Here is a 72,089-nt window from a genome sequence, read left to right as displayed (position 1 = left end):
TCTGGGGAAGATTAATACCCTGTGGTTTACTTCAAAGCAAAAGACCCTCTTGGTGTCTGTCCCCTAACTGGTGCATTCTTTGTTAGGCTAATTGTGAGAGTTGCTACAACTTATTAATTTCCTACCCCTTTGTTCTTTCTATTTGGAATTGGTTTGTTTCTTTGTTTGGTTGTAGGTGGACTCCTCCCCTAGATATACACAGCATATTTCTTTACTTGGCTGTTAGTGTGATGAAGAAGAGGGGAAAGCTCTTTGGAGATGTACTAGAGCTGCTATTTTCTGGACCATTTGGGAAGAAAACAATCAAAGGACCTTCCTTAATAAGGGAAGAAGTAGAAGCGCCATTTTGGAGGTTGTCACAGCTAGGGTGGTTCAGTGGGTGAAATCATTGAAAATATTATAGGATATATCAACATGTTTGCTACTCAATAACTGGGAGGAAGTGGCTAAATCAGCACCAAGTAAAGCTGTCATCAATTCTATATGGTCTCCAACAGCTGTGGGGTATATAAAACTAAACTTTGATGGGAGCAGTGAAGGCAATCCTATTGGAGGTGTACTCAGAAATGAGCAAGGACAGGTGATCGCTTTATTCTTGGAGTCAATTGGAGTAGGAAATTCTCTCAGAGCTGAAATCTTGGCTGTTCTGGAAGGGGTAAAAAGAGCAAAAGGGTTAAATATTCATAAATTTGATTATTGAAGGTGATTCCAAGATAGCCATTGGATGGTTAGAAAAAGAAGAGGATGGTCTGTGGGGATTTGTAAATGAAAAAAAAAAAAAAGAAATTCAAATGGTTATCCAGAGGCATGGAAGTGAGATTATTGTGGGTCAAAAGGAGTGCTAACTCCTTTGCTGATTCTCTAGCCAGACAGGGGGTGGGAAGGGATCAATCATTGTGGGCTTGTTTGTGATGTTTTTTTTTTGTCTTGGGGAGAGCTAAGAGAGTTTACCTCTCCCCCTGGATCCTGTAATTGTTGTTCCTTTTTCTTAATATAAAGTTTCTGTTACTAATTAAAAATGAGTAGACGTTGAGAGGACAGGAGGGATTTTGGTGATTTGGAACTCAGAAAACTTACAAGTTCCACAACCACTTAATAGGGGAGTTCTCAGTCTTGATCGAAGTTTCTGGAAAAGATGGGTTTTAGGGAATTGTCATAGGTATGGACCCAATGATGACTCTTTGAGACTGGTTTTTTAGGTAGAGCTCAACCAGATAAGAGGAAATAGGTCCATTCCCTGGTGCGTTGGAGACTTCAACATCATCGGATTTGCACATGAAAAGAATGGGAATGTTTGCAATTCTGCAGGGATGAGGTTTTTTGTGGACTTTGTAAATGGAAACAGCTTGGTGGACTTACTTCTGTCTGGTGCCAAATTTACCTTGACGAACTATTAGGGAGATCCCACTTTGGTGCAGCTGGACTGATTCTTGGTGTCTACTGAGTGGGAGGCTAGGTTCCCAAGCCTATATCAAGAATCTCTACCCAGAACACTATCTGATCACACTCCAATTGTGTTGTATGGGGAGGGATTAAGCAGGAAACTTGGGCCTTTCAGGTTTGAACATTTGTGGTTCTAGGAAGAGGGTTTTGTAGACAAGCTGAAGTTTTGGTGGCTGTCTTTCCAAGTAGAGGGTTTGGGTTCACATATGTTGGCTAAGAAACTACACCTGTTGAAAGAAAAGATTTGGAATTGAAAAATGACACCTTCAAGGCTGTGGAATCTAGGAAGGATGAGCTTCTGAAAACAATAGGGGATCTGGACAGGAGGGGGGGGGATCTGTCAGCTGAAGAAAAGGTTGAAAGGGCTGAGGCTTAGCTTTTGTATGACAGAGTTGCTTCTCTAGATGAGTTAAAATGGAGGCAAAGGGATAAAGTGACTTCGCCGAAGGCTGGGGATAGAAATACACAGTACCTCCATGCTATGGCTAATTTCTGTAGGAGAGAAAATACATTCAAGAAATCCCTAGTGAATGGCAGATGGGTGGCAGATGGCTAATTAATGCTCAGGAATGGGTGAAGAATGGAAGTGGCAGCAGGCCTTAAGAGATTCTTTTTTATTCTATCTCAGAAGTTGAGAAACTTGAGCTTGAGAAACCTTTTTCAGAGGAGGAGGTATGGGAGGTAATTGTTGGTTTGGAAGGACATAAAATGCCTGGGCATGATGGTTTTACAATGCTATTCTATAAGAAGTGCTGGAATTTTTTGAAGGCTGATGTTAGGAATGTTTTGAAGGAATTTGTTGAAAATGCTGCTCTCTGGAGGAGTTTGAAGCCACATTTATAACATTAATACCTAAGGTTAATGGCCCCACCCAAATTATAGATTTCAGACCTATAAGCTTTGTGGGCAGTTTTTATAAGATGTTAGCAAAGGCACTTGCGAATAGGATGAAGAAGGTTCTATCAGGTATTATTTCAGCCTCACAGGGTGTCTTCATTCCCGGGAGGCTGATGTTGGAGGGTGTGTTGGTTGCAAATGAATTAATAGACTCTAAGATAAAAAGGGAAGTCCCGAGGTGGTTTGTAAGATGGATTTGGAGAAAGCTAATGGCCGAGTAAATTGGGATTTTCTTGATAAGGTTCTTCAGAAAATGGGTCAGCAGTGGTGGAACTGGATCAAGGTTTGTACCTCAACTGCAAAGTTCTCTATACTCTTCAATGGAGTTTCAGCTGATTTCTTTAAGAGCTGTAGGGGACTAAGACAAGAGACCCTCTGTCCCCCTGTTATTCTTATGTGTTGTGGAGGCTTTAGTAAGGTTGACAAGAAAGGTTTTGGAAGGTGGTTACCTGGAAGGTTTTAGAGTTTGTCATGGGGTACTGAGGTAGACTTGCTACAATAGGCTGATGACACTTTATTTTTCCTTCAAGCCAGAAAGGAGAAAATGGTGCATCTTCGAATGATTATAGCTTCGGTTGAATTAGTGTGAGGTTTATGGGTTAAATTCCAAAAAAGTAAAAATTTTCCCTCAAAATATTCAAAATGACAAGACCTTGCTGCGAGTTGGGCTATAATAAAGTGGGAAAGCTTTCGACAAGGTATTTGGACCTTCCTATTGAGACAAAATGTATCTCCAGAGCCATTTGGGAGCCAGTAGTGGAAGGATTGGTGAAGAAGTTATCTGTATGGAAAGCAAAATATTTATCTAGAGGAGCTAAGGTAACTTTGTTAAAAAGCTCATTGGAAAACCTTCCAATACACTACTTGTCTTTATTTCCAATTCCAGCGCAGGTAGCAGACAGGCTAGAAAAACTGGAGAAGAACTTTCTATGGTGTGGGAAGGAAGGCAAGCAAAAAATCGATTAAGTTGGGAATTTGTCTGCAAGCCTTTGGCTTCAGCTGGTTTGGGCGTAAGGAGGCTAAGGTAGCTGAATGAAACCTTGTTGGGCAGGTGTTAAGGAGGCGAAGATCTTTCCTCAAACGAGGGATGAACTCTGGTGGAAGTAATGCTCAAATGGAAAATTCTCAGTGAAATCCTGTTATCTTGCCCTTAGCAGAAGCAGTTCAGAACCAAATCAGTTAGGACTGTGGGGAAATCCAGTTCTCCCGAGGGTAGAAGCATTTGCTTGGCTAGTGGCCATGGATAGTATTCTAACAGTGGATCATCTAAAATGAAGAGGCTTCTGTATGGCAAATAGGTGCTGTCTATGCAAGGAACAGGAGGTGAATGTCAGACATTTGTTTCTTAATTGCAAGTTTGCTGACTACCTGTGGAGACTGTTCACCAAAATGTTTGAGGTTCCTGATTTTCATCCAAACTCAACTTCAGAAATCTTTTCTTGGCCAAAGTTAAGAGGCTCTAAGAAGGCGAAGGTGATTTGGAGCTGCATTCCATTTGCAATTTGTTGGAACATCGGGATGGAGAAGAATAGAAGAATATTTGATGCCAAATTCTACATCATGGACAGGATGGTAGCTGCTGTAAGCAAATCGGTTGTTGATTGGTTCATCCAGAATTTAGACATATTGATAAAGAGGAGCTGGGCGGAAATATAGGGGAAGTGCTGGGAATTCAGATATGTAATTTGGAAATTTTTTCCTGAGTTTGGATCCTTGCATTCATGGTTGTAATTGGGTGATGCCTTGTCACCATCATTTTCTTTTATTTTAATGAAATTTTCTTTTTTTACCTATCCGGAAAAAAAGAAGCCTTGTTGGCAGGTGGTTTTGGTTGTTTAACACCGAGTCACAAAGCTTATGGAGAACTATAATAGTGGAGAAGTTTGGCTTAAGTAGAGAGGGCTGGGATCCAGACAGTAGTACTTCTAGTTTTGGCTGTTCAGTTTGGAAGGGAATTGAGAATGTCTATCCAAAGTTTATCCGGGGAGTAAAACTAAAAGTGGGAGGTGGAAGGACGATTTGTTTCCAGCAAGATGCTTGGTGCAGTGACCTTGACGGGAGGAATATCCCTCCTTGTTGCTGATAGTAGAAACAGAGATTTAGATAGCTGAGCTGTGTGACTGGGTTGGACGTGTTGGAAGTTGGAGTATAACTTTTAGGCGTCAGTTAAATGATTTCAGATCTGTTGAGTTCGTTGCAACTGCTTGAAAATCACAAACCAACCGAAGACCTTCAAGATGAAAGGTGGAGATGGAGCAAAGATGGCCAACTTTTTGTGAAATCCTTCTACCTGAATACAGAGCCCCCTCTCCATCAGGATTTCCTTGGAGGGACATTTGACTTCTAAAGTCCCAACCAAAATAAGCTTCTTGACGTGGTTATCTGTGAAGGGCAAATGTCTTTTGAAAGAACAGTTAGACGGGAGAAGCTTGGTGCTGGATTCTATGGACTGCGGTTTGTCTGGCTAGGAGCACAGTCAATCAACCATCTGTTTGTGCACTGTAAAGTAGTTGTGGCTCCTTATATAACCATTTTCATGGGAGGTTGAACCTGTGTTGGTGTCAGCCTAGAAGCCTTTTTAATCTTGTGAAATCCTGGAAGATTCTGGGTTTAAATAAGAAGGGGAAGTTGCTTTGGAGCACAATACTGTCAGCAATAGGCTGGGAACTGTGGAAGGAGAGGAACAGGAGAACTTTTGAAGGGAGGAGCGGAGGATCGGATGAGTTGTGTCAGCAGGCAAGGGCTTCTTTGCATTCATGGATAGCAGTCAAAGACTAGTTCAACAAGATCTGATCAGTGTTTTGACTATTCCACATTATTTGGATAGTCCCATACATAGCACAAAATTTGGGCTGACATTGCTTTTGGTTTGGGTGAAAATTTTGAATACACTCAGATCTGATGTCTAGTTTCTGGCTATAAATTTGCACATATGCAATACAGTTGTAATATGATTTTTAAAGAACACTTTATATGACTTGACTTTACCTTCTCTAAAAAATAATTAAAAATTATAAAATCATTTTTTAGGGTTGAGAATTTTAAGATCCTGACACAGACTTGTTTGGGGTTGTCTCAAAGGGCTTGGGGGCTTGTTACAAAGGCGACTTGTAGAGTTAGGAATGAAAGATGTAATATCACATCAACTATTTGAAATAATACAATTGGGAAAGAAATAAAGAAGTTAAAAATTTGACATGCTTGAATATGTTTTGAATGCTGTTTTTTAATTTATTTTTGCATTTTCACTTTGAATATGTTTTATATGTTATGCTTGTGTATTTTATTTAAATTTGTGCTAATAGGATTTTTTTAAAACATTTAGTTTAAATTAAACTGTGAATTTTTTAATTAATACTATTTTTAATATTTTCTTAATTATTTTGAATTTTTTTTTGTTAGGGGAGGTATTAGGTTTTCAAATATGTAATTTGGACAGCTTACTTAGATCTTAGTATGGTGCTGTTCTTGGGTGATGACTTGCCACCCTTAAATTGTAATCTCTTTTTTTTTTTTCTTCAATAAAATTACCACTTATCAAAAAAATATTTTGATTTTTTTTTACACTTTTTGGAATTTTTGCAATGTTTTGATTTTATACAAATCAATTGTGCCCAACTTGTCACATAACTCATTATGTCGTGGAATATGAAGGCCCTTAGTCAAAACATCAAGAAGTTGCCCCTTTTAGTTGACATAGGGTGTACACACATCACCCTTCTCAAGTTTCTTTCTTGTAAAATGCTTATCCACCTTGATGTGTTTAGTTCTATCATGTAGAACTGGATTTGCAACTATGTTAGTGGCTGCTTTATTGTCATAGTAGAGTGACATAGGACTGTTAAAGCCCAACTCTCCCATCACGATTTTGATCCAAAGAACTTTAGCCACGCCATGAGGTATGGTTCTATATTCATCTTCTACACTGGATCTTGTAACTACTACTTTTGCTCCTCCAAGTAATTGGGTTTCCTCTAATAAATGTACAATATCCACTAGTGGATTTTTTGTCATCCATAGATCCAGCTCAGTCTGCATCATGCATACTTTCACCTTCATATGGTCATATTTTTTTTTAAACAGAAGACTTGTCCCTGAATACCTTCTTTAGATACTTGAGGACCCTTTCTTTAGCCTCAAGATGAGCACCTTAGGAGAGTGCATGAACTGACTAAGAACCCCCATTGCATATGCAATGTCAGGCTGAGTCATAGATAGATAGAACAACCTTTCTACTAGTCTTTGAAACTATTTAACATTCTCTAGAGGTTTTCTATTACAGTCACTAAGTCTATGATTAATGTCGATGGGTGTATCAGCCAGCTTTGCCCCCTATTTACCTGCATCCTATAAGAGGTCTTGGGTATATTTCCTTTGAGAAATGAAGATACCCTTGTTTGAGAAGGCAACCTCAATTCCAAGGAAATAACAAAAAGGCCCTAGATCTTTCACTTTAAACTGTGTAGCCAAGAAGCCTTTTAACAAAAAGAGTATGATCCGATTGACATTGCTTGAATCCATGTTGTGTAGCCATGTGGAATCTCTTGAACCGGCCTCTAGGATATTGCTTCAGCCCATACAGGGGCTTCTTCAACTTGCACACTTTACCTTCTCCCCCTTTATCACGAAATCTAGTTGGCTGAACCATATAAACCCCTTCCTCCAGATCCCCATTCAAGAAAGCTTTTTTTTTTTTTTTATGTCTAATTGATGCAAGTCTCAGTTAAGATTAGCTGCCAATGACAAGAAGATTCAAACAATGACCATTTTAGTTACTGGTGCAAAATTTTCTGCACAATCAAACCTATTCACTTGAGTATACCCTTTAGCCACCAATCCAGCTTTGTACCTTTTCACCATTCCATCTACCTTATATTTTATTAAAAACACCCACTTGCACCATTCTGGCTCCTATATCTCAGGAAGATCCAACAATTCCCATGTGTTGTTTTTGTGTAGAGTATTAATCTCCTCCTGCATTGCACATGTCCACTCCGGGATGGTTAAGGCCTCTGCAACACTCGTAGGGATGGAGACATTGTCAATGGAAAACAAGAAAGCATGGAAGGAAGGTGAAACAAAGTCATGTGACAAGTGGGCGATAGGATGTTTTGTGGTGCATGCATTGACACCCTTTTGGTGGGAAATAGGAATGCCAAGGTCATTTATAGGATCACAAATAGTGGTAGGGATTAGGAATATCAATTGGAATGATGGTACCTGATGCATTCCAAGGATTTCAGACCGGTTAGTCTTGTGTGGAGTCTCTACAAAATAATTCTTAAGGTTCTTTCGTTAAGAATTAAAGAGGTCCTTCCAGTTTTGATTTTATAAATCCTGGAAGGGTAGATACATAACCGATTGGATTCTTATAGCACCAATGAATATGTTCAGGAGTTTTGTGAAGCGGGTAATAAGGGACATTTGTGCAAGTTGGATATGGAGAAAGCTTATGGTTTTGTTGATTGGCCATTTCTAGAAGAGGTCATGAGAAGATGTGGCTTTGGAGTAGAATGGGTTTCTTAGAGAAGGGTTAAAGAAAAATGAACATTTATTCATCAAAAAAGAAGGATTATAAGGCATAATGGCCATTCCAAATAGATCACATATCCCAAAAAAGTGAAACATAGGGCTGGGTGCTAAATATGGAGAGGAATCTTCACAGAGAACTCTAAACTTCATGAAGTTGCATTTGATTACTTTTGATGGTTTCACAAATATCAGGCACCTTCTAAAAAACTCCATACAGATCATAACATTGCAAAGCATCCAAACTATGTTTTTCATGATTTACTTGGAAAATATTCTCAAAAGTGTCCAAACAATCTCCAACATATTTGATATTTGCTAGTTCTTTCAAAGTCATCCTTATTTGAAACCTAGGGTTTGAGTTTTGATGTCACCACCATCCATATGGCCTGCTGGGATCTTCTAATGACAACGATGATGTCAGCATTTGATAGATGCACGATGATAAAAAATGTCTTGACATTGCTCTGATACCAAATTGTTTATTAAATTCAAAGGATCAAATGGTTTAAAGTGAAAAAAACAGTGAAAATGAGAGAAGAGAAAAATAGAGAAAAAGAATTGGGGCAAGAAAATTGAGGCCCATTTCTCTTTCTTTAGTTTTATAATAATAAATAAATTACGATTGTAACCATGATTACAGAAGGATCAACTTGCCCCCTACAAGAGGTAATAATAAACTGTTTAACATTGATAACGTTGCTTATCTGATTTTAATGTTGAACATGAAATGCATATAGTTGCGGAGATTTTATTCGTTGTTTTGCATCAGTATATAGTACCAAGGATGTTATTGGGTTTTCTGTTCCAAATTATTATTTATGGTACTATAGGACATTTTGCACGTCTTATAATGCCTATTTTACCAATTTTTACATCTTAGATTATGGGTTTTTCCCCCTTTCTTGGTTTCCTAATCTTGTCATGGTTTCCACTTATTTTACAGTATAGTTTTCGTGCTTAGGTAGTATTGGCATTCAATTAAGAAAGGCACGCTAATAGCAACCTTCTGAATTTTATCAAGGTTCAAAGTATCCATATGATACTCCCCATATCAGGCATATCATATCTTTTTGTCACTGTCAAAATGTCAGAGCAAAATGCTAAAAAAAGTTTTGGCTCACTAAAACTCTTGGTATTCAAATTTTGCATATAGATAGTATTGATACTTTGAACCTTGATAAAATTCAGAAGGTTGCTATTAGTATTGATACTTTGAACCTTGAATTTTATATATACTTGTGTACATGAAAATGAGCTTCTCATTCTCCTTTATGGTTGTTTCCTAGTTAGATTTTTGATCTCTCTCCCCCCCACCATCTTTATTAAATCATATTTTCTATTCAGGGTGTAATTGATTTATGCATTAATAAGGCTGATCTCTCCTTTCCCTCTTCTTATTACTCTTTTTATTTCAGGTGATATGTACACAATGCAATAAGATCTCAAATCGGTGTGAAAATATGATGGACTTAACTGTTCAAATTCATGGTGACGCAACATCTCTGGAGGAGTGCCTAGATCAATTCACTGTCAAGGAGTGGCTTGATGGGGAAAATATGTATAAATGTGATGGGTATGGATGTTTCTTTGACCTCATCTTGAATTTTTCTACATTCTTATTTCTTTACAATGTACAAAAGTTTTTTGAATGGTAACAGAACTTTAATAAAAACAGAAATTATGTACAAGTTCAGTGCCCCAGGGAGAGGTAGAACTTCCTACCTCACCCCAATACAGTTCATTACAAATGATTACAATTGAGCCCGATGCAACTGGCCCCTATTTATTCCTTGCTTGGAGAATCAACCAAGCCCTTGGTACCCAGTCAGTACTTATCAGTTATCAACAGGTCTCTTGTTAACCACTTAATCTTCTTCATAATCTCTCTGAGTCTAAACTACTTTCTTCTCAGCTCTAATCCACATAAGCACTACTTGAGAGTCCCCTTCAGTGATTAGTCTCTCTAATTTTATCTCTTTTTCCTTTTTTACTCCATATGAAACAGCAAGTAGTTCAGCTCTTGTAAAATCTTCTATGCTGACCAGACCCAAACAAGGCTAGTATATTACCTTCCTTGTTCCTAAAGCCCCTCCCAAATTTGAGGGTCTTGGATTACAAAAGCTGCTTCCCTCAAAATTTAGCTTTATAAAATTGTCTTCAGGTGGCTCCCATTCTTTCTGTATTTTACTCTTCAAGTCTTCCTCGACGATGATGCTTCGCTCTACTTCCAGGATCTAGTACAACCTAGTCCAACCTAACCTGTCTTGGGCCTTGGCTTATTTTGTTCCTTCTATTAACATGGTTTAGGCTCTCCACCATGAATCCTCTCTCTGCCAGAGAAATGTGAAAAGAATAAATATAAATAAATAAATAAAATAAAATAAAAAAGGTCTGACAGCCTGAGTTGAATTTTAGTAGGTTGCAATTGGGTTAATCATCTTAGTTTGGATTTCGATATTGTTTGCAATTTCTATGGTTGGTGCTTATATTGGACCTCAACCCATACTCTACCTTCCTGAATGCAACTAGTGTTACAAATCCATAATATTTTGACCTTCAAGCATTATATTTGCAGACAACCGCAATTTATTTTCCTTTAAGATGAAATGTGTTTTGCATATTACCATGGGACCATTTGACGTAAATTGTTTAAATTGTATTGATTTTAGGCCTATCTGTTATTTCAGTTCTTATTTCCATATTTGCCAATTACTCCTTTTCGCAGGTGTAATGAGTATGTCAAGGCATGGAAACGTCTTACCATTCACCAGGCTCCAAATATTCTCACCATTGCTCTTAAAAGATTTCAGGTCCTGACTAGAACCGCTTTTTATGCATTTTGTTTAGAACTATAGGGCATTTATACTGTTTTAGGATATCAAATATTGTGTCATCTAACAATGTCCATTAACATAATCCTATCCACCATTATGCTCTGGCAAATTATTAGTCTACATAATTTTACACACTTCAGACCATGTTTTGGTTGGTTTCTTTCTTTTACTCTTTTAGAGCCTTCACTTGCACCTATTTACTCTTACTAGTGCAGGCATTGTTACTAATTGGAATTACTCCCAAGTTCTCTCTAATGCACTTATTTCTGATATAGTCTTTCCATTCATCTATCTCGACATTCCCATCTCAATTACACTTGTTTCAATTATACAACAATTTAAGTATATCTATTGAAATTTGTATCTAGTGTAAATAGATCTTAGTTGATGCTAAGACTGCTATTATTTTGATAAATTTCAGAGTGGGAGGTTTGGGAAATTGAACAAGAAAGTTACCTTCCCTGAGACTCTTGACCTTGGTCCATACATGAATGAAGCAAGAGGTGGTGCTGATTTATATAGGCTTTATGCCGTTGTTGTTCATGTGGACATGCTGAATGCATCATTTTTTGGTCATTACATTTGCTATGTCAAGGATTTTCGTGGAAAGTGGTACCGGGTTGATGACTGTAAGGTATTCTTTCTTCCTGACACAGAAGGGTAAAATACCTGCTCAGAAAATTTAATTGAATAGTTGTTGACCTCTTCAGTCATTTTGTACAGGTCATGACTGTAGAATTGGATGAGGTACTTTCGCAGGGAGCTTATATGCTATTATATAGCAGGTATTTTTTTTTCCTATTCCACAAGCCGTAGAGTACTTTATATTTATAGCATGGAGATGGGCTTAAATCTATTAATTTTGATAGTTCTTATTTCTATATTGTAAAATGTCATACCACCCAATCTATTAATTTTGATAGTTCTTACCTCTTGAATTGTATATGGCCTATTTGTCCATCTAACAAGATGACTATAGTTTTTGATCCAGTGTTATTTTTGGATCTGCATATTGATGAATTCCTTCTCTTCTATGTGTATGCACATTTTATTTGTTAGGCAACAGGATTCGTACATTGGATCTTGATGTATTGTTCCATGGTAAAGTTTGCAACATATTTTCCAAATAACTTGAGATTTGTCTTCTGATCAGTTATGTCTACCCTATGTTCATGTAAACTTGCGGAGGATGCTTTCTTGTATGTATGGCATATGGATCGCAATAAGGAGTTCAGAATGATTATGATTCTATTCTTTTGTTCTTGGATAGGATTTGTGTGCGACCAAAATTTGTCAAGCCCCTGGAATCTTCAACAAATGAGTTGCAGCTGGTGGAAGAGCCCCCAGAAAGAAAGCCACCATGTTCACAACCAGTTGATTCCTTAGTCATTCCTGGGTCTATTGATTATGTTGGTGGTAATGGCTGCCAATTTTCTGATGTTCCACACTCAGAGGTTTTGAATCCAGAAGAAGAATCATCTATTGGTGTTCATCCAGAACCTGCAAAAGAACACCCACAGGATATGGATGTGGATTGTCCTGATTCAGGTTCTTTGGATTTGAAGAATATTGAAGGTTGCTGCAGTAACGACTCTATCCCAACAGAAGCAGCTTCTGTTGAATTCTTGCAGGAAGGGTTTTCGGAGGATATGAATTTGGATAATCTTGATTCTGTTTCGATGGGTCTGAAAAATGTCCATGGTCACAGCAGTAAATGCTTTCCAGCAGAAATTGGTGCTCCCAATGAATTTGTGCAGGGAGGATATCCACAATTGGCTTCTATATGGGAAGCATCATCATCAATTCAGGTTCATAGTTTGGAAAATGGAATGCCCAACAGTATTTCTGGCCTGGGGTCCAATTGTGAGGATGGGCATGGAGTGAGTAATTACAGCAATTGTTTTGTGTCATTTGAATCTTCAAATGAAGATTTGTGCAGTCAGAAAGATGTCTGTGCAACATTTCAGCCTCCTGATGCTTCTTCGGTTATTGGAATTTTGGGCACAAATGATTCTGCTAGATCTCAATCATTGACAAACACTAATGAAGATAATGTAGTAAAAGTCAAGTCAGAGAAATGTTCTCATGAATCCTTGGAACCTAAAGCTTCAAAATTGGCTAGGGACAATTCTTGTTGCAGAGAGAAATCAAAGCCACTTTTCCCCCCTGGTTTTCTTAACAATGACACCAGTATCAAGTCCCTGAAAAAAGGCCTGAAAGCCATAATTGGATGCAATGAAGTTAATCCTCTTTGTACCATTGAAAGAAAGTGCAGTGGTCTTTCTAATCAAAGCACTGTCGAGGTTAATAGTAGTTCAGAGTTTTTTAGCCAATTGACATCTATTTCTTCTGAGAAACAACTTGAATGTTCGAACAAGGATGAGATGGTAAATAAAGAAGTAGGTGAGGTTGGAAATCTCTTGAATGGAAGCTGCAACGGAGACACTTTGTCTGGTTTTTCTGATGTCAATGGCTGCAATACAGGGCAGGGGGTGTTCTGTGAAAATAGCAGTGATATTTTGGATTACAATATGCTACCACAAGGGCCAGCGAAAAACCCTGGAATAAAATTGACTCCATTGCTTTCTCCTGGTTTTCTGGACAAAGGCACCAGAAAAAGGTATCCAAATCGAGATGAGAAAACTTCATCGGAACTTGAAATTGGTCCTTCCTGCAAGTATGACGTTAAATGCAATGGACTTGCTAAACCTGCTTCTGCTCATCAAATCACTGGCGAGGTCAAAGACAATGATACAATATTTTTAGATCGCAGTGACCTGGTAACATCACCTAGTCTTGTCAAGAAACAACCTAATGAACATCTAAATATGGATGAAATGGCCAATAAACAGTGTGAAGTTGGCAATCCTCACAACTACAATGGATATGCTGAATCTACTATTTCTTATGAGCAGTGGAGAAATGCTAATCATTGTGATCCAGGACAGAAGATAGTTTACGAGAACAATGAGCAGGTTAAGGATCACAGAGTGATTTCATCCCAAACCAAGGCAACTTTGAAGCCAATATTAACTCCTGGTTTCCTAAATAGAAATGCATCTTTGAATGGTAATGGGAACACCCATAGAAAACCTGTTACAGCAGGTTCTTGCAAGGTTAATACCAACTGCAATGGCTTTGTTGAAAATGGCTTTCTTCATCAAAGCAGTGGAAAGGTTAACAATCATGCTGAAAATTCCCCAGATTGTGATATCTTATTATCATCTTCTAGTTTGGTTGACACTCAAAATGAGAAGTGTTTGAATAAGGGTGAGAAGGCCAACAAAGGACTAGGTGAAGCTGGTAATGATTGCAACAATTATTGCAATGGTGGTAATGAATTGCTTCTTCCTAAAGAGAAGAATGGTAGCAACATCCGTGGCTTTGATTCAGGACAAATGGCACTCCAGGAAAGGAGAGGACTGGCCAATGGATGACAGTATGCAATTACTTTTTCCATGTCTTGACAAGCCACTAGGAAAGAATTCCTCAAATGGAGATAGGAAATTCCAAGATCTTAGTAGAAGCAAATTGCAATAGATTGGTTGATGGGTGAATTGTAACCCTGTCAAAAATGGCAAAAGATTTCTGGTTAGATTTTGCAGGAATCCATTGATTTATTTCACCTTGGTTAATTTATCATGTTTTTCTTGAAAAACCACCAAGGAAGCTCATAACCACAAGTGGTAGTTTTCCAAAAGAGGCATGGTTAGTGGTTCCTTGGGAGTGAAGATGGCCCCTTCAACTCAGCTTTTTAACAATGGAAGGGAAATAACTACCAGAGGCATAGAAACAACTGAATTAAGAGCTGATCAATTGAGCAAACAGAATTAGTAGTGTTGTTTCGGATATTGGGTCCAAGACCAGTAGAAACATGTAGCTGCTGTCTGGTTGTTGTTTGATTATACACTTAGCTGCATTCTTTCATCTTCCATTTCAATATTTTTGCATGGTTCCACCACTAAGAAATGGTGGATTGGGAGATTTATATGGGTTTCCATTATTTGTAGAAATCTGTTAAGCTCCTCTGCCGTGTTTAACTGAACAGCATATTTCTAAAGCAAAAAAAAGAAAAAAAAACCAGTGTTTTTAAATCGATCTACATTATATTTTTTACTTGTTTTCTAATCTGTTATGTGTGCATTTGTATTGGATGGAATTTGGGAGAAGTGGGATAGGATTTTCCCCAAAAACGCTGCTTGCATGTAAAGACTGAGTGGCGAATTTGGGTATGGGAGAGTTTTAACCCAAATTCCCTGGTCAGAAATGTATCGTGGCCTAGGTGCTTCCTTGTTGTGTGGTCAATTTTTGGGATCAGATCAGATGGCTCAGTCTCACACCATTGGATAAACTGCATTCTTTGTGTAATACTGTTGTGTGGTCAGAATCTACTCAGATCTGGCATCATAAGATCCGGAGGCATGAATTAACTGGATTCTCTACTACGAGTTCTGCTGCAACCATATGAATTACCTTCATTGTAACAATACTTGAACAAGCCTCTCCAGGCTTGTCTAGGCCTAGCCCCAGTTGTCTAAGGTAAATTTCATGGTTGCAAGGCTAAATTTCTTGCTCACCCTGGAGACACCATGCAGTTATTCTCGTTCTTGAACGAATTATCTCACGGGCTAGCTTAATGTGCTTTTAGGCATAAATTGTCCATGACCTGGTTTAATTCTCCGGATTTTGTAAGGTCTTTGGTTGGGGATTTGGGAAGTGAAGGCCACATGTCCAAGTGGGAAACGTATTACCTGTAAACTTGAAGCGCCTGTACTGGACTGTACTTGTTGGTTTCGTTCCGCCATTATTTATTTAGCCGGAAGATCTAATCATATTGAACTTGGCCTTCGCCTATACTCAATTTATATGATATCAAAAATAAAACTAACCTAATTAACATTTATAATTTGGTTCACTATAGCTTTTCTTTTGTTTGATTTGCAGGTTATTTTATGTGTAACTTATAGTTTGGTTTTAAAAGACTAAAAGGCAGAGGCGAGGCGATTGGGGTGTCACAGGAATGAGGCCTAAGCCTCAAGAAAATAAGAAAAAAAATGATATAATACATGAACGCATGCAAAACGTAAATAAAGATTATGTGACTTGTTTGATATATTAGATATGGGTTAAAATCCTACAAACGTAACTAATTTGCCTTTTTTTTTTCTTTTTATTTCTCTGTCAACCCAGTCTACCTTTACTTAAGCTATACTCTTTGTAGTTTCCTTAAATGTGCATTCATTGAAGTCACTACGGCTACAGTACAGGCGGCTGATGGCCTCTTGATGAATAGGAGAAAAAACTTCTTAAAGCCTCAAAAAAAAAAAAAAAAAAAATCAAACTAGAGGTTATTCATATCAAGCAAAGCCCACAAAAACCAATTTGGTAGCGTATCTCGAATGTTGGTTGATCGTTTCTGGCAAAGGGCCAATCGAAAATGGTAACAGAACTTATAGGCATTCCATTAATGGGGGTGGGTAAAGAGTAGGGATGACAATTTCTACCCTACCCAGTGGGTACTCGCCCTTATTCTCCTCATATAAGTTTTATGCATTAGGTGTTGAGTTTGTTAGATAGTGTATGCCCTTAGCTCCAATCAGAATGACGTACCTTATGACATTTAATGTAAATGAATAAAGTATATATTTGATTCATGTTATTGTGGTGTGTTTCTGTGTAATACTTTTAAACTGGACACATATGAGACTCGTGTTAGTTTAGAATCTTCATAGCCATTTGATAGATCTGGGGAGATTTATCCTGCCAAAGTTGACACTGATGTGTTGCAAAGTTGGTTGGGGTAGCTTGTCTTAACTGTCAGGGTGAGACCTGAGTTACATGTAGTGTGGATTTTCTTGAAACCTTGAACCGGACTAGAATTTCAGTATTGCCCTGGACCAAAAAGATAGATGGGCAAAACTGGAATGTTACACCTGACCCCTAGACTCGATTATGATACTGCACTAAGTGTCGGATTGGGCTGTCTTTGATATGCCAATTAGTGAGATCCTTAGAGGGAGTCAAAACATGGGTATGTTGGGACAGTTTGAGAATTCATCTGAGTGGGTGATCATAGTGACATGATCAATCTCTTTGTCAGACAAAGTGAATGATCGGGGATGCACTCTCTCTGATGGAAATCAAATCTGTCAACAACCGATTTCAATCGTTGAAATTTGTTTTGCAAAATATATTTACATAGAGATATACATACATATATATATATATATATATATATATATATATATATATATATATTAATTCCTAAGATCCATGTGAGTAGAGAGTAACACTGTTCCTTGCAGCCGAGGGAGAGGTCCTCTCTTGTCGGGCAATATTTGATCATTATGGGCTGAGAGGTTAAGTGTAAGACCATTGAGGGTAATACCTGATGGACTAATCTTACATCTGCCCGCAGTCCTTGGCTTTTTATAAGGTGGCTTGACCCAGGGACCATTTAGTGTAAATGTTGGGCCCATTAAGAGCCCATGGTGATGGACTCAGGGGTTCATTGTCTCTTATAGTGAATTCGTCCAGGCCTTGTAACAGAGGTTGGGCTAAACCCATGTGGCTGATGTATAGATCAATGTTTGGGTCCCACGCCATACAAGGATACCCAACTGGGCAATAGTTTAGAGGATATGTGAGCACATGGACTTAATGGGCCTAAAGCCCAATTCAAACTGGTATAATATGATTATTTAAAGAGGTGATTCTGGGATTTAGATCAGCAAATAGGATAGAGAGTTATCCCTATCCACTTAGAGAGTCCAGATCCAATTAAAGATTTGGATTAGGAAACTCCTAATAAGATTAGGATGGCTGATCTTTATCTACAGATAAGATAAGAGTTTATCCTTATCTCTTAAAGAGAGTCCAGATCCAAATGAGATTTGGATTAGAAAACTTCTAATGAGATTAGAAGAAATTCTCTTTAAGGTTATAAATAGAGGAGGAGGGCGAATCCTACTACACCCAATCAGATTACAAATTCAAGAGAGAAGACAATTTCAGTTAGATTGACACCATCTTTTGCTCTAGCCTCCTTCTAATGTTGCCGCCATAGCCAGTTCGATCTCCACCTGTAGGAGTGATCAAGAAGCGTTCTTGATATCAAATTTTGGTGAAAAACTGATATGAAGTCGTGTTCACTCACCCTCCCTCGAATTCTTGCTGAAGAGTTCGGTTCTTGCTGAAGAACCACCTGTTGATTCTGCTCCACCCTATGATGTGTCATCTTCAGTGGGAGTAGTCTTTGGCATTTTCCTTGGGTGTGAACACCTTCGTTGGGAGTTACTGTTACTCCGTATCAGGTATATATATCCTTCTCCTACATTTGGTTTCAGACCTGGTTTAGTTTAGGGTTCAAGATTGATCATTGAAAATATAGTTTTCTAAAATAGGGAATGTGGTTCCCACATGGGAGAGAGAGAAATTTTTGAAATTTCGCCCAACCTACCTACAGGGTTCAGCCATCCATATGATGGATCTCTCATCCCCTTCAATGGTATCAGAGTCAGGTTCAAATCTTGAACCAAAATTGATCAGATCTGAAACTGCGCAAATGGGCAGAAGGCGTTGTACCCGATTTGCGCAGATAAGAGATTTTCTGGGAAATAGGTTCCCAGATTAAAGGCGATTGATCTGAAATTAAATCTTTTAAATCTGATTTATATTTAGAACTATTCTTTATATTTATCTTGATTTATGGGTTGTTCGTATGGTGGAGATCACATTCTTTAATGGCGTAGGAAAACTACGATTTGCAGTTCATTACATTCTGGTTTGTAATTAAATTTTTTTAATTTTCTAGACTGAATGTATAGGAATTCGATTTGATGTAATATTAATAGAAAATTAGGGTTTTTCTATTTTATTTTAATCAAATTCAAAGCTGATCGTGCAAAAGGAGGAGATTTTGCAGATTAGGGTTTCACTATCTGCGATTTACAGTTTGTGAAACTGCAAACTGTAATCTAACATCTATTTTGCAGGTAGCAGATCTGCGAATATCCCTATGACTGATTCTTGATTGTCTTTAATCGGTAATTTAATTTCAGATCAAATCTTGAATTAAAAATTAAACCCTAGACTCATTCGAACCAGATTGGACCAAACTGGTTGGACCAAATCTGTGGTTTGATGGGGGCTGTTCTCAGCCCTAATTTTTCACTCTTGGGTCAAGGGATTGATAGTTAATTGCAAGACCTAATTTGACCCACACCTGTAAAGCCTAGTTTTAATGTGTTAAAACTGCTTAAGCCTATTAACTACATAAAAGCTATATGGGCCGAACTGCTCTTTGCTATTCAGCGCATATACCTAGATAATATTAATCAGTAATATTATGAATCATTATGGGCTTTAACAATGGGTTTTACAGATATTAATTGATTGGATCAATTTTATCCCTAGATGTGAGGTATGGATGTGTGATGTGCAACGTTCATGGGCCATAAGTACTTGGCCCATGCTGATACTATAGTGGCTCTTGTGCGCACCATGGTTGAATGCACATCATTGCCATGGTGTCCTTAAGATCATTGGATGAATCTCCCTTCGTGGTGGGCTCCACACCTTCCCTAAGAGGAATCGTGCAGAACCCTAGCCGTTTAAGGCCCACCGAAATCTGGCTTTATGAAAGTCAGTGGGAGCCACTTTGGTTTGACCTAAATTAAACTAGGGCGTAACTTTTGTTCCCTCCTGAAATATGGGTGCATGTGATAGGGAGATTCATATGATGAAATCTCTAAAGGTGTTCCTTCATTAGCATGAAGATGGGTCCTTCAGTAATGAGGAAATACACCATAAAATTAGGCTATCAATTTGCTACTAGATCCGTTGGAATATTTAATAAGATGATAGAAGCGTCATAAACCGATGTGGGAGGGGCCTATTTTAAAATGGAAGACTCTCTCATGGTACCTAGGCGTTCACGAATATGATGGGTGAGCTCATACGATGAGTGAATATGATCCTTCACAGAAAGGTGGTGGGGTTATGCAGTTGAAACAGTTGGCTTCATGCACCCTATGTGCTTTCCCACATTTCCAGATACATAATTTGTAGTCTCCGTCACTAAGATAAGAGGGAAATCTTGGAGATAAATAAATGGAAATGGAACATAGATTAAAAGTCATATCTATGTAGATAACATGAATCAAATTAGGTTGTGGACTAATGTTTGTTTTTATCAGAAATGACAAATAGACAATTCGCTAAGCTGTTGGACGACAACAAACTTAAGGGCCCTAACTATGCTAACTGGTACCGTAATCTTATGCTGGTCCTGACCTCTGAAAAACTGGACAAAGTAGCTAAGAATCTTGCCCCGGAACGCCTGGGTGATAGGGCTTCTGAGGCCCGTAGGAGGGAATATCAGGAATGGGAAGAGAAAAATTCCCTGGCCTGCTGCTATATCATTGCTTCCTTGGATAATCTGATACAGTGACAGTTCGATCAGATCAAATTGTCCAAGGATATCTTGGATAGTTTGAGGACAATGTACGAAGAGCAAAATCGTTCTACTCGAAAGAAGGTCTTGAAATAGTTCATGACCGCGCAAATGTCTAAGAACTAGCTGGTTCATAACCATTGTCTTCGGATGATGAGTTACATCAATGAACTTGAGGCTCTTGGATCCGGGCTTGACCATGTCACCAAGGTGGACGCCATCCTAAACTCTTTGCCTCATTCCTTCAATTAGTTCATCATGAACTACAACATGAACAAGCTAAATGTTAGCATTCAGGAATTCATTAATAGTTACAAAGGGTCGAAGAACTGATAAAGAAGGATGAGTCCATTGCTATGCTTATTGAAGCTAGCAAATCGGGCAAGAAGAAGAGGAAGGCAAAGAGAAAGCCTCAGAAGAAAACTACTAAGTCTAAGAAGCAGAAGAAAGATAGAGCATCAGGTGCTTGTCACTTCTGCAAGGAGATTGGCCATTGGAAGAGGAACTGTCCTCAATACCTAGAATCCAAGAAACAATGTAATTTCGAATCCTGTGTCATAGAAACCAATTTGTGGTTGAGGAGTTTTGTTAGAGTTAAGTCGATCGGTCTAGTCTTTTAGTTCTCTTAGGTGAGTCTCCTTCCTTTTCTTTTATTTCATCATGTCTAGTTCTTTTGAGTTTGAGAGAGAAGAGTAGGTTAGTGCTCAGGTTGGGGAAGAGAAATTCCCAATCCAAGAGAGCCGAGGTTCCCATAAAAGGGCCTCAACTTTGAAGAAGAAGTTCGAGTCTGGCCTGACTCAGCTAACACTAGCCAACCTTCGATGGATTTGGGAGTGGTGCCATGTCCTTGACAATTTTAGGTTTGTCCTCGTTGGTCCTGACCAGCGTCCTTGGAATCACGAGGAAGGAGAGGTTTGCACATACGAGTAGTCCTTCGTAGCAGGTCTTAGGTTTCCCCTTCACCCCTTGTATCTGAAGTCTTGAATTATTATGACATCACCTTAGGGCAACGTCACTTAAACTCAATAAGGGTACTAATTGGCACCATCTTGATTTTCCATCAATTCAACTTCCCCTTAAACATCAAGACCTCTTGGGTTATTAGCCAAATAAAGCACCTGTCTAATGAGAAGTTTTTTTTTTTATTTATTTTATTTATTTTTTTTTATACTTGTCATGTTGATCTTAACACAAGCTATTGGATGGTCTTCCTTCCAAGGACTTGGTTAGCAAGAAATTATAGGTTGGGGATTACTTAGCCGAGGAGCTATTGGTCCGAGCTGGTCTAATTCCAACCGGTAGGTCACTTTTCTATACTTAGATATTTTCTTATTCATATTTTACCTACCTTATATTGTTGTCTGACGCACTTTCCTCCTTGCAAGAGGGATGTTGAATGTCGATACTACCAGTCTTTTCCGACATGATGAAGGTTGTGAAGGCTAGAACTTCCCATGATGCAAATGATGAGTCGAGGTTTGGTGAGTGGGGTGCCAATACCCTGGAGGTTGTTCACATCAACGTTAGGACATTGAAATGGTGAGACCGAAGGAGGCAGCCAGGAGGGAGCACACAGCCCCTTGTTGAGTATGTCACCACAACTCCCAGTGTAGAAGTAGTCGGTACCTCGGGGACCAGATCATTGGCATAGGGGAGGCAGCCAACGCAGCTGAATGAGAAATCCTGGGACGCTAGGGTGATGGTCAAGCTAAGCAAGGAGATCTTACTCCCTAAAGATGTTAATGAGATGGGGAGTTAGGCTCCCTTGATGCTCGGAGCCCATCTTGTTCGACACCTTGTGATGGTAAGTGCTTATTTATGTTATGTTCTCCCTTTTTTAATGTTGAGTTGAGTTGATCGATCTTTCCTTTTAGGCCAACTCCAGGTTGCAAGCATTGATGGGAAAGGCCGGGGTGTATATTGCTCAGTATGAGGCCATCAGGAATGAGGTAGCACCTCCAAGGAAAGATGAACGCGACAAAGGTAGAGATTGGTGCTCTGAAGGACAAGGTGAGAGCCCTCCGAATTGAGGTGCTGTCTAGTCTTGCCAACAAGGAGCGAGAAAGGGCCAAACTGTCGGAGAAGCTGATTGAGGTAGAGAAGAACACCATGGTGCTGCTAGGCAGCCTAGAGAAAATGAGGGCCGAGCATGCCAAAGAGCTGAAGATCATGGAGGCCAAGCACGCTGAGGAGTTGGAGGTCATTAGGGCGAAGTTCATTAACGAATACATCTCTTGTCTTGAGCTTCGAGGTGACAGGAACAAGTATGCCTTTGCATCCATGAGCAAGGGGTTCAAGATTTTCCATCAGCTCATGGTTGTTCTACTTCTAGAGTGAGACTTGGTGAGGTTAAAACCGATGGTCGTTATTGATGAGGTGTTGAAGAAGGCTTATGAGTAGGAGGGGACTTGGAGGTCATAGATGACGTGCCCCTAGTGATGTCTGAAGCTTTTTTTCCTCTTTTCTTGGACCTTGTAAATATGCAACAATGTATCCTAGGCCTAGTTAAGTTTTTCTTTTTCTTACTCGTTTTATTCGATGTAGACAATCGTCTTGTAATGAAATGAATTTTTGTTCACTGATTAGTGCAAATTCTGAGTTAAACTTTTCTCAAACATTCCGCATATCGGTCTGAGGTGGCTAAGTTTGAAACAATTTCCAACCAAGGTTGCACAAAGCGAGGTCACTTAGAGTGGAGTTAGGGCACGATCAATCCTAATCTCGAGTAGTTCAGATCCATCAACTTGAGCTATCCCGACAAATTGACGCCGACTTACTCATCCCATTGTTAACTAAAACCGAGATGAGTTGTCCTAGCTCGTGAGGGTGAGTTGGTTGTGTGAAATAAATTGAACAAATGGTGAAATAAATCAAATTAGGCAAAGTGAAATAAATTGAAGTAATGAATCAAGCTTGAAACTTCATTTAATAATGTTAATATGATTACTGATAATACAATTTGAGGTTCCTAGCATTCCATGTATGGGGTACCGATCTCCCTTCCAATGTTTCGACCTGGTAGGTCTTGTGTCTTAGTACCTTAAAAATTTTGTAGGGTACTAGTTTTCTAGAACCTACTTTGGGCACCATGACTTGTCCAAGGTTACTAACACGAAAACTCCTTCGAACTTCTGCATTATGACATCGGGCAACCCTTTGTTGGTAGGTCATAGCTAGACTTGTTCACGGGCTGGGCTAGGCTGGGCTTTGCCGCTTTATAAACAAAAAATTACTAGGCATGAGCCCAAGCCCGGCCCGACCATCGGGCTTAGATCTTGAGCTTGAGCCCACCCCTATATAAAGCCCGATTCCTAGGCCCGAGCCCAAGCCTGAACCCCAACTTTGATAGGTATTTTATAACATATTAATTATATATTATTAATAATATATAATATATTATTAATAATATATAATATATTATATAATATTTTATACATTTAATATATGCAATACTTTTTTGCTATTAATTTTATTATTATGTAATATATTATGTATTATTGACATATATATTATAATTTTGTTATATATTTAATATTATCAGGCTAGGGCTGGGCTTATTTGGGAAAGACCAAGCCTGGCCCAAAAAATAGTCAAGCCTGATTTTTAGTGCCTAAGCCCGAATCTGTAGGCTTAAAATTTTCTCCAAGCCCAATTTAAGATGGGCTAGGCTGGGCCAGTTCATCGAGCTACTTGGCCCATGAATAGGTCTAGTCATAGTTCGAACTTGGGCTTGCTTGTGTACTTCTTCTATTAGGTCCAGATTAGTCTAGAGCTCGTCATCATTATCTTCCTTATCGTAGGTCTCCATTTGTAAGTTAAACATTTTGATCTCAATTGGGATGATTGCCTTGGTGCCGAAAGTGTGGTTGAACGGAGTTTAGCTAGTAGCAGTTCTACTTGTAGTTCAATAACCCCATAGCATGTTGGGTATCTCTTCTACCCATTGTACCTTAGCTCGAGCGAGAGGTGTTTTTAACCCATGGGTGATTGTTCCGCTGGTTACCTCGGTTTCCCGTTGGCTTGGGGGTAACTGATCAAGGTGAAATTTTGTTGGATTCCTAGCTTGGAGTAGAAGTCTTGGAACTTTAAGTTGGTAAACTGCTTACCCTTGTCTGAGATTAGCACCTATGGTAGCTTGAACATGTAAATACTGATCTTATAGAAGAAACTTTGAATATGATGGGCTATAATGATGGCGAATGGCTCAACTTCCACCCACTTTATGAAATAATTGATGGACACAACTAGGAACCTTCTATGGCCTGTGGCTGATAGGAAAGCACCAAGGATGTCGATCCCCCACTATGCAAATGGCCAAGGATTGGTGAGGTATATCTGGTTGGTGGTGGGTTGATGTGGTATGTTAGCATGACGCTAACATTGGTCACACTGTTGGACCATCTGGATGGCGTCCTCTTTCATAGTGACCTAGTAATACCCTTGCCAAAGTGCTTTTTGAACCAAGGACCTGCCCCCAAAGTGTTCACCATAGATTCTCTCGCGGAGTTCTCCCAACATGTACTTAGCTTCAATAGGCTTGAGACAATTGAGGTAGGGCGAGGTAGACTTCCTGTATAGATGGTTAGCTATGATGGCGTAGTGAGCAGATCAGTAAGCGATCTTTTGATCTTCAACTCGGTCTGTGGGTAGCGTGCCTTGGAGCAGGTATTCCATGATAGGATTAATCCAGCTTGGCTCAGTAACTATGATCGGAGATACTTTGACTTTTGGTTCTTTCTTTATGCTAGGGTGTGACAAATCCTAGATGTAAATTGTCCTTAGAACCAATTAGCTTTGAAAGTGCATCGGCTTAAGCGTTCTTAGACCTTAGCTTAAGTGTAAACTGTCCTTTGTGTATTGTTCCATACCTTTGCTAGATGTTTGATTATGGATGGCTCCCGATCTTTATACTGCTCATTGACTTGGTTAACAATGAGCTATGAGATGTTGCAGACGATTATCTTTTTTACACTAACCTCTTTAGCCAATGACAACCCCACCAATAGTGCCTCATACTTAGCTTCATCGCTCGATGCTTTAAACTCAAATTGCAAAGTGTACTCGAGTGCCACTTTGTTGGGACCAATCTAGGGGTGATCATTTCGGCCTAGCCCGGCTTGGAAAATCCGGGCGTAGACCTAATTTTTAGACCCAACCCAGATATTTACAAATAACATATAATATATATTTATGTAAATATTATTTAAAAATATTTGATCATTGATGTTTTATATATTAAGTCAAGATTTGTAAGAGATTAAAGATTTTAATCCTACGGTCTTACCAAATTATAATCTAATGTTCAATGGAATATAAAAATTACTTAAAAAAGACTAATTAAATTACTAAACCCTAATCTTCTCAGTTGTCATTTTGTCTTCTCTTTCTCTCTCTCTCTCAGTCTCTCACCAATTTCACAAAACCATCGCCCACTAATCTCTCCCTCACTAAAAGTCCAAACCCACTGCACCTTACAATAATTCCTTCCAAGAGAAAAAGTCTGGCTACCTTCAAGAGTCCAACTATGCAACTCTGCAAGACTACAAGCTTGTGCAAGAGAAAAACTACTCCAACGCCCATCACCCATCAAGCTACAGGAAAGAGTGCAACTGTGCATGCCTACTGCAAGGTACATTTTATACTTTTTTTTTTTATCTTCTTGTGTCAGAAAACATCTTGGATTTTGAATATTTATGCTGACCTGTATATCCGATATGCCTCTTGCTTTTGGTTTTTGTTACATGAGTTGAGACAAACATAAAAAAAAAAAAAAACTTAAAAAGATTGTCAATGGCAATCAAAACAATAAACCCATATGTTATATGCCTTTTTCTTGTGATTGTGGGTTTCAATTACTTTATTTTTAATGGCTTCATTGGCCTGCACATGTTCGTCTATGAAGATGTGCCAATGGAAATGAAACCAATTTTGGTTTTGAATGATTTGGACGTATCAAAAAAGATGTGGACATTCATGTGTAAATAGAGAAACCTATGCATTACTGCGTTACTGCATTACTTTCAATATGAAATGGATGAAAACTTTTAGACTAAAACTTTTGTGCTATGTATTCATGCATTTAAAAGTTTTTTCCTTGCAACTCTCATTCATCAAAATATTAATCCCTCTCTCTTGGTGGTATTTGGATTGGCAATTGGCAAAGGCTTAATTAGAGGTTGGATGTAGTCACTATTGCAATTTATTTTCATGTTTTATGTTTTTTTTTTTAATTTTAACTATAGTGATTATGATGCGTTTTTATTCTTATATTAATTATAATTTATTTGTATATAGTTATATTAATGGACAGGGAAAACAATGGTGACAATATTAATCCTGTCATTGAGGATGTAGATGTGGATGTTGATGAAATTATTGATAGACCACAAAAAAGGAGTAAATCAATTGTTTGGAAAGAATTTAAAAAACTTCTGCAACTGCAAGTTCTAAGTAAATGGCTAGATGTAAGGCTTGTAATTTGGTCATGTCAACTGATTATAAAAGTGGGACTATCCATATGTGCAGACATTTGAAGTTATGTAATAAATGAAAAAAAATCAAGATGTAAAACAAATGATGCTTGCATCTCAAGGATCAAAGAAGTTATAAAAATTTTCATTTGATCTATATTTGTAGCAAAAAGTATTTGGTAATATGTTGGTGACGATAGAGTTACCATTTAGTTTTGTTGATTCACCATATTTTAAATTAACCATGCAAATTGCATGTTCAGGGTTTAAAATGCCATCTAGGCATACCATCAAGTAGGATATCATGGATCAATACAACATAGAAAAGCAGAATTTGCATGGTTTATTAGAATCAATCCCTAGAAGAGTATATTTGACAGTAGATATGTGGAAATCTAGGGTAGGTAATAAGTATTAAACTGTAACCGCATTTCGTGGATAGTTCTTGAAAGTTACAGAAAAGGATTTTGTGGTTTCGTTGTATCCCTCATCCACATACTGATTTAACAATTTTTGATGCTATTATATCTTGCTTGTTTGAATGAGAGATTGAGAATAAAGTATTATATTACTTTGGATAATTGTAGTGTAAATGATGTAATGGAAAACACTTTGAAGTGTCATCTATTGAATAAATGTAATATTGTATGTGATGGTAAATTCTTTCATATTCGTTGTTGTGTGCATATATTAATTTTGATTGTTCAAATTGAAGCGAATGAGTTAATGGATTTTGTTCCCAAGATAAGAGATTTCATTAGATATGTGAAGATTTCAGGTCCAAGAAAGAAGAAATTTGATGACATTGTTGCACAGTTGCATTTAGATTCAAAGCAACATATCCACTTAGATTGTTCTACCAGATAGAACTAACTTACAACATGGTTCTACTTGTTATGTATTTTTGGACAAGCATTTTCTTACATGGCATCTCATTACTCAAATTTTTAGTTTCCTCCATCTAAAGGTGAATGGTCTAAAGCAGAGCTTTTATGTGATTTTTTAAAGGTATTTAATGATTACAATCTCTTTTTTTGGATCTAAATACCCAACTTCCAATTTATATTTTTAGTCTGTATATAACATACACGTGTTTGAGAAAGACTTCTAGATCACATTCATTATTGGATGACATGGTAAAACTAATGTTAGAAAAATTTTAGAAGTATTAGGATGATTTTAGTTTGATATTTAATTACTGTTAATTGTTGTTATATTTATTGACACTTTGTATGCTTTTTTTAGAAAATATACAAATCTCACAAGTTCAACCCCTAATGTCACTGAAAGTAGTAATTTTGGAACTAGTGATGATGGTAAAAGAAGGATTAGGATTGTAGATGAAGAAGAGTACTTGAATTTTGAGAGACAAGTTCAAAGTGCAAGTAAAAAAATCCATCTTGGATATTTACTTGGAGGATCTAGTGCATAATATGATAGAAGAAATGGATATTTTGGAATGGTGGAAGGTGGGTTTATTGAGATATCAAGAACTTGCAATATTGGCATACAATGTTTTGTCTATTCCAATTACAGATGCAGCTTCGGAGTCTGCATTTAATACTAGAGGAAAATGGTGGAATAGTATTGGGTTTCTCTTAAGCTAAAAACTGTTCAAGCATTGATTTGTCTCCAAGATTGTCTACATGGACAACAATCTCAAGGTAATTGAATTTTAAATTTTCTAATAAGTATTTATTTTTCTTTTAATGTATCGATTAATATTTAGTTTTATTATCTTTTGTAGATGTTCATGAAACAAAAGGTGAATCTTCTAGTGATGAAGACTTAACTAATGAAGATAAATCTAAGGTTTAGAGTGGGTGCAAGTTTTGGTAAAATTGAAATCATTTTCAATATTTTCTTACTATTTATTTTCATTAATTTGAACTATTTTTTCTTAATTTGCTAATATCTTTTTATTTCACTTTTTATTTGTAGTTGGTTGGAAGATGGAGCTCTTTATAGAGATGTTTTAAGTTGTTTTGTGGATATTACATGACAATGGGTGGTTCTTTTTTTATAGATATTATAGGTTCTAGGTTGATTTTTTGTTGATAGAAGAATTGGTTTGTTACAATTATTATTTTTAGCATACTAATGACCAATTAAAACTTATAGATTACAAGTTATAATTATTTAATTTTTTATAGGTTAGAAGTTCTTGTCTTGATATTAAGTTTAAAGTTTCTTATACCCAATAAAAAAGGTTAGTTTCTTATAGGTTACTATTGTCTCAAAGGCAATAAGTAAAATAATGAAAACGAAATCCTTAAAAAATTACAATTGTTTAATTTTGGAATTGAAACACAATAATGAGAAGGATAAATCATGTCTTCTTTCTTCAAATTATAATTGTTTAATTTTGTTAGGCCTGAAATCTTGGCTTGGGTCAGCCCAGGACCATGTAGGAATGGGCTCGAGCTTATATTTTTAGGCCCCTAGTGCAGGATGGGCCAGGCTTAGGCATAGTTTGAGCTTGTTGTTATGAAGGAAAATGGTCCATCCCATGATCACCCCTAATCCGAGTAGGATTAGTACGACACTGATACCCTTCTGATTTGGATGGTCATCTACGTGGAGTACCCTTTGTTCCTCTTCTAAGCTGGACAAGGGTGCCAAGTTGGTGGATGTTTTCGACCTAGTAGATGGTTCGGCCTGGTTCGATGTATTCGAGTTGAAGGTGCACTCATTAATGAAATTGACCAAGATCTAGGCTTTGATAACGGGTCATGGCTCAAATGAAATGTCGAACTCATTAAGTTCCACTATCCATTTGGTGAGTCTTCCTGATACTTTAGGTTTCTGAAGGACTTGGCATAGCGGTTGGCTGGTGAGCGTAACAATGGTATGGGCTTGGAATTATGGTCAAAGGTGAGATTTTCTATGTTGGTGAGCATAACAATGGTATGAGATGACCAAGGCGATGGTGATATTTTCTATGTTGGGTACCTAGTTTTGGCTACATGTAAGACCTTCATATGGTAGACATGTTGCACTTTCTCCTTTGTCCCCAGTACTGAATTGGCGTCCTTATTGCCATGCTCTGGCCTCATCAATAGTGGAGGAAAGCTTAGATACTCCTTTAGATCTTCAAAGTCTTGCTAGCACTCCTCAATCTAGTGGAGGTCTTTTGCCTTCTTGATGGCTTGGAAAAAGGGGAGGCATCTTCTCATTGACCTTGACACGTGTTTTCCAAGAAGACATAGAAGAAGAGAAGAAGAGAAGAAAAGAGAGAAACAATGTGATAAAGGCTCAAAAGTGTGTTGGTGGCACCAACCATTCTATTATATTTTAGGGCAATTAAAGTATAAGAGATAACACTACAATAGTGTCCTTGACTACTAGAAAATCTCTTCGTCAAGTACTCGACTACTAGGAACAATATGCTGATAGTAATCGATTACTAAGGACAAGACTACAAACTAGGTCTCACAAGACTTCCACTCATTCTGAACATATATATCTTTCATGCCTAGCTTATATAACAGTTCCATAAATCTTGTCTTAGTAAGCCCTTGGTAAGAACATTAGCAAGTTGTCTTGTAGATGGCATATAAGGGATGCAGAGGTCCCAAAAAACAATTCTTTTTTGCACAAAATGTCTATTAATCTCAATATGCTCTGTTTTATCTTGTTGGACTGGGTTGTTAGCAATATTGACTGCAACCTAATTATCACAATACAATTTTGGAGGTCTAATTACTTCTATTCCAATTCCTTTAGAAGAATCTAAAGTCAAAATAGTTTAGTAACACCATGGTCCATAGCCCTATATTCAGCTTTGACGCTTGATCTTGCACAACAATTTGTTTCTTGTTCCTCCAAGTGATTAGATTACCACCTATGAAGGTACACTATTCAAATGTAGACCTTCTATCTCCACGAGAACCTGCCTAATCGGCACTAGTGTAGGATTTGACTTTTATTTTGTAACATTTCTTAAACAACAATCCCTTTCCAGAACATGGCTTTAAGTATCTCAAGATCCTTTCTACTGTCCTCATCCATGTAACTTGTGGAGCATGCATAAATTGGCTGACCACATGAACTGCATATGTTATATCATGTCTTGTGAGGGATAAGTAAAGTAATTTTCCAACTAATTTATGATATCTCTTTGTCAGGATATAGTTCTCCATGATCTTCCTGCAACCCATGATTTTGCTCTATAGGAGTGTCTATTGGTTTGGCTCCTAGCTTTCTTGTCTCTTTTAGAAGGTCCAATGTATACTTCCTTTGGCATATGTATATTCCCTCTCTAGATGTAGCCACCTCTATTCCCAAGAAATATTTTAGAGGTCCCAATTCTTTGATTTCAAACTCTAAGGCCAAGAAGCCTTTTAACTTTCGAATCTCATTCAAATCATCTTCTATAACAACCATATCATCAACATAAACAATCAATGTTGTTAGTTTTCCTTCATTCCTTTTATAGGACAATGTGTGGTCAACACTATTTGCTTGTACCTAACAACCTTCATTGCTTTGCATAATCTTTTAAACCAAGCCCTTAGAGATTGTTTGAGGCCATATAAGGTCCTCTTTAGCTTGAATACCTTTCATCTCATGTCATACCATGGAGGGTTCATGTAGACTTTTTCTTGTAGATCTCCATTTAAGAAAGCACTCTTAACATGTAAGTGATGTAGTTCCCAAGAAAAAAATTGCTGCAAGAGAGAGTAACACCCGTATAGCATTCAATTTTGCAACTAGATTAAAATTTCCTTATAATCAATCCCTTTCTTTTGGGTGAATCCTTTTGTAAATAATTTAGCTTTATACATCTCGATGAAACCATCAGCCTTGTGTTTGATTGTATAAGGCTTTCATTTCCTCATCCATAGCTTCCCTTATTTGGATTCAACAATAGACTCTGAGTACTTGGATGGGGTAGAGATAGAGGACAAGGCCAAAACAAAAGCGTAATAGTTAGATGACAAGTGAGAATATGAAATAAATCTATTAATAAAACTACTTTAAAAAGTATGAATAGCCTCAAGAATATTTCTGGAATTTTGTGATGACAAAATTACCCTTCTATATTTAAATTTGTTGATAAAAAATGAGGCCAAATAGGGTAATTAGTTATGATATTAAATGTGCTGAAAAGAGTTAATTTTAAGATATTTAGTGCATTCAATTATCTCTTATTAAATCCAATATTTAAGGTATTAATTTGCATTCACCTTCATTGAATCATATATTTATGGCTTCTTTCTTTCTTCTCATCATTAAATCCTATAATTAATTACATACATAATAAATTAACAATTTCAATAACATAAAAACTTATACTTTTAAAACATTTTGGAAAAAAATAGCATTTTCATCTAGGGGTTGGTAAGAAACTAAACTATTTGGGTCAAATGGACCGATCCATGTTGCCAAAATGAAATAATAAAATTCAAAAATATATAAAAATAAAAAATATAGAAATTAAAAAAATGAGAATGTTTTTAACATCATATATTTGACATATTAAACAATAATAAGTATAATAAACAATATTTTAAAAACTGATCTAGAGGCTGACTCACTTTTGCCTTTGGGTTACGAGTCACCAGTTCGAGTGTTAAGGTTAAATAGGTCAAACTGCTCTACATCAACACTATGTGTCTGTGTGGGTAAAAGTACTTATTTTATCAATAAATAGTATAATTATGTTTTACATATATTTTATAATCATGTTTTACATATATTACATATAATATATGTATTATATTACATTTATTTATGTTTTTAATTCTGTTTTAAATTTGTTATTTATAAAAAATATTCAAAATTGCAATTTAGGGCTAGAAAAGGTTTTTTTTTGTGAAAATAGGAAGGCAAATCGCATAATGCCCTTAGGACGTATAGATCTTGAAAATTTACTCAAAATAAGAAAGATAACCCTAGTCAGACATCGAAGTGCAAAGTTATGGCTTTCAAAAGTTTGCACATAATTAGGTGCGCAACATGCGATTTGGTTACTGGGTCGAACAGATCAATAGTCGAATTACCCAACTTAAACGGTTTTTAACCAAACGGGGGAGTTTTAATAGAACCAAAACTAGAATCAAGGCTGAGTGATGGTTCGAATGGTTCAATCAGGCAGGTCAACAACAAAGTGGAAAACAATGAATTTAAATAAGAAAATATTTTTATTAATGATGGAAATGAAACGTAAAATTTAAAACCAATTGGAAGTAAAACTATTTTCCTATTATCTCTCATTAAATCTCATATCTAAGGTATATTCTCTTATTAAACCCTATATTTAAGATATATTTTTCTCATCATTAAATTTTATTAATTAAATCCACAATATTAATATTAATAATATAAAAATAAATATTTTGAGAAATAATTTAAAAGAAAAACCATTTTCTTCCCTTTCGGTGTTGGATAAGCAATTCAACCATTTGGAGTCAAATATGTTAATAAATAATGTCCTAATTAAATAATAAAAATTAAAACAAATAAAATATATAATACAAAAAAAGAACTCGGTATGTCATTAATATTGTATTTTTATTATACCGAACAAAAATAAGTGTGAAATGTAAGAAGTATTTTTATAAATGATGAAAATGGAATGATAAATTTAAAATCAACCTAGAAATGAAATGGTGTTATAATAAAATAATAAAATTTTAAAAATAGAAAATACAAAGAATCACAAAAAAATATTATACATAAGATATACTTTTAACAATAATGGAAATGCAATACAAAATTTAATGTCAACCTAGAAGCCAAACTGTTTTTCTTTTTGGGTCATGGGTTAGTGGTTTGGGTCAAATGGACTATTCGATGATATAATAGTTAAATAATAAATATTTAAAATATAACAAAAGTACATGTAATCAAAAGAATATATTAAAAATTACATATTAATTATGTCAAACAAAATTTAAGTGTGATAAGTAAAATATTGTATAAAATGTAGATGAAATATATAATTGAAAACTGATCCTAAAGCAAAGCTATTTTCTTATTTAAATGGTGAGTCAATGATTCAACTTTTCAAAGAAATTCATGATGTCATAATTGAATAATAAATATTTAAAAAAGATATAACACAAAAGATAAAAAAGTACAGAGTTTTGTTAAAGACATTTCAAAACATTTCTAATATTATATAATCATCATATTAAATAAAAATAATTGTTAAAATAAAAATTATTTTTATTTAAGATAGAAATGGAATACAAAATTTAGTAATAGTAGTAGTAGTAGTAGTAGTAGTAGTAATTGTTATTGTAATTTAAAATTTCTGCAAGTGCACATTTAGTATAAGTATTTAAGTTTATTTTTAACTATATTGTTACTTTTATTAATTTTAAATTTCTATCCTAACTATGATATATTTATAATTAAAGTAATTAATATGAAAAAAATTCATACATGCAACGCACATGCTTAATTACTAGTAGGATGAAGAGTGCATGAATGAACTAGTTTTTGCAAGGCAATTGAAGATATGAATCAATACTAGAGGAAGAAATGGGGGGAGCAATACCTTGCCCGAAATTTAAGTTCCTGATTGATCATAGTCATTCATTGGTAGGTCTTTCTTTCTCTCCCTTCAATAAACACTTAGTTACCTTTCATCATCAAGGTCATCATTAAGCTCAAGACAATGAGTAGTACCATGAGGAGGGTTTTCATCACTTGTAGTATCCATTGGACAAGAGGAAGATGGTTCAACATGAAAAGGGCCTGAGGAAGTTGGATTTGAAACAAAAGGGTTAGCCTTTGAGGAAGTCTCTTCCACTCCACTAGTCTCCCCCTGAAGAGGATTTCGGAGAGGCGGCGACATCCTTGGTGATGAACTTCCTTCCAGTAGTTGGATCAAGGCATTTATATCTTTTTTGTATAGGATAATAGCCCAAGAATACTCCACAAATGGCCTTTGGATCCAACTTTGCCCGTTTAGGATTATAAACATGAATGAAACATACACAACCAATGACCTTATGAGGCAAAGAGAACATAGCTTGCTCTGGACATAGGACAAAAAAGGGGTTCTCATCCCCAAAACCTTAGATGGCATTCAGTTGATTAGGTAAGAAGCTGTAAGAACAACATGAAACCAAAATTTCTTTAGGACCTTGTTTTGAATCATTAAAGCGTGTGTGGTGTCAAGTAAGTGTCAATTTTTCCTTTCCACAACTCCATCTTGTGGCATGTAAGTACATAATAATTGATGTAATGTCCCTTCATCATCGAAAAACACATTTAGAGAATTTTTGAAATATTCATCTACATTATCTGAATAGAATTGTTCAACCTTCTTTCCAAAATGCGTCTCAATCATCTTGTAGAACACCATAGTGATTCTAGGTACTTCTCTTTCTTTCATCAAATAAATTCAAGTGCATCTTGTAAAGTGATTAATAAAACTAATGAAATAATGATAGCCACCTATGGAAATAATTGGTGAATAACCCCAAACATCAGAATGAATTAAATCAAAAGGAGCATTAACTTCATTATTGGAACATGGATAATTTGTTCTACAATGTTTAAACATTTGAAACTCGTCACAAAAAAAAAAAAATCAAGGACACCTTCTCAAACAACTTTGGGAACAAAACTCTTAACACTAGAAAAGACAAGTGACCCAATCTGGCATGTCGGAGATAAACCAAAGTATTAGATTCCTTGCATTTACTGATATTAATAGGCAATGCCTTAAGAGCTGAACTGATGAGATAGTAGAGACCTCTATACTCATTACCATTCCCAATCGTTTGCTACATTATCTGGTCCTAGAAAGTACAATGGGTGGGAAAGAATGTTACAACATAATCCAATGTTTTTGTTATTCTAGAGATTGAAAATAAGGTGGCAGTAAAATTGGGAGTATGGAACGTAAACTTAAGAGAGTTTTTCCAAGTTGGATATCTCCTTTCTCATAAAAAATAGATAAAGAGCCATCAGCCCCCCTTACTTTATCTTGTCTAGGAGTCAGATGATAAGAGCCACACCAGCCACCCATATTTGAGCTTGCTATATGTCCGTGAGCTCTTGGACCTTGGCTTCTTATCCTTCCTTAAAGTTGTTGGTTTAGGATGGGGTTACAGAATCCGACATGTATCTTTGGTGTGTTTCTTTCCACAAAAATGAGAACACTTAAGATTTTTCTTGTCTCCTCCTTTTCCACTCCTTTGAGTAGCTGAAGCAAGAGCTAAGTGTTTTATTTGTTCTGTGGATGCTTCAACATTCATCTCTTTTTTCTAATTTCCTCATTTTTGGTTAGGTAGAAAACATGTTGTAAATTAGAGAGTTCATCTCTCCCCAAAATCTAAGATCGAATGCCATCATATGAAGAGTCTAATCCAACAAGAAATTTAAATACCCTCATCTCTTCAATTTGTTTCTCATGAATTTCCTTATCTTCAAAATCTTTCCAGTTAAGGATGGGATGGTTATCAAGTTCTTCACAAAGTCCTTCGAGGGAAGCAAAATAAGTAGCAACCAACAAGTTTCCTTGATTCAAAACTACAATATATTATGTGAGTGTAAAGACTTGCATTATTCTTCCTTTGTCCGTAAGTATTATATAGCTTCTCCCAAATTTCATGAGTTGTAGGATAGTGTTAAACTATGCTAGAAATCTTTTGAGTCATGGAAGACAATAGCCATGTTATAACTAAGGAATTTTTCTCAGTCCAGCTTCCATAGGTAGGCTCTTCTATTTTTGGTTTGACCAATGCATTGATGTATCCCAACAAATCTCTACTTGTATTATGAAGTTTTGCAAAGATATACCACTTTTTAAAGTAATAATCATCTAGCTTTAGATTAATAATCTGTAGACTAGGGAAAGTAGGTTTTCCATGTTCAAAAAATGCTTACTTGGCCTATTTTCCTTTTGACCTTGCTTCACTTGAGTTTGAGGATGACACTTAACCTTCCAAAACGTAGTTGTAATAACTCCAGTTCTACTGACACTTGCACAAGAACACAAACAATTACCTTTTAGCTTCAATTAAATAGTCTTTTTACGTTGAAGCCCTAGTTTTCTACTTGTCTGAACTGAAAAAAAAAAAAAAACTTCTTGAGATACATCTTGCAATCCACAAGCTTGACCTATCTTCTATAGGTCACTCTAGTAGTCCACAAACTATTCCAACTCTGTCTTTTCTCTAATAGAGCATCCCTAGACATGTTTGGAGTGTTCCTAGGTCTATAAAAAAACCTCAGAGAGAGCTAAAAGAACCACCACCATCAATAAGTTTTTTAAACAACTCAAGAATAAAATGAAGATGAAGAAGAAGAATAGTTTTTGTATTAAGTTCAAAGCAGGAGGAAAAGAAATCAAAGCTCTGATACCATGTTTTCCAAGAAGAAGAGAAGAAAAAAGAGAGAAGCAATGTGAGAACAAAAATTGTATTAGTGGCACCAACCATTCTATTATATATATTAGGGCAATCACAAAGTACAAGAGATGAAGTTACAATAGTGTCATAGTAGTTGACTTCTAGGAAATCTCTTTGTCAAGTGGTCGACTACTAGGAACAATATGCTGATAGTAGTCAACTACTAAGAATAGTATGCTGGTAGTAATTGACTACCAAGAACAATATGCTAATAGTAGTCGACTACTAAGGAACTACAAACTAGGTCTCAAAACATGAAGTGGCTAAGTGCCACAACTTAGCTGGTTAGTCTTTGGACCTCCTTGATGGACCTCAACGGTTACATGTCTAGGATAGCTCAGATTTTCTTCGGGTTATCTTTAATTCCACATCAAGTTACCATGTAACCAAGGAATTTTCCCAAGGTGACACTGAAAACACATTTGTTCGGGTCGGGTTTTAATTGATGCTTTCTCAACACCCTAAACACTTTGGCTAGGTCATCTATATGTGAGTTAGCAGTTCTACTTTTAGCTATCATATCTTTGACATAAACCACAATATTATTTCTTATTAAATTTTGAAAGATATTATTTACAAGGCATTAGTAGGTCATGCCGGCATTCTTAAGGCCGAAAGGCATAACTTGGTAATAGTATAAGCTTGTCTCAATTGCAAAAGAGGTACTTTCTTGATTATCAGAGTGCATCAGGATCTAGTTATAGCTTGAAAAGACATCTATGAAGCTTTGTAGTTTGAATCCCAAGGTGGTTTCTAATAGTTAACTTTTCGAGAAAGCAGGAGCTATCCTACGGGCATGCGTTGTTTAGATCGGTGCAGTTGGTGCAATTGTGCCACTTACCATTTGCCTTGGCGAGTACAACATTGGCTATTTAGTCTGAGTACTTCTCGTATAAACTCAATGCCCATGAGCTTTTCCGTCTTCCTTGTTTAATGCCCCTCCATTGACTTGGAGCAAAGTTACTCGTTTACTATTTAACAGGTTAATTTAGCTTGGAGGGGGTCTAAAAGGAGTGAGTTGATCTGCGAATTCTTCTTTGGTTCAGCCTTACAAAGGGGTATCATGACCACTTACTCCATGGGCTGTCCCCGGCTGTTGCCAATCTCATCAGTTAGATCCATGTTGATAGCTAGGGATTACTTCCCTTTCAATTCTACCACATAACATTTCCTTGATTTGAGCTTATCCCTTGAACTACAGTAATCCCTCGCTTAGTTGGAAACTTCATGGCAAGGTGGTAGGTCGATACAACTACTCGGAGGGCATGCAAAAGTGGGTGGCCCAAAATGACTTTGTAGGTTGATGGTGATTTCACAACTAGAAATTATGTTATCATAGTAACCCTACTCAGCGTGGTCCTCATTGTTACTGACAGGTTAATCTTCCCAAGTGGATAGACAATGTTCCCATTAAAACTGAAAAATGGTATACCAATTGGGACAAGATGCTTCCAATTGAGTTTCATCTATTCAAAAGCTCTAAAAAACAAAATAGTAGTCGAACTTCCACTATCATTCAAAATTTGTTTTCCCTCATAGTTCGCTATCATAAATTTTACAACCATGGTGTCATTGTGAGGTAGATGGGCGTGCTTCAAGTTTTCTTTTGTGAATGAGATTGTCTTGTCTAGATTTGGTTTCTTGGGAGGTTAGGTGCTGGGGTTGGTCTATATTTCTTGGGCTGATGCTCTTCTGGAAGTGTGGGTACATCTGACTACAATCGAACCTCCCGTGATTACTATAATCACCCCAACAACACCTCCCTCTTCGGGTTCCTCTTCCCAGTCCTTTGGTTGTTCGGTAGGTTAGTTGTCCTTGACGAACTTCTTGAGGTAGCCATGCTGGTTGAGCTTCTTGATCTCATTCTTCAATTCTCGACAGTACTTAGTGTTGTGGCCAATAATCTGGTGGAATTTACAATACCGGTCCTAGTTTCTCTTTGCAAGGTTGCCCTTCATGAGTAGGGGCCACTTCAAGTATTCCTAGTACTTAATCTGCATAAGTATCTCACCCCTGCTTGGTGTTGAGCGGAGTATAGGTTTGGTTCCTTTTGGGTGGAGTGTGAAATCGTCTTGACGAGGTTTTGATAAAGTCAGAATGGGGTTACACAGAATAGGGACGGAGCTAAGAGAAACGTTGTTTGTGCGTGCATAGTTAGCTAGCCAGTCTGCAGTCATGTTTCCTTCTCTGTAGATGTGATGATACTCAATCGTTTCCTCTAATCTTTCTCTTAAAGCATAGCAATCTTCAATAATTGGACGTATTCTCCATGGAAGATTGTAGCTCTTCTTTAGACACTCGATAACAAGTTTTGAATCTCCTTCGATGATGATATACTTGTTTGAAAAGTTGAGACTAAGATTGTGGGCCTCCCACACCACCCACGCTTCAGCAACGTTAACTGTAGTTTTACCTAGCTTGTAGGTTTTGAGATCCAGAATATGACCCAGGTGGTCCTGGTCAATACAGGCAACTGAACAATCCTTATTAATACACGATGCATCAAAATTAATTTTGATAATCTCAAAATCAGGGCTCTTCCATCTAATAGGGATAACATCCTTCTTTCTCAAACATCTATCATCTCCCTCCTTCATCCCTGGATAACATATTATAAGCCCTTTCAATGATGATATAGGGGGACAAACTCCTATTATTGAAAATACATTCATTGCGATTCTTCCAAATTTGTTAGAGGAGGAGAACAAATTTCTCCTTGTTATAGGTATCACCCGGATTCATACCGTTATTACTCGAGATGAAGTTCCACCCTTTGCAAATATTATTGGGAATCTGGAAGCAATCTTTAGAAATATTCCATATTTGCTTAGTAATAGGGCAGCTTATAAAAATGTGGTACGTGTAATGTGTGAAGAGTACAAACCCAATTCACTTATTCTTGGGATAGCCACTTGGGCAGTTGGGCAACACACTCTTCCTTGATTGTTAAAACCCTCATCTTTTTTTTGTTGCCATTGTTGCTACTGCCGTAAACTTGATTGTTATTATTGTATTCTGTATTATTTTGCATGTATTTATACAGTACATATATTTATGTATGTACTCCTTCTAAATTGAACCTAATTAAGGGAATACCACAATATCAAAGGATAGAGCAGTTTTGTATGTGTTAATATAGAAGTTTACAATTGTAAACACCTCAGTGAAAATCCTTGTATTCTTATGGTAGATAAGATATTTGCAAAACAAGCCTAGTAGGGTGATACAGTATTAGTAGAAATATGGTACAAATTAGGCTTCTTATAGGTTAAAATTTATTATTGTTGTTGAGAAGATTGAACCATATTGTCTCCATTCATGATATTTTTTGGGTGGATATATGATGGTAATGGGCACATATGTGGTAGAGGTGTTACCAGAGTGGGAAAGATAAGTATAGAGTGATGTTGCTCTGATACCATATTAATGATTTAAGGAAGATAAAATGCTTCAACCATTACGTACGACTATATATAGTTGGTTTAGATAGTTTAATGTATTTTATAGATTATAAAACACAAAGTACATATGAATAACTAAAAAGCCGTTTGCGTAGCTAATTGATTCTGATGGATAGAGATGGATTCTACTGTTGAAAACGTGGGTGTCGGACTCAATAGCAATGACCCTCTCTAAAGAGGAGCTCTTGGTTAGGGATGCAATTCAGACCGGGTTAGGTCAGGTTGAGGTTAATTCTAGTTCAATCCAAGGTTCTGAACCCTTAATCATGACTTTAACCAAATTCAACTTCTCCCATCTTCTTGAAATCTCATCAAATGTCTCAAATTCTCCTATGATCCGTTTGATTTGCAGTCAGACTTGAAATCAGAATTGGAATCGAAATTCCCTGGAATCAGAATCGGAATAGTTCATTCCTATACTCTGTTTGGTTCATACAGGAATGAGAATGAGAACTGAAATCAGCAATAATAGGATTTCGTTCTCAAGGGAAGGGTAGGGAATGGTCATTCCCTCAAAAGGGGGAATGCTAATCCAGCAAGAATAGGAATGTGATTTTAATTCCACCCAGCCAAATAGTTAGAATCATGCTAACCAAATTTTTTATTGTTCTTTACTTGTTTGATATTTTTATTAGTTTTCGTTTTAGTATAACTTGAGAAAAGGAATGCTAAAATGGTTTGAGTCTATTATAGGTTATAATAGATCATTCTGTTGAAAATCTAAAATCATGAAATTATTATATTAAAATATAAACTTGTGGAATAAAAATTACTAATGACATCTCGTCATTACTAATGACATCTTGTCATTAAGATTAGGGTTTAAGAGTAGTTAAAAAAATGGCATGGTCATACATAATGGGAATATATATATATATATATATATACGAAACTCTAAACCCCTAAACCCTTTTTTTTAAAGAAAATCCATAAACCCTGAAAGCTCATTAACTCTAAACCTTAAAACCTAAACTCTAATTAACGTTAAACCCTAAAATTTAAAACTAAAATGCATTTGGTTGGAGGACAGGTAGGAGCCAATATTTCCTCATAATTGGTGTTCATTAAACAAGTCAACAAATGAACAATGCCCAAATTCAGATAAGCTATATCTTCAAATTAGCTTTTTTTTTGTTGCTATAATAAAGGCTTCTGATCAGTTATTATTTGCTATAGAAGAGGTTTTTACTTTTTTATATGTAGAAGTCATATAGACTATTGATTATATCATCTCAAAAATCTATTTTTCCAGTAAGTTTCACGTTCCAACTCCCTATCAACATGATCCGCACCACACATTCCACCATGAGACTGAACCACGATATATGAGATATGCGGTGTCAGATTACATTCAAAGGGTGTTTGGATGTGTTTTATTGGCAGGAGATATGGATTCAGCTCACTAGTCTAGTGTCCAACCAGGCCTACAGTTGTGACTTGTGAGTCCGGATCTGCTTGTTACAGAGTGCTTCTTATACTAACCTCACACAGGAGCATGTCCCGTACATTTATTCATCGAAAATACTCCCAATAGACGGTGGGATGTGGCTGTGAAATCGGTGTGAGGAGCAGACCTCACAGGTCCCAATTCTACTCAGGCCTAGTGGTCAACATAGTCTCGGTCCAACATACAATCCCTTATATCCTACGCAAAGAAATGGCCCGGCCCAACACAGTACATCGTGAGCTGTGATTCCGCCACATGGATTGCCTTATTCTATTCCTGGCTTTCCTCCTCTTCATGTGTCGCATGAGTCCCCGAATCTAAAATACCTCGGTCTCCACAAACTAACTACACTTCCTTTAACTTTGCAACACGCACTCCAAGTGTTTGCATTAAATTCTCCCTGGGTTTTCCCACAGTAAGCCTTTCTTGTAGTACACGTGGCAGTAACCCACCAGAGGATCTGTACTTACCATAAAAGAATATGTAAAACTTTAAATAATAAATGGAATCCTCCTCGTCTATAGTCAATACAATACAAATAGCTACACTGCCACAACTTCTTCCCGTCTCTCTAGTCTCTGCTCAAGGGTCAAGACTAGAGTAAACATGGCTAAGCTGATCATCCCCTTGCTTCTTCTCTTCCTTCTCTTTGTCTTCTCGCCATCAAATGCTGTCTCTTATAATCTCGTCAGCTTCGGCGCCAGGCCGGACGGCAGAGCCGATGCGACAAAACCATTCCTTAGGGCATGGGCTTCAGCGTGCCAATCAGTCAGGCCTTCAACAATCCATGTGCCTCGTGGAAGGTACTTGATGAAACCAGCAGTCTTCAGAGGTCCATGCAAGAGCAGAATTCTTATAAAAATTGATGGAACAATCCTTGCTCCGAACAATTATTACGCCATTGGCAATGCAGGAAATTGGCTTTTGTTCGTTCAGGTGACCGGGTTGTCTGTCCTTGGGGGGACTCTTGATGCGCGAGGAGCTGGTTTCTGGGCTTGCAGGAATGCCGGCAGGAACTGCCCAGCCGGAGCAAGGGTGGGTTACACAACAAACCCAACTTACTACTGGCTGTTATGTCGCATTTGTTTTGTTTGGATTTGTTGTTTATGCCAAACGAATTAATACAACAGTTGAAGGCTCTTTTGATTACTTCTTTCAAATTTATGCAGACGATAACCTTCAATTACGCGAACAACATCTTGATCAGCGGCTTAACATCGATCAACAGCCAGACTACTCATGTTGTAGTAAACAGATGCAACAACGTAATGGTGCAAAAGGTGCAGATCTTGGCGCCTGACCAGAGCCCCAATACGGACGGCATACATGTACAGTTTTCGACTGGTGTCACCATCAGAAGCTCCGGCATTAGGACCGGTGATGACTGTATCTCCATTGGTCCAGGCACCTCAAACCTGTGGATTGATCGCATTGCATGCGGTCCTGGACATGGCATCAGGTATGGAGAACGATTTGCTTGATCGATCTTTGGAACAAATCAAACTGATCCACACTACTAGAAGTCATCTGTGTTAACGTGGGCTTATTTGTGATTATTTATTGTAGCATTGGGAGCCTAGGAAAGGATCTGAGAGAATCGGGAGTACAGAATGTGACCGTGAAAAATGCTGTTTTCACCGGAACTGATAATGGTGTGAGGATAAAGACGTGGGCGAGGCCGAGCACCGGCTACGTGAGAGGTGTTCTCTATGAAAACATTATTATGAAAAATGTGAAAAATCCGATCATTATTGATCAGAGATATTGCCCAGACAACCAAGGCTGCTCCAGACAGGTAAATTTGAAGAACTTCAGTACATTCATGTTGGATAATAAAAATGAACGTTCTTGATTGATTATCTTGGTCTTGATTGATAATCTTGGTGGGGTCTTGTCAAATTAGGTGCATTTGCTAGCTACTGGGTTGGCCCAGTTGGGTCATTTTGATTGGTCCAGTTTGATGCAGATCTGACCGAAGTTAACTCGGCCTCTGGAGTGCGGTTCTGAGAGAGAGAGAGAGAGAGAGAGAGAGAGAGAGAGAGAAAAAGCTGATCTATTAATTTATTAAATTGAATAAGCTTTCAATTATTTTAGGCTTAAATGTTTAGAGAGGCTATGGCATTTATATCAAATGCCACAATAGGGCTCAAAAATCAGCTATACTTGGAGTAGCAAGGCTAAAACCAAATCATGGCCATCCATGTATGAATGTGGCCCCACCTTGAATTAGATGAAGGTGGGGCCACAATAATGCATCAAAGGCCATGATTTTACTGTTTTAGGTCAGTTAGTTGATTAATTGAAGGGTTGTTTGGTAAGTATTTTTTGAAAGGTTTTCTGTAAGTTTAGTAAAAAATTGTGAGATTTTATATTAAAATCTTGATAACTTGAAGATTAAGGTATGTTTTTCTGTGCAAAGATGAGATGAAAAATTAAAAAGTTTTTCGAAAATTGCCCAAAACAGATTCCGTACGCCTTTTCAATACAATGTCTTTTGGCGATTAAATCTTTTCCTAATTAAAATAGAAAAGATAAAAACACAAACTTCGGGACTTTTAAAAAACTGACAACCTGTACGAAAAGATACACCAAACAAGGCCTGAAACTAGTTTGGTTGATACTTATATTATCTAGGCCCTGAACAAGTGTTTATTTGAGCATTATTGCAATTGGCGTTGCATTGCTACTTAAACATTTAAATGAAATGTTTAATACCATCCTAATATGCTAATTCTCATACGATGGTTAAATTTAAAAATAAATTTTTTTTTCTGATGATTGCTTCATTATTATATACAAATTAATATTTAAATGTAGATATGAAGGTTATATATAGTAGATTAGTAGCATAGAACCCAAAAAAAGGCTCGAGGCTTTTTTATCACTAGAATGGTAAAAAAATTCTTCTATGGGGAGTCAACAACCGATCTTGTCCCCTGCTCTGTAGTGTTGATCCAAGCTGTAAGGGGGGTGCATCTTCTCAAGTCAAGTGTCTAGTCCCTTAATTTGGCTAACATATGGGACAAGGTCAACTTTTGTCTTGGGCCTAGCAAAGAAACTACAGTAAGAAATCGTTTAAACAAGTCAAAAGAAAAAGAGGTTGCTATCAGTGGTGACTGGTGAGTCAACTGAAAACGGAAGGTGTTATAGGTAGGAGTGTCAATTGTATTGGATTTTTCTAATCCGGTCCAGTTGAGTGCATTATAAATGGACCAGGTCCAATCCAATTCAATGAAAATTTTGGATTATTTTGAACCAGTTTAATTCAATGTATGGACCATTTAATTTGTTTAAATTCATTTCGATTTTGATTGATTTCAACCTAAACCCAGTTTATTGACACCTATGTTTTTATCTTATATCAATGGATCAGATATTGGCTTAATCCAACCCAATCCAATCTAAATTTATTATGGATAGACTAGGTCCAATCCAATCTAATAAATGTTTTGGACTAATTTGGACTAATCCAATATGTTTTATTGGTCTATTCAATCCATCTAAATTGATTTTGGACTGGACAAGATCCAATCCAAAATCAGGTCATTGATACACTTATAGCAGTGGACGTAGTTGGGGCTGCGTGGCCGTAAAAAAATGGACAAAGAGGTGCAGTCTAATAGGACTATGTTTGAAGAGGAAGCTCTGGTGCAATTGGTGGCGTGTGAAGTGTCTAGGCTCAACGCCATTGATAAGCATGCATTTGCGGGTGTCTCTTTTGCAAGCAGAAGAGGATGGGGTGAGTGAGTTTCTAACTCTAATGAGGTGTTGGCTTAGGAAGCTTGGTTGCAGAAGAATCAAGGTGTTTTGGAGCAAGAGGAGGATTCTATTAGGGTGAGGAATTCGGTTGCTTTACAGATAGTTTAGACTAATTGCTAAGTAGGGGTCGATTTCAAGCCAAGCTGAATATCTGGTTATTATTTGAGCTCGGTTCGATAGAAAACATCAAGTTCAACTTTGGGTTCAAGTTCAATTCAAGCTAGAGATATGAACTTGAATTCAGCTCAATCTCGATAGTTTGCCAAGTTTCATATAAAATAATAAAACAATTATACATGTAAAATTTATAAATATAATAATTATTTGTAATTATATATAATTACATATATTTGTATATAATATAGGTTAAGTTAGCCTCGTGAGCCTCACGAGTTAAGTGTCATTAGGCTCGAATTTAGCTTGATTAACAAACGAGCTTGCATATTGGGTTTGAAATCGACTTGCTGAATCGAAATTTTCACGAGTCAAACTCAAATAACTCATGAAAATCTTGGTTTGTGTCCACCCATGCTGCTAATTTGTAAAAAGTCAGAATCTCCTTTGGATTTCAATGGGGGCGTGGCAGTAAAAACCAATAGTTGCAGGGGAAGCATGGTGCCCGTTGTATAGGTAGAGGGGGAAGAGGAAGAAATTCAGTTTTGTTTGAGTTGACTTGGTCTTTACTGCCATTAGGAATGTGAGAAAGCATTATTGTTGTTTACTAAGCCCTAGTTTGGTAGCACTTATTTTAAGATAAATACTTAAAATAAATAAATGATGGGATCACATAATTAGTGTCAAATAAGCACTTATTCGCGCTTGAAAAACAAGGAGCAAATAAGTGCTTAGTTTTCAAAATAAGTACCTAAAAAAAAAACCCAGGGGTTGCTTATTTTAATCACTTATTCATTAAGTACTTATTCCAATTTTTTTGATACAAAATTGTCATCGGATTTTCAAAATTTCATCGAGCGTCTTCTTTGAGCTCCAACATGAACCAATGATGGCGAAAAGCAACTCCATGCTGAGAAATCGTTCCAAGTATGCGAATCTACCCTCTTTTTTTTTCCATTTTTACTCTATTTTAGACAACTCTTCATGGATACAATTATCATTCTCACAAATATAAGTACTTATTGATTAATTAAGTGGTCTACCAAACACTTTAAAGTTTAACCCCAATAAGTACTTAAAATAAGTGTAAGTGGTTTGGGAAAGGACCTCCCAAACACTATAAGTACTTAAAAATATGTACTTTGTGAAATAGTATTTGTTTCTGAAACCACTTATTTGCAAAACATAGCCTAAATCAGCTCATAGCCGATCACTCTTGCTTTAGTAGTGTTTTAACTTGTTTTTGGGCCTTTTGTTTTTATATTCTGTGGTGTTGTTTTGATGAATGGGGCCTTACAGCCTTAGTGAGCCTCCCCCCTCCCATCAACTGATGGAGCAAACATCAATTTGATATTTTCCCCTAACACTCCATAATTTTTATGTTTCTAGCGAAAAACTTCTATGATTGTTTTAAATCAATCAAATGGAAAATTTATGTTATAACTCAAAATTCCTAGATGGTGTTAAAGTGACGGCATTTTAAGTAGAAACAGCCACTGTACCAAACATCTCCTAAATAGGCATGCATCTTTTTATAATTTTTCAACTGTGTTGTAATTCTTATATATAATGACTTGACCAAATTTTAACTTCTTTCATTCTTTCTGTTTCCTTCTATTCTAACTGTTCAAACATATATGCATTATTGTTGTTGATAGAGTTCAGGCATAAAGGTCAACCAAGTGGCATATAAAAGAATCCGGGGAACGTCGGCAACACAAGTTGCCGTGAAATTCGACTGTAGTTCTAGCAATCCATGTAAAGGGATCAGATTGCACAACATAAGGCTTACTTATCTGAATCGTCCGGCACAATCTTCATGTACAAATGCTCATGGAACTACTAGTGGATTTGTCATTCCGTCGAGTTGTCTCTAGATAGGGTATGCCTTTGTTTCCTTCATCATATTCATTGTCATCTTCATCTTATTCTATTTATTTATGTTTGCGTATTCAATCACTTGTTGATGGGTTAGATCTTAGATGTAGGCTTGGCAATTGATTTGAGTCCGGTCCAATAAAAGGGTATTAGAGTAACCATTTAGTGTTAAAAATAAACCCATTTATGGTCATGTTTATCGATCCTAAGGCTGCCTTTGGAAACAATGCAAATGGAGTGTAAATCTTGGGTAAAATTGCACTTTGGTTCACTTTTGTCTGTATTTGACAACATTACATTTATGTATTGACAAATGACAGAAAACTCATTTTCCAATGCATATTTACATTGATAATAAGATGCAAAAATACATCAATAAAAAAGAAGTAAATTTGCATTCAAGTGGGCTTTTGATAAAAACGTCACATGCTTTATTGGAATTCGTATTTGCATCTATTACAACTAAAAGTTTGTTTGGTAAGAAGGTAAATTTGTCAGTTTAAAACTAACCCAACTTTGTAATTTATACCGACCATTTTACACTCTACGTATTTGCATTCACACTTATTTGCATTGTTTCCAAATGCAGCTTTAATTAGCTGATGCCAAAAGGGGCTAGAGAGGGCTTTGGAAAGTCTCCTCATTGTGCAATTAATGTGCAACACTTTCATATGTCGTAGTCATTCATTTAACTTTTTTAGAAAAAAAAAAGTTATAGAATACACCACATCAAGTAAATTACCTAATAACACCTTGGGTAAAGGACTTAAACATAAGCTGAATTTTCATAAATTGACTTAAACATACCCATGGTTTTCAAAGGTTAAAGGCGTAGTGGCCCAAAAAGGTGAGGCATAAGCCTAAAAAATTAAGAATAAAAGTAATTGAAATTTATAAATGATAAAAATAATGTGTAATATACCATGTTAGAATGACATAAGGTACAAATATCTATAAAAAAGAAATTTATAAGCACTAAGTCTTTACTTTTAAGCATTAAATAAAATAATAATTAACCATCTAACAATTATAAGCGTTTCACACTTTCTGTTTCAAAATGTAATCTTATGAAATTATTCATATGAAGAATCATCTATATAATGGGCATTAGATTTATGTTCATCCAACAGTTGTGAAAAAAAAAATAATGTAGTTGATTTGATCTATGCAAAAAAATCAATTAAAAGAAAAATAAATCCATTATAAAAAGAAATGAGAAAAACCACAAACTTGAGATGTTAATTTGAATATTAAGAAAAAAATTTACTTCATTTATCCAAGAGAAACTAATAACTTGATTGGCTGATTTTTGCATTGAACTCTCTTAGGCTAAAATACTAAGAGAAACTAATAGAACTTGATTTGTCCTATTGGTTTTTTATTTTTATTCTATTTATTTGGCCCATAATTATTAAAGTGCTTTTTCTATACATTTTGTATTATAAAAAGTACATAAAAATATGTTTTTTTTTTTGCATGAAACCTATGGCTACCTGACTTGGAGGAGGGACGGTATGGAGTGGATAATGGAGTCCACCTTTTTTCTTGAATGGGGAATTTAGGAAAATCCGGGAATTTTCAAGAAAAAATATTTTTTTCTTGGTGACTCTTAGACTCAATGGGGATGGGATTTGATGGGTTCGAGGACCAAGGTACGGTGTGGGAAGGTGTTAGGCACCCCATTTGTGCCTGGTTAAACTGGCCTATACTTCACCAATTTCCAAGGAAATTTTAATAATTTGGATCTTTCCAGGAATATGAAAAATTAACACACGTTGTGATAACAAGAGAGTAACAAAATGTTATTATTCTAGCCATTTTAACTATTAAGAGAATGAGAGATTTAAGAAAAATCAGCCTACATGAATTATGGAAGTTTTAAGGAGTGCCAAAAGGAAAAGATGTATGTTGGAATAGTAAAAAGCAAGTGTTGTATATTTTACTAAAAACATGTATAAAAAACTAAGTGAGAAGATTTTTAAATGCAAAAACAGATTAAGGGTTATTTTAATTATTCTATACTAATGTAAAAATAACTAAAAACTAGTTTAGGCAATGAATTCTAACTAAATGATGCGATGGAGATGAACACTAGGACTTTACAATGTAAGGGATGACTATAAGGTAAAAGAAATAAATAGAATGAATTTAATATAAAGAATAATTATTGCAAAAACAAAAAGAGTTAAGTTGTTGGAGGCTATGGATCTAATTAATGTATATAATCGAAAGATGACTATTATAGGTTGACAAGGCTAGAACCCTAAAGAATAAATGAATGATTATGCATAGGATTGATCTAAAAAAATAGAATGAATATAAGTGGGTGAGGACGATGGTGGTGAAACTTTCAATGTTAAAGCATGGTATCGGGTGGGTGATGATGAATGTAACTACCATATGAAACGATTCTAATGCCAATTGTAATGTTTAAATGCAACAACTATTTTTAGTTGAATTATGAGTCTTAGAAAAACAAAGAATTCATGGAAAATTGCTACAAATCGAAGTGGAAGATTGATTCCTACAATTAATGCTAAAAAAACTAAAAAAAAAAAGAAAATGTGAAGAAAATGATGGGACAACCTATGACCCATTGATCGGGTCAAGTGGGTAAATGGTTCAACCATTTCGGTGATAACTCTGCATTTTGATGCCTTAAGGGCATCAATTCAGGGGTATTTTCAGCCTTAGAATAGTCAAAGTGCACCACTTTTCCAATTAAAATCAATTATGTGACTTTTGAAGGTCTTTGTGCAAATTATGTAGAACATTGAGAAGTTTTTATGGCTAAAATGTAGTTTTTGAGAAGTTGGTGTGAAGTCTAGCTGAGAGAGGGAATGTTTTTGTAAAGAACAGAGAACAGAAGGGCACCTCCTATTTGCTAAACCCAATTGACACCCATCCTACTGTATTACCATGCTCCTCTCTCATTAGTAAACTCTAGGGAGCCTTTTTAACCTAATCTTTTCCTCCTTAGCTAACCCTAGCCACCCTAGATGTGAAATCTCTATCATCCACTCCTTCTAATCTCCACCATTCATTTTAGGACTCTCCTTTGTAGCTTCTAAACCCTAGGGTGCCACCTATTTTGCTAATCCTCACCATTTAGCTTCTCATCGTTAAATCTCAGCCATTCCCACCATCCTATATCCCAACCATTCAATTTAGGGCACCATATATTCTTTTAATCTTAACCCTTTAACCCTAAATGTTCTAATCTACACCCTTCATTTCTGGGCATCCGAATATCAGCCCTACATAATATTGGGTGTCCTCTCCTTCCATATTTAGCCATAGGATCACCCCAAAACCATCTTAGCCATCCATTAGAAACCCTAGGGCATCCCTAACTTTGCTAAATCCCAACTATCGCCCCCCATTTTTCTCCCTATTTCTAGTTGTGTCCACCCTTCTCTATAAAAAGGATCCCAGGGGCTTTGTAAAAGGGGGTGGGTCAATTCATCCAGGTAAGAAGGAAGGCTGATCTTGAGAAGTTCAAGAGTAGAGGAAGAGGACACCGAGGCAAGAGGAGAGGTTCCTACTTGCAGTTCGCCAACACCACTACTACCACCTCTGGATTTGAATCCCAACCATTTTTTCTTTAGTTTTAGAATTACCTTATGTTCTTTAATTTCTAATTTAATTCTTCCTTACTGTAAATTTATTTTTATTAGATTAATTTGTGTTTTATTTCTTTTCTGTAGATATGAAATTCGGCCAGGTAAGGCGGAAGGCCTAGCTCGAGAAGTTTGAGAGTTGAAGGAGAGATGCAAAGACTACTACCTCTAATCGGATTCTAAAACATTTTTATTTTGTTCCTTTTATTTATTTGTTTATGTTATTTATTTTTATGCATTTTTTATTCTCAGTATTGTTCAAGTTTGGTTTTAATGAATTCCATTTTTTAATTAATTAATTTTATATTTCTACAATTCCCCTTTGTGTTCTCTCTCCCGGATCTAAGTACGTAGTTATTTTTCCCTTGCTTCCCTGTGGATACGACTTGTTCTCGTCACTTTACTGTGTTAGTAGTTGTTTGAAAATCAAAATAAAATTATAAATGTTTAAACTGGTGTTCCGAAGTGTTTAATGGCACGCTTCCGGACACACCACTAGGTCAGTGGGTTATTGACCAAGTCAATGATTGTTGTATGATTTTTGACTTTTAGGTTAATTCAAATCAGAACCGAGACCAAGTTAGGGCTGGAATGCCAACAGATGTCTACTACTGAATTCACCTGACCCGATAGTACCCATTTTGGGAACGTCTAGTGCCAAAGTCACTAAATGGCTAAGTTGCCAACCCCTAAAGCAGACTATGTAATGTACTTTATCTATTGGGTTACGGGCGGGCATTTTACTAGAGGTTTCTATTGTATCAATCTACCCTTGTGTGATTCTTGTTGAAGCATATACTTGGGGGGGGGGGGCATGGCAAATGATTTCAAAGAAGACTCCCCATTCATTAGATAGGGAATATCACCAAGATTTTGTGTTCCACTGCCGAACTTATTCCACTTCCAATAGCTCAGACTTGGATCGTGTGGGTCATTGGAATACTTCGTATCAACAGATACTCGGTATATCAATATCGATTCGGTCTGAGATCTCTTATTGAATTGCTCATTCAATGAGCATTCTCAATATTATGCCTTGGAGAGGACTTGAACCTCCACAATCTTTAGCATGAGATTTTGAGTCTCGCGTGTCTACCATTTCACCACCAAGGCATCTTGAAAGTGAATCGAATTCCATGAATATGATATCTATTTAGTGCGATGTATGGAATATATGACAAAGGTGGAGTGTTGGAGCATTTCTATCAATCGGTCATGTCATATAGGTCCGAGTCGAACATCCAATTACTTCGATTTGAATTGTCCGGAGGATACCTTATATATCAAAAAGATGTACAATTAAACCTATTTCTCGATTCAATAGAAGCCCAAAGAAGTGAATATGGCGTAGGGATCCATATATAAACATAGTATCTATTTACATTCGCTCAAATGACCCCTTCTCATAATGAGAATGTACATAACCCTATTCCAGTCTGGAATGAACTTATAATCATGGAATTTACTCGATCATCAGATTGTAAGTTCATAAGCCCAGCCCATTCCCATTTTGGGTGGAACAGATCTACTAATTCTTTGATTCTAGTTAGTAAGAGGGATCTTGAACTAAGAAATAGACCCTATAAGCTAAAAAAGGGTATCCTGAGCAATTGCAATAATTGGGTTAATTGATCATGGTATAGTAGATGCTACTACACATACAATCATATTCATTTCGATAGAATTGCTTGATCTTAAAGGATATCTTCTATAATTTCACACGTGAGGGGTTATTTATTGGTTTCGTCCAGTCATTAATAAGTTGATTATTTTTAGATAATAGTAGATAGAAACAACGCTCATAAGGAGTCCTATTGAAACCAAGAATATAGGTATGCCTACCATCCACACCAGAATAGATGGAGTTTTCCAAAAAAAAACTACTAGTGGAGGAAGACCTCCTAGGAATAAGAGACATAGGGTTGAAGAGAGAGCCAAAAAAGGATCTTTCTTGTATAATCCTGCATAATCACGAATATGAGTCAATAGTGGATTGAAAACACTAAATGAGAGGTGCTATGCACATGTCTAAGTAAAGATAAAAGAATAAAAAATGAAAAGACATTTAGATTTTAAAATTTTTGTTGTGATTTCTAATAAGCTCATGGTTGGATCAAGAGTAGGAGTCACCATCCATTTTTTTAGAGGAAATGGATTCTAATTTCAAATTTAAAAAACACATTTTTGTTTTGAAAACTTAATAAATAATGACTCCATTTGTCCATCTAAAAAGCACTCTATCAAAGATCTTGTCTTTAGTTGGATTAGAAGAAAGAATGTATTAGGCACCCCTCTCTCCAAGCTATAATGACAGTCCAATTTTGAGAACTAAACAGACTTAGGCCTTGTTTGGTTCGCTGCTTAGGGCTTCACTGTTTTAACTCTTGCTCATTCTCCAATTCTAATTTCAAATTTAAAAAACACATTTTTTGTTTTGAAAACTTAATAAATAATGACTCCATTTGTCTATCTAAAAAACACTCTATCAAAGATCTTGTCTTTAGTTGGATTAGGAGAAAGAAGGTATTAGGCACCCCTCTCTCCAAGCTATAATGACAGTCTAATTTTGAGAACTAAACAGACTTAGGCCTTTTTTGGTTCGTTGTTTAGGGCTTCATTGTTTTAACTCTTGCTCATTCTAGGTTAGAATGAGCAAGAATGAATAACATTAGAGCATTTGGTTACAAAATTCTTGCCATCGGCCTCATTCTTTTCAAAATGAAAAATCATCCCATAGCACAAAAATTGGGGTAGCTTGCACCATGAAAAACAATCATGCCCCATCTTGCCCATTTTCATTCTTTAAAGAAACTCTAATGCTAGTGGTTAGCATAAAAACACTTTCATGAAAACATTTTCTCGAAAGCACTTTTATAAAAGTACTTTTTACATGAAAGCACTTTTACAAAAGCATTTTTACAAAAGTACTTTTACAAAAGCACTTATATAAAAGAACTTATATGAAACACTTTTACAAAAGTATTTTTACGAAATTGCTTTTACAAAAGCACTTTTATGAAAGCACTTATACATAAATACTTTTACAAAAGCACTTATACAAAAGTGCTTTTACAAAAGTACTATGAAAGCACTTTTATAAAAGTACTTTTATGAAAGCACTTTTACAAAAGCTCTTTTACGAAAGTACTTTTATAAAAGTACTTTTACAAAAGCACTTTTACGAAAGTACTTTTATAAAAGTACTTTTACAAAAGCACTTTTATGAAAGTATTTTTCTGAAAGTACTTTTATGAAAATATTTTTCTCAAAGTACTTTTATGAAAGTACTTTTACAAAAGTACTTTAATGAGTATTTTTATCAAAGTACTTTTATGAAAGCACTTACCAAAGTACTTTTACAGAAATGCTTTTGTTCATTCACTTTGGATTGAATTAGACGCAATCTAGTCCATTTGCATTTTAATTGGACTGGATTGTATTGTAGTAGGTGTTTGTAGTTTTTTTTTTATATATTTTCTGGATTTTTCATGTTATTTTGGTGTTTGATTCAATTTGGATTGGATTGGACCCAATATGGTCCATTTGCATTTTATTTGGACTAGATTGAACTTGGTTTCTATGGATCTGGTTCGGTCTAGGCTGGTGGTTTATGACTGATAACACATTTTTTTTTTTTTTTATATTTAAGAATTAAAAGGAACAATGTAAGACACTTGTTAGTTTAAAAAGAATTCATTTGTTAGGAAAAAACGTTTGGTACATAACAGTATTTTCTCATTTTACCTATTCTTGTCCATTTTAGAATTTCACATTAGACAAGAATGAGAAAAAAATGAGAATTGAACCAAAAATGGCCTAAGGGTTTGAATTAATGGCTTGTGTCTTACAAATTTTCCTGAATGCAAGCTGAAGGAAGAATGCTTGAGTTATTATTATTAGGGAAACTTACATTCTTAACAACTATAACATACATTCTGCTAAAAGTTTAAAGTAGCGAGCCAAGCCATGCCAACTCAAGATGATTATACCAATTAATTCTCAGAGATCTAATATATTTTATATTTTTATGAATATTAAGTAATAACTTAATTTAAATAAATAATAGCATATTAATGGCTTTATACATGTAGTAATTTATAACAATTTATATAATATGTTTCCTGAATTCATGTTTGATGCATTATTAATAAAGTCATTGCATGATATCTGCATGCCCCTCTAGTTTGGTTGGCCAAATTTGTTATATAAATTTTTAGAAAACATCTCTTTAATATAAATATAAGAAACACTATTAATTAAATTTTCAATAATTTTTTTCTATTATTTTCAGATTTATTTTGTTAACAAATCACTAGTTTTTTCTATAACTTATATGCAAATTTGATGCTAATTTTCTAAAAATATTTTGTTGTGAACATGAATTGCCTCTTTTAACGTGTAACTCCATTGAACGAACTTAAAATTTTGAAACATTATGGTGATTGATCAAATGATCAGGTTGTTTCCTCAACTCTACTAATTTCCCAGAAGAAGAGAAAAATAAAAAGTAGAAATGAACCAAGGGCCCAAAAAATGTAATGCATTTAGAAGACGAAGTTCATGGGTCGGATTGTTTGCATACACAAAAACTATCTAACCTGCGAACTTTAATTACCAGTTCATACCGAATTAGGCCAATCTAAATTTGATTGATCCAACTAGATATGCAATTTTGAAAATTAAAAAAAAAGCAAATAAGGGAAATTTTCACTAAAAATATATATATATTTTAATTAAAAAATAATAGAAACTTAGAAAAATAAGGGAATATAACAAAAAAAAGAATTATTAACAATGGAAATTTTTAACATATTAAAAATAATATTTACTAATGAAGTATTAAAACTAGAAAATAAAATAAAAATAAAAATAAGGTAACATTAAAAATCAACAACTTACGTTACATGATTAACTTATTAAGTAACTTATTAATAGATAAAAAATATAAAAAAAATTAAATAAATAGATAAAAATACAAAAAAATAAAATTTATTAAAAATTTTGGCATATCTAATATATTATAATTTTATTATATTAAACAAACTCTATTCCGTTTGTTAATTGTGTCCATTGTCAATTGTTTTAAAGAAACGCATGGAACATTGAAGCAAATATTGGACTGTGGTTTTGCTTTTCCTACTTTTCTTTCCTTACCTTTTTCTGCAAACCAAACATAGCATAAGGGAACTAAAAAAGAAAGGTTCATTAGAAATGACTTGGCAAGGAAAAGACTGTACTCAAGATCCAGATATTTGGTTCACGCTGACATCCCTTTGGTTCTGGTGTTGAAGGTTTCCTTTTTTAAACTGTACTCAAGATCCAGATATTTGGCGGAACAGAAACTTGGATTTGAGGTACCAAAATATAGGGTTGTGTGTCTTGATTTGAGGTATGGTACCTAGACATTCTAAAATTATGACAGATGGATGACAATATGTTTATTGGATGCAGAAAAAGGCACTCCTTCAATTTTTGTTCAAGCAGTTTTTAGGATGGAGATAAGTCTGGTTAATAGCACTTTCAGATAGTGTGTTTTCATTTGATGTATGGTTGATTCATGGGGAATTTCCCTCATTATTATTAAGAGGGTAATTATCTTTTTCTATATGATTTACGAGTTTGAAGGTGGTCTTTGACCAGAGTTCAAATCTTGGAAACAGCCTTTCTATGTACACGGGTAAGGCTGCATACATTTATCCCACCTAAGCCTATTCATGGGCCGGGGCTGGCCCGGGCCTCCGGGCAGGCTTGAGCATGTGTTTTAGCCCGTGGGTTTGACCTCGGGCCTAAAAGCCCGAGTCCGATTATTTTATGGGTAGGGCTCGGGATTTGTTAAAAAAGCCTAGTCCGAGCCTGGCCTGGCCCGACTTTTCCTAAACTACCTAACCCTAACCTTAAATACTTAAAATTTTTCTTTTCATTCTCCTTTCTCACTCTCACTCTTAGAAGCGGCTCTCATTTCTCCCTCTCAACTCTCAGAACCGGTAAACCCAACTGCACCTGCGAAGTGCGAACTTAGTCACCGACGGCCGACTCCACCAGAACTAGTCATCTCTCTCTTTGGCGGTGATCTCTCTCTCTCTCTCTCTCTCTCTCTCTCTCTCTCTCTAGCTGGCACCGTTTTCATCTTCTTTCTTCTCATTCTCAGTTCTCTCTCTTCTTAGAACTAGGTCTTCTATCTTCTCAGTTCTCTCTCCAGCCGACGCCACCAGAACCCAGGCCATCGTTTTCATTCTGTGAACTTAGGCACTGCCGCACTAGCAGCTGGCACCACCAGATCTAGATTGTCTCTCTCTCTCTCTCTCTCTCTCTCGAGCGGTGAGCTCTCTTTCTCTCTCTCTCTCTCTAGCCGACACTGTTGTTATCTTCTATTTTCTCACTTTCTCGGTTTCTATTCTCACTCTCAGACTCCTAGGAATCGGCGAACTCAACAACACCATTCTCTCAGACGGCATCTATGCTTAGACTCCCAAGTCGGGCTTTGGGCTTTTTTGAGGGCCGGGTTCGGGCCCAAGTTTTAGGCCTGTTGGTCGGGCCGGGCTCGGGCTCGGGCCTAAAAAGTTTATGATAATAAAAAGTAAAAGCCCGACCTGAACCCGACCCGGCCTGGCCCGGCCCATGAACAGGTTTAATACCACCCCATTGTAAGTTCAAATCTTGTGTGAATGGTGTGAGTGTCCAAAGCTGCATACAGCTTTTCTCTATGTACATGGGTAAGGCTGCATTCATTGGTTACACGGCTATAATGCTCCTGAATCAATTACCAAAAAACACGAATGAAAGCCCCAATGCAAGCTACCGTGGTGGGTCTTCCCCCAAGAAAAAATAATTTAGTATCATGTGGGCCAATGGCCCACGTATCAGACATTAACCAGATAAGAACAGATACTACACTTGATTTTTGCCAAAAGGCCGAGAAAGGTATGCTTTCTATACCCTCTCTAGTTTGCTTTTATAATTCAGTTGCGCCATGCTATAGATACCAAAATCAATGCCTTGTTATGTAATCAAACTTGGGGTTCCACCCAAGCCTAGTATCAGTTTAGTGGGGTTTAAGTGGGTTTAAAAGGCTTCAATCAACGTATTAGAGTTGATTACTTAGACAGTAAAGCCCATCATCATTTGTGTACTTGTTTCTCTAGCTATTTCAAAAAAACGGCTCATCCTTCAGCTTGATGTGCAAAATGTATTTTTTCATGGGACTCTTGATGAAAATGTTTATATGTCGTAGTTCCCTGAATTCAGTGATCCTCGTCATGGTCACTTTGTATGTCGCCTTCCGTAATCTCTGTATAGGCCCAAACAAACCCCACAGGGTTGGTACTCTAAGCTAAGTTCATGCTTAGTTGACTATGGCTTCACAATATCCAAATCAGATTCTTCTTTGTTTATTCTTCACCAACAACAAGACCTCATTTTCCTTCTAGTCTACGTTGGTGACATTCTCTTAATGGATTCCAATTCTGATATCCTCTTAGCCATTGTCAAAAGAATTCTCCGGTATTATCAAAAACACAATTGACTACAGGCTATGTCTCACGCCTTCCTCTTCTTTAAGTCTCCGTGCCTTATCTGATGTGGGCTGGGCTGACTGTCCCGATGACCACAAATCTCAAGAAGGTTATTGCATTTTTCTAGGCAACAATTTGATATCCTGGTCATCTCATAAGCAACCCACCGTTTCTAGATCAAGCACCGAAGCGGAATACAGAGCTGTTGCTATAGCCACTTCTGAGCACATTTGGCTCGAGTCTCTAGTCCAGGAACGCTAAGTTCCTGTCTCCTCCACCCCCGTTCTTTGGGGTGATAATATTGGCGCTACCTACCTTTCAGCAAACCGGGTATTTCACGCCCACACTAATCACATTGTCAGGACCTCGTCACCTCTCGTTCTCTTGAAGTCAGGTTTCTCTCCAAGCTTTGTGTGGCATCTCTCAAATTTTCTTTAAGCTTTCAGACTCCCATTGGCTGTTGGAAACTTCGCACCTGATCAACAAGGAAGACCACTCGTTGCATCAACTATTAGAAATGCTCTTACATAATGTCAATTTTGGGGTGTAGGACCGTCTAGGAATTGTCTTGATGATCAGTCATAGTAATTGGAAGTGGAAATTTTACTTTAGTTGTTTCCTATAGACTACATCAATTGATATCACTGAAGTTAATGGAGAGAACAGTCTCTTGGAATTTCTAAGGTGCTTTGGCCAAGGATTTTATCTGTCGACACAAAAAGATGTACAAGGGCCTAAAATGTGGTCCTGGCGGCGAAGATTCTGACAATTAAGTCAGCCGAGGGGTCGAGGTGATAGGAAGGTAGGAGCAAGTGGAAAAACAAGAGTGCGTAAGAGAGGTTTCCTGTGGTCGGCTATCCGTACTTATAGGCAAGGTCTCTCCTGAAGGCGGCGTAACGGACTTTCGGTAATGGCTCTGCTATCTCTGCACGTTGGGTGTTATTAAGGCTAGAACCATTAAGGCAATGACCATGTGGCCGAGCATCACTTTGTCATTACTAGAGGACGTGATTGAGGTCGTAATGACGAACTCACATCTTCACCCCACAACGCCCTACAGTACATTCCCGCCTTGTATCGAGAGCATCTCCCGAAAATGGCATCATCAGTTCTGGTACCATCGGGAGATGTTTCAAATACATGGCGGGAATGTGCCGTGGGGCGTTGTGGGACGGAGATGTGGTTTCCGTAATGACTGCGATTATGGCTTCTCATTAAGTCAAAAAAGGAAAAGTTGGATTCACTCTCTGAGGCATGTGCAATATGCCAATATCCAAGCTCGCAGATTCAGTACACAATACGCAATACTAATATTATGAATTTTTTTTATCAAACATGAGATATCATTTGAGCAGCTGGATGAGGTTGAATCTTAATTGTTGAATTTTGGCACGTAATTTAATGGTTGGATCACGGCACATTAGTTGGATGTAGTCTTGATAAGAGCTGGTCTCTTTTCCCACACAACTTTGCCAAAAGTCCCACATCGAGCAAATACAAAGGATCGATGGGGCTTGAGCGTAGGGAGTTGGGTTTCTTGGTTCTTAGAGCGGAGGGCACCGCGTCAGGCTGGCTTCACAGAGCAGCGACAACCTCCCGCTCCCATCGGTGGAAGGTGGAAGGATAACGAGTCGGTACTCCGATGATCCACTAATGTCCTAGGGGTCAATCCCAATCGGACGATCACCTTTTTTGCCCTGACTCCGTCAATTCTGTCCAGGTTCAGCTTCCCGTCTAAAGTGGGGGTTTTTCAAACCTTTTTACTTTGCTTATCTTCTGTATCTGCAGTGAACTCCATTGACAACATCGGCTTCTGGGAATTTGGAATAATCCCATGATTCCTTTAATATAAAATCTCTTGTTGAAAGTTGCATATAATTCGTTAGGTCTTTCAACTGATCCTCATTCCTCGTAAGAGTCCCGGGCAGTACAGTAGATTCAAATGCTGTTAGTCTAAACATGAAACTAGCAAATCAGAGTGAGATTAAGAATTAAGACTGTTGTTTCTAAGGTTAAATTGACTATTTTTAGACTGGATTTTAAAGGCTCATAAATCATTTGAGACTTTGAATTGCGGAATTAGTAAGGTTCATGCATCAGAGTCCCTTTCTTTAAAATTTCTATGCAAAACTTATAATCACAGCCAAAGAACTTGTTTTCCAAAGCTCCCATTAATTATCTTAAAACTCATCTTCGTTGAGAACTGATACTGCCATCAGATCTATTGTAAGCACTTCAAATTCTACTAAATGCAAGTATCCTGTTGAACAAATAGCCTTGGTCTGTTAGGAAGTGGCAGCACAGATAAACGAATACTATTCACTGGTTGTTTAGAAAAAAATGCATTATTGCCAGTAGACACTGGCTACAATTATTTGCTGAAATTCTATTTTAACAACTAGATAATTTAGGGAATCTGGAGACAAGTATGCCTAATTGCAGTCATTACGGAAACGACTGACAATTGTCCTTATTTTTGGGTGGATATATGATGGTAATGGGCACATATGTGGTAGAGGTGTTACCAGAGTGGGAAAGATAAGTATAGAGTGATGTTGCTCTGATACCATATTAATGATTTAAGGAAGATAAAATGCTTCAACCATTACGTACGACTATATATAGTTGGTTTAGATAGTTTAATGTATTTTATAGATTATAAAACACAAAGTACATATGAATAACTAAAAAGCCGTTTGCGTAGCTAATTGATTCTGATGGATAGAGATGGATTACAATTGTCCTTATTTTTCTCTCTTTATTTTTTTCCTTAAACCGCCATTGATCTTCTCACTTTTAAGGTTTAGGCCATTCAGAGGTCTAAGACTTTGTCAATTGGGTTCTACTTCTATCCATGATTTAAAGCCATTCAGGTGCTGGTTCGATTCTGAGAGCAGTCACTTGTTCAAAAAAAGTGCCAAAAGGTTAGTGCCATATCCAGTCCAACTCTGCCAAGACCCCAGATACCTGGAACCAACATTCGACAATGGCCTTACTGTGGACTTTATTTGCATGTAAAGAAAGAATTATAGCCATAGTTCTGCCATTCACCTTGACCATGTAGATTTTGAGGTCAGGTGAGCTCAGGGAACATTTGTTTATATGGGAGCACTTAAGAAGAAAGGCATACATCTGAGTTCTTCTTTCCCTTCTGAAGAGGATGGCTGAGGTTCTGTTCTGGTGTTATCAATGAAGTTTGTACTCAATTCCCCTATTCAAGGTGATCCAGAGGCAGAGTAGCTGGCAAAGATTACTATGAATAGCTTAGTGGGCTCTTTAGTTCTCCAGTATTTCTAAAGTAGGTGATCCTCTGCATAGGGACTTGGATTTATAGGGGCACTGAGGAATGAGCTTCATCTTGATTCTTGAACTAAATCTTATCACTACCCTATAAATTCTACTATACCATCCAAATGAAAAGAAGAGATGCATTTATATTTCCCCCTAGAGAACTACAATGTATCTCAGAATATATAGTTTTTTGGGAGCAGAATGGCCTTGAAGCAGTAATTAGGATGAAAATAAGTCTAGTTTTTAAAACTTACTGTCAAATGCAATGATTTCATTTGATGTATGATTAATTCAGAGGAAACCTCCATGGTGGTATGTATAGTAACTGTATAATGCCATTTCCATATGGTCCAGTGGGAATCCTGTTTTCCTCAAAGATTTTACAAGTTTGCAGTGGTATATATTATAACCAGTTTTGTGTTAGGTCTCATCACAAATCATGATAATGAAGGTAGATTGATTTCTTTCGCTAACTCTCATTGGATCCATTGCATAACCCATTTAAGAAATTGTCAATGGCTGATGTATATTTTCCTTGCTGCAAAGTTCTTGTATGTTTTACTCTGATTTTTGTTGTTGCTGTGCATTTGTTTGCTCTATTCTTTTTGGTTGTATGCCAAGTATCCATGGTGAGATAATGCATGGGCTAATGAAGGAAAACATCCAACTGAATGGGAAGGTGTTTTCATGAACTCGTCTCCGATGGTTATAGCACCACCAAGTCATGAAGCTGCAATTTCTAACCGTTGGACTGAGGCAAATGCATTTTCCGGGAGTTGAACCACCGGAAAGGTATGACACTGGAAGAGCATTGACCAATCAAAACCCTGTAAAATTTTATGAAAACCACCTGATTGATCACCACTTTTATGATACCAGTCAGTCGTATGTTTTTCCAGCATCATAGTCAAACCCTTGATTGACAGGCACTTGCGTTGAGCTCAACTTTGGTTGAAAGACTCCACATGGGAGGTGCAATTTAGATGGGCCCAACCCAAAATTTTATGTCTGCTGGTGCTGGACTTAGATTTTCGGCTCCTGGGATGGGCTCAGGCCCAATACGTCGAGTTTTCTCATTTTTGTGAGTATACATAAACCGAAACAAAAATAATCAAAATTTATGAATTTGTACTAATGCAGAATAAATAAAGAACCCAAGGACTTGATATAACTAAATTTAAAACGGAAAAACATTAAAATAGGTTTGGTAGGGGAGCGCCAGGCCCGTGAAGTAGTGCAATGCAAGGGCGACGCATGGGAGCCCGAGTAGCAAGCTACTGTGATGGGCCTTCCCCAAGAAAAATTAATTTAATATCATGTGGGCCGATGGCCCACGTATCAGATATCAAACTGATAAGAACAGATACTACACTTGATCTTAGCCAAAAGGCCGAGAAAGGTATGCTTTTTCCAGTCTCTTCGCTTGCATTTTATAACTCAATTATTCTTCCAATGTTCCTCTACATTACCGATGTGAGACTAGAACCAATTTCCACTTCTTGCATCAAAGGAAGCCATATCCAAATTTTGAGTTCCATAGTCCACACTACTAGCATTGCAACTGTTAATGGCCCAACTAGATCATTCATCTAGTAGGACCTACTTTGAGTTCCATCCCACAAGGCTTTTCCCCACATCAAAAGAAAAACAGTGCTTTTTATCTGGTGATTCCCTATAGAGAATTCTTGGCAGATCTTTGTATCCTGGGTTCTGTTCCAGAAAGATCTTCTCCAGTTATGTTCTTTCCTTTCAATGGGTTAAGTTGCTTTTTGCCATAACATCTGTAGGTGGGTGTGGAGCTTTTAGCAGTCATCCAAGACTGAATTCTATGTTCTCACTATCACAGCACCATCTACCTGTAAAAACAATTGGATCAGCCAGAGGAATGTTGGGAAGGTAAAGATTTCCTATCACTAGGCATTGCCCTCTGGTTGGAATACAAGATGATTTCCAATTTGGCCATGCTGCTCATACAATTTGGGTTTCCTCAATGTACCCAACTCTTCATCATCATCTTTAGTTCAAAATTCTCTTATTTATATAGCACATATTGTTACTAAGAATTAGAATAAACAGTCGAGTGGCATTACCTCAGCTGCCTTGTACAGACGGACAAGACATTTTATAGTACTGTAACGTCCTTAATGTGTTTGTGTCCCCATTGGATTATTAGAGTAATTAAGTAATTAAATCTGTCTCAAGTTTACACAAACGTGAGTTATGAAAATCCAAAAGGAAGCTATCCAAATCAGAGCACCCATTTAGTAAAGAAAATGCAACAAAATTCCTGTAAAATAACACAACAAAAAATTAAGACTATCTGATCCGTGATAAATTTTGGAACTCGATTACAGAAAAAACAATATTTAAAAGAGCCCAACAAAGAACGAGAAGTGAAAATTTTATGAAAATAAATGAGTCAATCAGATCTTTTAATTATCTATATATTTAATGTAGATAATCATGAAAACAACATATTACTATCAAATGACATAAAAAGAAGACTTAGGATCGACAAGTAAATGTATTACGTACTCAACAAAAAATGAACAACCTAAAAAAAAAAAACCGAACCGAAAAATCTGATTAATTGAACTGATCAGTTTGGTTTTGGTTTGGTCTCAGTTAATCTAAAAGAAAAACCAATGGTTTAATTTATTTGCATTATATATAAATACATTATATTTACAATTATCTATTTATATCATATATTTTTATATTTATTTATATATATTATAAATATAAAAAACCAACAAACCAAATCGATCAAAAACCCAATCGATGGACTGGTTAACCGAATAGTTTCAATTAGGCTTCAGTTCACGAGATTTTCAAAACCCAGTGCTATCCATGCCATTTGATTTCAAAAAAGAGCCCACGATTCGGTTAACCCAACCATGAGCACCCCTAGTACTCACTATTACCAAATTACTTGAACACAAGCTGCACAAGAGTGGACAAATTAAAACAGCAACCATGCGATGTTCTTAACATTACAGTTCATATCTTTCTGAACTTTCACAATTTGAGACTTTGGCGCTTGTCACAATCCGAAGAGGTAGCAGTCTCGTTGTTAAAATCAATCACAATCCCATTTGTGATCTTGACTGATGCTGCTTTTCTTCAGTCTGTCAAATGCATTAGATACTCAAACCAGAATTTATATGCAAGACTGCAGATGACTCTTGGATTGAAAATGCTGAAGAAAAGGAAACAACTCAATAGGTGGCTCATCCAAGAAGCAATACTGTCCAATTGGATACTTGGGGATTGGCTCGATCAAAAGTATTTGTCTTTCCTTGAATTTAATAAACTCAGTAAAATAAAAAACCTTCTGTGATATAGGGTAGCAGTCCATCTCCCAATTTTCAAATGCTCCTTTGAAAGCTGAGGTGAGATTACCATTTGAAACAAATTACTACAAATATGGAGATGAGATGGCTTGTGATGAGGGGTAATTTGGTCCTCCCAATCATATAATGACATATGTGGCCTTTGGATGACACTTCAGCATTAAGTAAGCAAACCAATTCAGCAAGTTAGCTTGGAGCACCTCACCTAGGCCGATCTCAATCTCGGCAAGGCCAAACTAGTAGAACTTGTAAGATTATAGCGACCTATCCTAGGAGTCGGCCAAATTTTAGGAATCCAAGGCGACCTGCAAGGAAGAGCCCGCTAATCATTTCTCTCTCAACTCTCAAAAGAACTCATAAACCTCTCCCATTTAAGCATCGGATTGCCCTCCCCAGATAAAAAGACACCCAGCCACTTTAGTTTTCTTCTATTGGAGAACATATCAGCTTGGCCTAGCACAGGTTGGCCTTGACCAGAAAACATCTGAATCAGAATTTGAGTCAACAGACACGAGGGAGCAAACAAAGACTATTTCATCTACCAAAAAGCAATGAAAAATTCTGAACTGTTTTAAAGCAAACAAGGCTTTCTCTGAATTCTCAAATCTTTTTTTTTTTTTTTTGGGTAAACTTGAATTAATTTCATCGTTCTCCCAAAGGAAGAATTTTCATTGAAGAACCAATGGGGGAGAACCCCGCTACATGCAAATATTTAATCTGACAAGAGAGCACAGAGCTTATCAAAGCAGAATTAAGGAAACTCAAAAAACCAGGTGGCTAGCTTTAAGGTAATAATTCCTGCTTTGCCAAAGAAATGCTGGCGCCCGCCGATTGCTAGAGAGGGGGACGAAGTGCCAAGACACCTGCTGAAAGCTAGACACTTCAAACCGTACGTATATCATCGAAATGACTTGGATCTCCACACGGACAATTGGATTTGAGTTTGGACTATTCGAAAACCAGTTGAAGAGAGCGATACAAGTCGGAATATCAGACTCCAAGATATTCCAAACTTGGAATATCATCTTCAGACATAGCAGCAAACAAAAAAACCAGATGATACGCCAGCGTTTTGCCCAATTGGAAGACTCCATTACAATACAGTAAAAAGCCAGATATATGCTTACAAGTACGATACCGTAAAAAAGAGAATTAAGCATTCGAGGAAAAAGTAGTTTGAAAATAAAGATTTGTTCAGGGCTTCTCAGCACTGAGAAAGCCTTTCAAAAATAAGCGTATGCAGTTGAATGCGACGAGCACACGGTATTCTTTAGTAAAAGGCGAAAGAATGGTTCGCTCTGCGCTCACCACACGGCTCCGTGAAGAATAATGCAGTCTGAAGTAAAATCTTATATAAAATCTGTGGCCAATGAAGTTATCCTCTTACGTCCGACATGGGATTTAGGGAGGAGAGAATCGAATCAACTCTATCAACCGTGGACTTAGGGTTCAATCTACTTATTACTAGTTGCGTTCAACATCCACTAAAGACAGAAGTGTTTCCATTAAACCAGGTTAAGTCACTACACATACAAAGTCACAAACTAACTACCACTATCGGTCTATCGCTATCAGGAGCTAAACCAACTCTGAAGAAGGCCACAATCATATACGCTGCTAATGGCTGAAGCTTGGACAGAATTCGACTTACAGCTACAAATTGAGTAGGGCCCAACCCAAACCCAAGTCGCGGGCCCAACTTCAAAAGAGCAGAAAGCCACGCAAGAAAAAATTGAGTCCTGGTTGAAAGAGCAAGGGGGAGATCAGCGCCTACCGCGCAATAGAATAATGGGCGACCTGATTCTGGGCTCTGTTAACATGCTGAACTGAAGAAAAGTGGATCGAACTGATCCCAGAGCAGATCCACATCATTAAGAATGTTCCCCACAGAGAAGAAAACTCTCTGTTTCTTCAACTATTGACAGCACGAACAACTGCAGAAGTATCAGACTCAAAAAGAACATGAGATACCTGCTCAGAATTCAGAAGCAGCTTTCGAATACCCACGGCTTTAACCAACTCCCCCTTTTGAGTTTCAGAAATCGCAGGCGACTGCTCCTTGCTTGGACTCAGCAATGAAAGCTACATCGCATTTACATTTACCAAATTGGAGAAAGGTTGATGGATGGTAGTCTAGTCTGCTCTTCCTCAATCAAATTCTTAAGGTCCAGATAAAACAACTTACCCATGATTAGTATCTACAGGCTAAAACTAGTAACAAATTGAAGATTTATCTTAAAAAATAGAAACCGTTTTCAGTTTTAATCAGAAGCGCTACTAATTCACATTCAACAAGTGGTTAGTCGAATTAAAACTTGAATTTAATATTGGGTAGGGGCCGCGCGAACGCGTACCCCCGCTACAACAAATTATGACGTACACTCTCCCACTCGGGGAGATGTTAGGCGGGGACCCCTCCCTAGTGCAATGAAGGTCGCCAACCTAGGCCATGGGCCTTCTTGATCACCCATCGACCCCGTCCAGGTAAGTATGCATTTCTCTTATCCGTTCTCTCTACTAATACCTCCCTCTCTCACTTGCTTCTTTTTTATCTTACCGATGTGGGACTTAAGTACATCCACCCTCTTGCATCCCACATGATGATAGTGGGATCTGGGCACCCAATGACATCAACCATGTCAAAAATCATGAATTAAATAATGTTCAACCATCTTTGTGCATAGTTTTTAATTTGTTTTTATTATTTTGATGTGAAATTTTCCTTGACTGTCCAATAAAATTGAAGTCACACCCAATTGTTTTAGTGGGTCCAATTCTTGAAGGCGTTGTTTGGTTGTTTTAGTGGTTCCTATTGACTGCTTTTCCATGTTTGTTTTATTTGAATTCATGTGGGATATAAGGAAAAATCACTTTCTCTATTAATTACTTACATGCAGGGTGAGTAAACAACTTTTCTATCGATCAAGTGAACTTGCCTTTCTAAAAAATGAACAAGGCTATTACTTAAGTATCAACAGTACACAATACGAATTAAGGTTTCTCTCTATACTACTACGTGATTGTATTTACACGCCTCGTAGGATATTATCATGAGCAACCCCTTTTCTGTTCTCTTTTTACATAGTTTATACACACTATATCAAAAAGAGGCAAAAGATGTAGAACATGATGTTTGATAACCTTGTAGGCTAGATCAGTAGCAATGCTCTGGCTTATGAGCTCTCTTTTTCTCTCTCCCATCAAAGACTCCACCCTAGGGAAACAACTCTATGGACTTTGACACACTTTGTGATCACAGGTCATTATAATCCTCAAGTCTTTCAATTATTTCCTCATTGCAGATTCGAGTCATATGTATATATGTTGTATGTCAACAACTTAAAATTTAAAAGCAAAATTTTTCATGAACATAATAACTATGTCCTTGTATACACATAATGCTGATACTTAATTGACCCCAATCCTTATGTTTAGTAAATAGGAACATTTGACAAAAGGTAGAGAAGCCACGTCAACCCTAACCCAGCTTGATCTCAACCAAGCTTGCACCCCTAATACATTTATAACTAAATTTTAATTAGGCTTGGTTTAGAAAGATAAAAAATACAAATATATATATATATATACAAAATAATACAAAACATAAGGTTTTACACTCTATATATTTGTATTTGTACTCTTTTCACACCAAGTTGAGGTATAAATATAAGACAAGATCAGTGGACCTCGCATGCTTTGTCCCCTGCTCTATCTACCACATTTTTTTAATCACATCGTTGATTGGTTATCAATTTGTTTCTCTTTCTTTTTTTTTTTTTTGTTTTTTGTTTTGCATATATATCATGCCCCTTCAATAACCATTATTGTATTCTTTTTTTTTTATCCAAAACGATGATATATAACACTAACTAACAAAACAATTACAACTTCTCCACTGAGGAGACTCAGTCATGTCTTCTACCAAAAGATTTTATAATATTTATAGGGGGTTATTTAGGTAAGTTTAAAGCTATATTGGCTATACTGTCAACACATCTATTTGCTTCTTTGTAGCAATGAGAGAAGGTAACATTTGGACATTGGCTAATAAGCTGCATAGCGGTCTTGAAGAGAATTTTCATTCCCAATTGGGTGAATTTTCCTTGTTGAATAGTAGTAACAGTGGATAAGGAGTCTGATTCGATGATGAGAGGAAGGAACTCTTTTTGAATTGCTTGACATAGCCCCTCATGAATAGCCCATAGTTTTGTCATTTCAATTGAAGCAATGCCAATGTTGTTGAAGTATCCTCCACACCATCGACCCTAAAATCTCTGAAAATACCAGCAGCTAAGCGCGCCATTCCTGAGTTTTGCTTTGATGCTCCCTCTCTGTATTCAGCTTGCTTAAGGTTGTGTTTAGGAGGGACCCATGTAATGCATTTCCAAAACCTGATTCCACTTTGAACAGGTGGGTTAGCAGCAAAATATACATGTCAGTAATATTATTTATATCCGACCACATGGATTTGATGGATATTTCTTTCTTTTCAAATATTCCTAGATTTCCAAATGATCCACAGTATGACACAACAAGGATAATGTGTTTTTGGAGTTGATTTTGTAAACTATGAATCCAAGATTTAAAATTGTGAGGGATAGGTCTAGCTATTGGAAAATAGGTCCATATATCTCTGGTTTTTGGACAATTAAAGAATATATAGGCATGGTTAAAAGTATCGATACATTTCTGTATATCGGGAGAGGCATATTGATACTTAGATACACACAAAAATATTATTTTTTTGGTTTTTTTTTTTCAAAATTTGATTTTTGGAGAACTAAAAAAAGAATATTTTGCATTAAAAAAGAATGGGATAAAATCCTGTAAACAGATATATTGGAACCCAATCAAGCTTATCATATCAAAATTTTGAGCCTAGCATATAGGTGATGTCTTCATTTTGACTTGACAAAGAGAGCATTTTGAGTCAGCTATGACATTCCTATGGTGCAGAACTATACCAGTGAGGAGCTTACCTATACGACTCATCCATATGAAATGTTGGACTCCATCGGAGCATGGGAGCCTACCTATAATTTTGGTTACCACGTTATAGATGGTTAGAGGCTAATAGGATGGAATTGGGTGACCTTTTTCTCGGTTTTTCTGCTTCGGGGTCAGAATTAGTTGGCATATATACTTACCTGAATTGTGTTTAGTCTCATCACATATCAAGTTAATGAAGATAGGTTAGATTTCTTTCACTATTAAGTATGAATAACCCTCATTCGAGCTCTATTGCATGCCCTCTTTCTAGAATTTTGACCTGGTTTCAATCCCAATGTTGGTGGAAGATGTAAATAGCAAATGCATGTATTCCCCTCTGTGGAACTTTTCTGAAATGTAACTCTTAGAGTTATATTTGCCATGTATTAATACAAATGTATCATTTAATTTTTCATTTCCTTTTCTTTATACATAGGAGTGTCAACGGTATTTTAAAATCTGATTTTGAATTCGATATTTAACATAATCATATCGAATTTGGATATTTCGAATATCTAATCAGTTGAATTTGGATATGACATGATTTGACTTAATAAATATCCGAATTCCACTGATTATTTAATTTTTATATATAATATATAAAATATTTTATATAATTTATATATAATTAAGTTATATAAATAATTTAGATATTTATATACTTTATATCAATAAAATATTTATTAATTATCTAAAATAATTAATTAATCGAATTCGAATATGATCCGTTTACACCCATATATGTTCATGGAGAACATCCAACTTAAAGGTATTGTGTTTTCAAATTGATCGATGTACTAGCTATATGTCATCTCCAAGGCTTTGTTTACGGTTCATTTTGGTTCAATTTTATCATTTTATGAATCAAAGCTAAGGTGGAAGAGTTGAAACCTTTCCCATTAGAATTAAAATTGTGTATGGGAACTTTCTAACTTGTTCCTTATTATTATTATTATTATTATTATTATTTTGATAAAAACCAGAAGGGGCAAAACAAAACAAGGGGTAACACGTCCCCACAAATAGCCAGAATAAATGAAAGTCCAAGGAAGCTTACAGATATTAATTGAAACAAATTTTGGTTTAGATGTCTGGACCTCTTGGGCTTTATGAGTCAATCAATCAGCAGCTTGATTCGCTTTGTGGTAGACTTGCCTGTAGGTGGTACCTCCCTTGCATTTCTCATTCATCTCCCAATAGTCGAGAAAGGTCCTCCTAAGGTTCCACAGGGCCATTGTCACACAGTTAAGGTAGGAGATCACGAGCTTGGAGTCACTTAAAATAACTAGAGGGAAATCCCTAAAATTCATAGTCAAGTTATGGGCTTCCAACGCAGCCCAGGCCTCAGCCTTATTAATGGAGGCAAGACCTAATTTACAGGCTTTGTAATCCAATACCTCACCAAGGTGGTTTCTAGCTAGAGTAACAATGATGCACAAGCCCCTATTATCACAAGATGCATCAAAATTAATCTTAATTGTTCCGATCTCAAGGGGGTTCCACCTAACCAACTTACAATAGTTAGAGCTATGCTGAATTTAATTTGGGGTCAGAAAAACTTTCTTGGTATTCAACAAAGGAGAAGAGAGACTTTTCTACAACTTTAGATAGGGGGATTGAAATGTCCTTAAATACTCTTAGGTACCTTCTTTTCCAAAGATGC

The 72,089-nt window shown here is 36.6% G+C and overlaps 2 protein-coding genes and 4 non-coding genes across 6 annotated transcripts in view; 2 read left to right on the top strand and 4 right to left on the bottom strand.

The window, feature by feature from the left end:
* Positions 1-14,822, top strand: part of LOC148869911 (uncharacterized) — a 24,610-nt gene extending 9,788 nt beyond the window's left edge. The window contains exons 7-11 of the mRNA XM_088967167.1: positions 9,288-9,445; positions 10,598-10,682; positions 11,128-11,340; positions 11,430-11,491; positions 11,977-14,822. Coding sequence (XP_088823293.1) covers positions 9,288-9,445; positions 10,598-10,682; positions 11,128-11,340; positions 11,430-11,491; positions 11,977-14,143 — 2,685 coding nt within the window. The 3' untranslated portion in view covers positions 14,144-14,822. The remainder of the gene's footprint in view (positions 1-9,287; positions 9,446-10,597; positions 10,683-11,127; positions 11,341-11,429; positions 11,492-11,976) is intronic.
* Positions 14,823-42,277: 27,455 nt separating this feature from the next.
* Positions 42,278-47,661, top strand: LOC148869910 (polygalacturonase-like). Its single transcript, XM_088973747.1, has 4 exons — positions 42,278-42,946; positions 43,081-43,370; positions 43,478-43,706; positions 47,443-47,661. The coding sequence occupies exons 1-4, from the start codon at positions 42,518-42,520 to the stop codon at positions 47,659-47,661; spliced, it is 1,167 nt and encodes a 388-aa protein (XP_088829873.1). The 5' UTR covers positions 42,278-42,517.
* A 10,348-nt stretch (positions 47,662-58,009) lies between these two features.
* On the bottom strand, positions 58,010-58,207 carry LOC148869909 (U2 spliceosomal RNA). The gene has a single exon (XR_016108538.1). It is a non-coding gene; the product is annotated as a U2 spliceosomal RNA (small nuclear RNA).
* Positions 58,208-63,292: 5,085 nt separating this feature from the next.
* Positions 63,293-63,487, bottom strand: LOC148869908 (U2 spliceosomal RNA). Its single transcript, XR_016108535.1, has one exon. It is a non-coding gene; the product is annotated as a U2 spliceosomal RNA (small nuclear RNA).
* Positions 63,488-66,637: 3,150 nt separating this feature from the next.
* On the bottom strand, positions 66,638-66,754 carry LOC148869907 (U5 spliceosomal RNA). Its single transcript, XR_016108524.1, has one exon. It is a non-coding gene; the product is annotated as a U5 spliceosomal RNA (small nuclear RNA).
* Positions 66,755-67,769: 1,015 nt separating this feature from the next.
* Positions 67,770-67,929, bottom strand: LOC148869906 (U1 spliceosomal RNA). Its single transcript, XR_016108465.1, has one exon. It is a non-coding gene; the product is annotated as a U1 spliceosomal RNA (small nuclear RNA).
* Between the last annotated feature and the right edge of the window lie 4,160 nt (positions 67,930-72,089).

The sequence above is a fragment of the Nelumbo lutea genome, chromosome 2 (genome assembly GCF_056320005.1).
Source record: "Nelumbo lutea isolate HS-2025 chromosome 2, American lotus-T2T, whole genome shotgun sequence".
Lineage (NCBI taxonomy): Eukaryota > Viridiplantae > Streptophyta > Magnoliopsida > Proteales > Nelumbonaceae > Nelumbo > Nelumbo lutea.
The sequence above is the reverse complement of the archived record's forward strand: the minus strand, read 5'-3'. Positions and strand labels throughout refer to the sequence as shown.

Coding starts and splice junctions, on each gene's coding strand:
- LOC148869910 (XM_088973747.1), top strand. CDS start 42,518: ATGGCTAAGCTGATCATCCCCTTGCTTCTTCTCTTCCTTCTCTTTGTC. Junction 42,947..43,080: donor ACTGCCCAGCCGGAGCAAGG/GTGGGTTACACA, acceptor AAATTTATGCAG/ACGATAACCTTCAATTACGC. Junction 43,371..43,477: donor GGTCCTGGACATGGCATCAG/GTATGGAGAACG, acceptor TATTTATTGTAG/CATTGGGAGCCTAGGAAAGG.